The sequence below is a fragment of the Lontra canadensis genome, unplaced genomic scaffold (genome assembly GCF_010015895.1).
Source record: "Lontra canadensis isolate GAN:19392208 unplaced genomic scaffold, GSC_riverotter_1.0 scaffold6, whole genome shotgun sequence".
Classification (NCBI taxonomy): Eukaryota; Metazoa; Chordata; class Mammalia; order Carnivora; family Mustelidae; genus Lontra; species Lontra canadensis.
The window spans coordinates 35,098,294-35,159,241 of NW_022631000.1; the positions used below are offsets into that span (position 1 = coordinate 35,098,294).

The following is a 60,948-nucleotide window of genomic DNA, read 5'->3' on the forward strand; positions in this document are numbered from 1 at the left end:
TACCTGAGTTCAAAACCCAGCCCTGTCACTAGGCACATAGATAAATTACTTAATTTATCTCAGATAAATTACTTAACCTCACTGGGCTCCAGTCTCATCCATCTGTCAAATAGGGATGGTTGTTTTAAGGAGTAATTTAATCCTGGCACAGTAGCAGCGTAAAACAGTGTTAAGGCCCATTCCCCAGTTATTCCTGTTTTATTTATTACAGGATAGGAAATGGTGCTTTCTTACCCAAACAATGGTGTTTTTATGTCAGGCTCTTACTTAGAAATCATTTGCTTAGAGTGGTAGATCTGATAGCTGGTCATCTTTGGAAACACTCAGGGAGTTTTAAAAAATACTGATGCTTGTGCCCCAGCCCCTAGAGATTCTGATTCACGTGGTCTGGAGAGTAGCCTAGATGTGGGGGCAAAGGGAATTCTTAGTGGTTCTCAAAGTGTGGTCCCTGGCCCCACAGCTCAGTATAACCTCAGAGCTTGCTTGTTGAAAACACAGAGCTCTTGGATCAGATACCTGGGGAGTAGAGCTCAGCAAAACAAGCCTTCTGGGTGATCTGACATACATGAAGGTCTTAGAACCATTGCTCTAAGGGAAGGAAATTCTCTGAGACACTCTTTCATCCTAAGTACAAGGTCCAAAGACGGAGGCTGACCTAAAGGTCTTACCTCTTTGTTTACACTGAGCAGTGAGTCACTACTGTCCTTGTTCCCCCAAAACCATAATATGGTGTGGGTCTACTGTCCATCATCTCCCAGTCACAAAGAAAGGCAGGTCTTCATCAGAAGTCTTTTTATTAAGTGCTGAAGGACATCAAGCTAAGGTAACCCAATTGTATATTTCATGGTATGGATCATGAAATTGTGAACCAAAAACATCAAATTCCTCTGAACGCACATCACCCAGAGTCTATTGGCTACCGATCCACCATCATCTCTCCGTTCAGAGTAGCCCAACCACAGGTCTGCAGGCAGTAACACTCCCTCTCCTCTCCTGGGCACCAGAGGATGGCCGTGGCCATCCTTTGCCTTTGCCTCTTCCTTCTCTCTGCGTCCAGCATCCTGCTCCCTGGCCCGTGATTGTGGCAGGCTTTCCCCTGTATCAGTATACTTCAGGAGGTTTTAGTTGGATCCTCCAGGCCAGATAGCAACTTGTCCCTTCTGAGTCTGTATAACTCTGCTCTGACCTCTGTCATGACACTTTGACGCTCTCAGGGCAGTGGCTATCTACTTCCCACTTTTTCTGTAGAGAGCAACCCCGAGAGCACTCAAACTCTCCTTCACCTGTGTCTTGTTCCTACTCCTTCAGCCATCATTAGTCTCTTCCGAAAATAGACATGTTTGTGTTGAATACTTGCCTTCGTTGCTTCTCCGGATTCTGTGGAACTTGTGATCAGAAGATGTTTCTCTGATGTCATATGATTGATCTTTCATCATCATTAAAGAGAAAAGCTGTTCTGTTCATCTGCGTGTTTTGCTGTTGTGACTTCTCACAAGGAAGAATGTTCATGTTTGCCCCACGCTTTTGTGTAACCACCTGCTGAGAAACTTACAGTAAAAGTTTATAACCTTTAAAAAATTATTTCCTTCTAGATAACTTTGCCTCAGCGTTAAGCAGATGAGCTGAGGTCAGAGTGGTTAAAGCAAAGGGCGAAAGAACAGCAGCAGGGAGTGGAACAGGGAAGAAAACAGAAGGGAGAGGCTGTGTGTGAGTTAGCAGGGGGGAAGAGGGAGGGAAGCAGAGGGATAGATGGGTCCCAGGGGGTCTTGAAATCTAGGCTGAGGAGAAGCTACTTTGGGCAGGTATCAAACTCAGCCTTGACAATTTAAAAGGGAAGCAAGACAAATCCCATTGCTCTGTAGCAGGAGGAAGGCTGGGAGCAGGGGTGGCATTCAACAACTACAGAATTTCAAGTCAACCCTCAAAGCTAAAAACAGGAGTATAATGTGGCCCCTATATATTCCATGTAGGGAAGCTAGACCCTCCACACAGAATTTGCTAAGCAGTGACCCATAAAACCCAGCTCCGTTACCCTGAGCCCATCCCCTGTACAGGGGTGTGGAAAGAAGAGGAGGAAGGTGATGGGGGAGGAGAGCAGTGGGACTTGTTTAAGGAGAGTCATCGGTGTGCTGAGAACATGAGCCTCCACTGCGAGCCAAGTGCAGGGAGGGGCTTTGAGAGAACACTGGAGGAAGGCGGGTGTCTCCCAGGAGGGAAACAGACATCTTGCCTCCTGGTTGATCAAGGCAGAGCTGCAGAAACTGTAGTCTGGCCCCATGCCTTCACAGACCTGAAACAGAATGCGGGAAGTAGCTTCTTCAGAGGACTTGACTTGTGTCATCAGGAGTTTAGGGAAAGACTGGAGCCTGCCTGTTATGATGTCTGTAATGTAATCGGAAATCTCCAACACAGGCAGGTGATGCTGCGTGTGTTTGCTGAGCTCTGGCCTTACCTGTACTCCAGAAGCAGCTACCCCAGGATACACAGTCACCTTATCTTTGAGCAACGCCAGGGGCTTTCCTAATTAGCATAATGAACGCTTAAAATGGGTTTTATGCTGCAAAATTAAAATTATTCAAGTTGGGTGGATTAGCCAAATATTTATGACTCTTGTCACACTTGCATGGATTATGTGTAGGTCTGGGGGGCCTATAGCCCACGCCTTTAAAGGCACCAGAAGCTTGATCTCTAATGTCCTGTAACTAGGAATTGGTTTGAAGGAATCTGGTTGTCTAGTGCTAACCCTAGAGTTTATTTGAATCTTGCCTCTACAACACCAAGATGTTTTCCTTAGATGAATCTTTTGTGCAAAAACAAAGAGCTTTCATGATAAACTAGTGACAGAATTGTGAAGGAATAATTAAGGTAGGTGAGGACCGACCTCGACATACTGATGGCTACTGGGACTTCTCACAGCCCAACTGTCTAGGACAGTTCCCAAGACAGCAACTTACCTGGAAAAATCTAAGCTCCAGGCTCTGGCTGGTGCTGCCCGGGGCAGGAGAGTGGGAAGGGCAGGCTGTGTCTGGATGGTGTGCACCCCATGCTAGGCAAAGCAAAGAGGTGCATTCATTTGGGTCCAATGGAGATTGTGGAGGGTGTCACTGCTAAAGAGAGCCCACCCCAGAAGATAGAGTGAGGGGCTCCTAAAAGAGCTGGCTTCTCTCTGGAGTGTGCCATGGGTGGGGACCGAGGGAAGGGACTGAGGTAAGAGCTGTGGGGAGGCAGCCAGTAACTGGGATGTTTTGTCAGGGGACTGTGTGGTTGGACATGTCCAGAATGCTCCCTGAGGAATGCCTGCCACACTCCAAGCTAGGAGAGTCCTCCTGCCCCTTACCTCACCACTGGGAAGGGGCCGGAGCCAGAAACATGAGCATGAGCAGCGGAGTAACGGGAGAATCCAGTGGGAAAGTAGGAAGCTAACCGCCTTTTTCCCAGCACACCTCTGCCCTTCTGCAGGCTTCAGAATCTTCCTCAGGCCCCAGTGAGGGCGGGAAGAAGCTGTATCCTAGATCAGAGACTACAGCTTGGATGCGAGACTAGCCTGGACTTTCCATACCTAGAAATGAAATGCTTATTAATACCCAAATGTGACCAGAAGAGCTTGAGGATATGCCCAGCATTTCACCCAGGGAAGTGGAAGAATAATTCAACAGAGGGATCTAAAAGGGTGGCGATGAAAGAAATACTAAGTTATTTATTTTTTATGTGTGACTGAGTCCAACTTGATCAAGCCTCTACACCTTTCATTACTGGATAAACGGGAAGTGGTATTTTTACTATAATTTTCCAAATCATTTATTTTTGTATCTCACTGAGTGAGATCAAGGGGTGGCAAATTAGTATTCAAACCTATTCCTTAAAGCCACAGACTAAATAGCAGTGGGATGGAAAAGTAGAGAGGCATGTATTAGTTCCTTACTACTGCGATAACACGTTACCATAAACTTTGTGGCTTAAAAATGACACAAATTTCTTCTCTGAGTTCTGGAGGTCAGAAATGGGTTTCACTGGACTAAAGTCAAGGTGGAAGCAGGGATGTGTTCCTTCTGGATGCTCTAAGGAGGAATCTGTTCTCTTGTCTAGCTCCTAGAGGCTGCCTACACTCCTCGGATTGAAACCCCTTCCCCATGTTCAAAGCCAGCGGCAGAGGGAATTCCAATCTCCCTCCGACTCTGCCTCTCCTGCCCATCTCTTTCACTCAGACGGACCCTCGTGACAATGATGGACTCACCTAGAAAATCCAGAATAATCTTTTTACCTCAAGATCCTTAATCACCTCTGCATAGTCCTCTTTGCTATGTAAGCAACATATTCACGGGTTCTGGGAATTAGTGGGAGGCCATCTTGGGGTGGAGGGCATTATTCTGCCTGCCACAGGATAGGCCCAAGTATATCTCTGAGAGCCCTCGCACCCTTACCTACCAGTTAGCATAAAGGTGGCCTTGAGGAAAGAGGCTCTAAGTAATCTTGGGGGAAAGTATATAATCTAAAAACAACAACAACAACAACAAAACAAATTTTTAAAAAAGCACATAATCTGTTCATACCTCAGTTTCTTCATCTGTGAAATTATAGAAATAGGCGTGCTCCTACATTGTCTTCCAAATCTAAACCCCATGCTCCTTTCTCTTTGGCATAATAAGTATTTGATGAAAACTGGCTGCTTACCTCAAGAAAATAAATGGAAGTTGTTCTAATGACATGGCTAACACCCAGCCCTGCCCTGGGCCACAGAGGATCTGACAGCCTGCACCGTGGGAGCCTCAGAGGACGGCAAGCAGCCTCCTGCTTTCCTCCCAGAACAGGGACCTGGATGCCACAGGTGGGAGGTTCTGGCTGACCAGCCTCTCCCAGCAGAGCAATTCATCGTCCTGTCCCCTTCTGCTGAGTCACCATAGAAGGCCTTGAGCAATGGTGCCAATCTCAGACATGGCTGCTGACTCAGAGCTGCTGGAGTGGCCCAGGGAAGCTGCAGGAGCATGAGTCACAGCCCTCCGTACTTCCCCCCTCAAGTCAGCACACAGACTCCTTCCTAGCTCCTCAGAGCCTCTGGCTCTTAGAGCAGCAGCCCTCAGAACAGGGAGATGGAAGGAACCTCAAACACTGTGTCACACAGGTCCTTCCCAGCAACCTTCCCTTGTCACGTGATCTTGAGCTGGTTTGTGTGTTTTGATTTTCCACCTACTCCGGTAAATTGCAGCGTTTTAGCGGCCTACTTCCTTCTCTAGTCTGGCGTCAAAGTTAAGGTTCATTTTGCATCCTCGGCCCAATGAGTCTTAAGTCTAATTAAAAAAAAAAAAGAATTTTATTTATTTGAAAGAGGGTGAGTGAGAGAGCATGAGGGGTGAGGGGAGGGAAGCAGACTCCCCTGCTGAGCAGGGAGCCTGATTAAAAAAAAAAAAAAAAAAAAAAAAAGTCCCCTGGACTCCTCTAGGTCCCCTTTACTTTCCGCTTTCAGGATAGTGTCATCTACCAGCAAGAGCTCTGGGCCATAAATCAGGAAGCTGGGGCTGCTTCTTTCTGTTCCCTGAGCACCTGTGGGGCCTTCAGCAAGTCACACCATCCTTTTGGGCCACCTTGGCATTTGACTCTGTTTCCTCCTAAGTCCCTTCCTGTGCCAATGTGAGGAGATCAGAGCAGCCATCCTAAAAGTCCTTTTCAGTTCTGAAAGTCGATTGCCCTCTATCATGGAGTTCCTAAATGTAGAGGGTCTGGCTCAGCCTGCCCCTGGCGGCAAGCCTTCTATGGATAAGTCTTTTCCGGTGGCTCGAAACTGCCATATCTGCTCCCTCCCGGGGGGGTACTGAATACATAGTTTCATGAATGCCCTGGCACTCTGATGAGGGTTCCTGTCCTTTCTTGAGCAGGTTTTTCAGTCCCTCTCCTCCCAACCTGGGCTGGACTGTCACCTCTACCCACCAATCCCTGGGAGGTCAGGGGTTGGACTGTGGAGACTCAGCAACTGAACCGTGACTCTTCATCCACGCAATAAGCCTGTCGTCATTCCTCCATGAGGTGGGCCTGCCAGACGAGTACTGGTGTCACTCTGTTGGCATAGGGAGAGATTCCTGCCTATTTGGTGACCTTGAGGACAGATGCTCTTTGGTGGATGGATGTCACCTCTGTCCTTGGAGCATCTGGAGCCCCCAGAGTCCCCAGAATGCTGTGTCCCCTTGCCTCAGCCCTGGCCACACTTCACCAGGGACTCCTTGTTTCCAGAACCTTCTTGGCTCCTTTGAATCACAAAGATGCTCTTTGGAACTCTGTGGACTTTTGCCACATCCATTCAGTTGGGTTCTCGTGTTTCCCCTGAAAAAGTGAACAACCCTTTTCTGCTAATCCAGCAAAGAAATCTACCTTTTATTTATCACAGGGCTCAGGCACTGCCCTCACTTTGAAAGAAGGAAACTGAACACAAATTATCTGTGTTGTAAACTAGCTTCCCCTTCAGTCCAGACCCCAGTGCAGAGTTGGCCTGCGTGAGCTGGGCTCTCTTCCTCCTGGGTGTGTGCTTAGCTGCCTAGGAGAGAGAAAGGCCTATTGTTCGAGCATAGCTGGCACTCTCCATCAGGCCACAGGCTGGGTGTTCCCCCTGGGACGTGGAAAAGCAGCCTCCAAGATCCCATCATCTCCTGCCTGTGCTCTGTTTGCTTTTGTTTCTGGTCTTTTTCCTTCTCTGCTGTGTGCCTTTGCCAGGCACTTGGTGCCTCTCTAGTGCTTATTTCTTCCTTTAGCCTTTGCACAGTGAATGCCTTTTGTATGCTTCTGGCGTTGCTTACCCTTCATGGAGCAGAGTGAACGTCTCTCCCACTTAAGAGGCCTGCTCCTGGCTGGCCAGTGGATCAGCAGGGCCTAGGGAATGAACAAAGGCACATTTGGCCCCCAGGGAGCTTGGGGGTAGGACCTGGGTCTGGAATGTTGGGTCTCCTCTGCCTGGCTTCAGAAGGGCTGCTGCTGCTTCCCAGAGAGTTGGGGTGAGGAGTGGTGGCCGGGGAGGCTTGGAGGTTGGAGGTTGAGTTTGGCCTTCTGGTCCTACCCTTATCTGCTCAGTATCCAGCCCAGCTCAGCGTCTGAGAGAGAAGCATGGCAGGAGGAGCCAGGAAATTCTAGTTGGGCCCGCCTCTGCCACCGTGTGACCCAGCGCCCCACGGGGCCTCCCAGGGTGAGCCTTCCTTCTCTGTCCCAAGTCGGGCAGTAACTCCAGCCCCACCCGCCTGCTTCCTGGGGCTGATGTGAGGAGCGAACACAACACTCTGTGAGAAGCAAAAGCCCTTTGTGAGTCAGCAGTGGGAGTCATTGCTCTGTCTTTCCCCATTGCCTACCAGGCCGCCTCTCCACCCGGGGCCCCATAAGCATCTCGTGAGCTCGTGCTGCCCCCTAGTGCCGAAAGTGCTCCTCAGCCTGCATTTCTTTCAAAGTAAATTTCTATTAAATCCTAAAAAGTAATCCTGATGAATATACAGTCAGGGGCCCCGCCTGGATCATACCCATTTTTATATCAATTCGTCATAAAATTTAATTTTAGATACCATTTTAATGGAGCAAGTGGCCTACGAAGAAAAAAGTGCCTACTGCAGTCCTAGACTGGAAGGGGGAGTGTGTGTGAGCTCTGTGTCCCCCATCTTGCTCCCCAGGGGCTGGCTGGGGCCTGATGGTGGCCTTTCCCCAAAAAGGCCCATGTTTCTCGCAAGATGCTGGGGATGGGGAGGAACATGTGAAAGAGCAAAGCACTTGGCTCTTCTTCAGGCTTTAAAACCTTTAAATCCCCAAAGATGATAAAAGGTCTTGATAAATCGCTATCTTTCTCTTTGCTGATAATGAGACAATGCTAGTTGGCCTGGAGAGAAGTTAGAGTTCCTACAGATTAGAAATAATAAGTGAGGGCACCTGGGTGGCTCAGTTGGTTAGGTGACTGCCTTCCACTTGGTCATGGTCCTGGGGTCCCGCATCAGGATCCCTGCTCGGTGAGGAGTCTGCTTCTCCCTCTGACCCTTTCCCCTCTCATGCTCTCTCTCTCGCTCTCTCTCAAGTAAATAAATAGAAAACAAAGGAAAAAAGAAAAAGAAATAACAAGTGACCAGTAGCTGTGAGGTTCCCTTCTTTTTGAGAAGCCTCCTCACACATGTTCTCACAAGACTGCTCACTGCAGCCTGGAGGTAGCAACTGCTTTTATTTTCAGGTGAGGAATTTGAGGTCTTAGGGTCACATGTGGGTCAGAGGGGAGCAACAGCTTGAAACCGGGTGTTCTGGCTTCAAAGCCCTCACCTTCTCACCACACTGAGTGCTTGGAATTGAGTTCCCCCAGCCTTGCAGGATGAGAACAGTCCACAAGGTGGGGAGGAACCCACTGCACACAAAAAAGTAACAAGCCTTTCCCTCCGTACCTGTGGAATGAAATAATCTGGTCAACAGTCCCCCTTCAGTCATGATGAATAGTAGACTGAAAACTCATGCCCTTTGGCCTGGATAACCACTTTCCTTTTCCTTTCTCATCTGACAGATTCCTTCACAGCATTCAGCATTCCAGTAACTCTTTACTTCCCTTACCAGCTTTTTCCCAGGCCTCTGAGGAGTTTCCTTTTAGACTCAGCTTCCTGTCATTGGGACAGGGGTGAAAGGTTGCTGGACTTCTGGAACTTTCACCCTGTGTCCTCCCCTCCTGCTCCATGCCCTCTCTGTTCTCCTCCTCCTAAGCAGGCAGGATGGTAAGCGTCTAGGGATTCACTGCCCAACTGAGAATTTTGTCCACTGGTGCCAAATATCATCCTGCTTTGAGGGAACCAGGGAGCACGACCCTGAAAAGCTTGGAGGGGGCCTGACAGTGGAGGGGCAGGTGGATAGCTCGTCACAGAGGCCTGGGGGACCCAGGAAGGCAGTCGACAACCCATCATGGGAACTGCTAGTTCCAGGACTGGGTTTTCTGAGACGAGCCTCTGACACCCACAGTGCCGAGAAGTGACCTGAAGGCTTGCTTCTCTACCCACAAGAGACAGGTACATTCCAGCACGTGTGCAGAAAGCCTTTTTCCAGATCCTCCATCCCTGGGGTGGAACTAAGTGAAATTATACCTGGTTTCTTACCTGATCTAGGAAATTTCACATTTTACAAACCTCTCTCGCATGCCAGCCCCTGGCATTTTTTGCCTATGGCACTGCAGTTAGCCCTAGCAAAAGCCTGTGAGGTGGGGGTTCTTTGCCTTGTAAATCCTGGTCCGGAGAGCTTCAGAGAGATTTAGCCGAGATCACAAAGCTCACAGGGAGAGTACCAATGCAAGGCATGATATAAGCTTCAGCAACACTGTTGAGACTGTAGTTTGCCTGACCCCACACACCTCTGGATGCTTTTCTACTTTGGGGCTGAAGGGAGCCCCTTGTAACATGTTAGGGGGGTGCCTGTGAGTTTCCCATCAACTGGATTTATACTTTGGTGACTTAGTGACACATACATGTGCCTGCCACTGGCACTGGCCTTTGTTCTGGTTTCCTGTCTCCTCCTGCCCCTGCATGTGGAGGCCAAGGCATGAGGGCCAGTCCCTGTGGCCTCATTTGTCTGTCTCCCACAGACGTCTGGGCAGCATGGGGCAACTGACCCAGATAAGCATGGGAGAGAATATGTGCTTTGGAGCAGGTGGGGTTAGGTTTAAATTGAACATCTGCCATATTTTGAGGAGAAACAACGCCGTTTCTAGGATGGGGGTGAGAGCAGGGATGAGGAGGAGGGATGGAATCCTGGGGTCTCAGCCTGCTTCTGAGGAGAGGAAGGAGCAGGTGACAGAGCCAGCCCTCTCCAGAACCACAACCAACAGGACCCTCCTGCCCAGAGATGGGGACTGGAGCACTGCTGGTCACTGGTAATCCTCAGCTCCCCGGGACGTGACTTGCGGAGCCCAGACGAGACTCTGTGGCTCCTGTTCTCCAGTTTCTCTTCCACACTCACTTTTAAGGCTCCAGGTATCAGCCAGAGGGAACTCTCCCTGGAAGGGGGTGACACGCTAGTGTCAAAGCGAAGCAGCATGTAATGCGGGGAGGGAGGGCCCTGGTATGGAGCCCACCAGAACCTAGGCTCTACACGTGCTTGTGTGGCCTCTGTTTTCTCATCTTGAACACACAGTAGCTGATATTATATAACAGTGACTCACACTTCCGTAGGGCTGCTCTTAGCACTTTTTACATGAGTTAACTCATTTAATGCTCACAGTAACCTGATCCTCGTTTTCCTGGTGACGTGGCCTGTAGGTCAAATCACCGGCCCAAGGTTACAAACCCGGACTTGAAATGCAGGCAGCAGCATCCCTGCTCTTGACCTCCACGTGGCGCCAGCTATTATGGTAATAATGGGGCCTTCCTCTAAGGTAGCAGGGCCAGATTAAGAAAGATCATGCTTCTAAAGCTCCCGGCACGAAGCAAAGACTCAGTTCATGTTCTTTTCCTTCCCCGGTCTTTGGGTTTGAGAGGAGAGTGCCACAGCCACCTCTCCCAGGAGGGGTCTGTCTTGCACATATACATGGTCAAGCAGTATCTGAGGGACAAATGGAAGGGCAGATTTGGATAAGGTCAGAGGTGGTAGTTGGGGCAGGTGGGAGGGGTGGGCACTAGAAGTAGAGGCCTATATGTGAGGCCAAGGTCAGGGGGCTAAAGCTGTGGCAAGTGATGTGGTTTTCCTGGGGACTCCCAGCCTGTTCAGGCATCACCAGGCTGACTAGGGGGTTGATGCCCTGATGTGGACTTCAGCTGTTAGCCATCCTCATGTAGGGGTGTGTGTGTGTGTGTGAAACGATCCAGCACGGGGGACTGGGGACGAAGGAGGCACTCGCCCCACCACCCCTCTGTTGCTGAGAAAATGTGAGGCTACTCATGGGGGGAGGGGCAGCGTGGCAGCGGGGATGGGAAGCTGGTGTAAGGAAATAGAGCTGTCCTGTTCCAGGCTGAAGATAGCCCAGGCCCACACCCAAGCTGTGGCTGCTCCACCCCTGCTCTGGCCTGCGTCAGCCAACCACTGACACAGGAAGAGTACTTCTTAGAACCAGCAGAAGAGGTTCTGTAGGGGCAGACAGAGCCCAGCTCTCTGATGGAAGGTCTCCAAGCCATCCTAGTCCAATTCAGCCAGACCCCGGCTTCACCAACACAGGCTTTCTGGGCTGTGGTTATGGAGGTGGATTCCTTTCTGTTTATCAAGATCACACTGGCCAAGGCCAGGTGTACCCGGGCCAAAACAAGCAGACCTTGACCCGGCAACATACCAACCCATTGGTTTCACCATGTTCTCCCTGAATGTCTTTCAGCTCGACTGATACATCACGATCGGGATGGTTTATGTTAACTAAAACCAACTGCACCCTCCAGCCCGCCCCCCCCCCACCGCACCCCATGCCAGCTTCAGCCATTTCTGTTCATAGGCGCAGCCTGCGTGTCCGTGCAAAGTGAAGTAAGGTGGGTTTTTTCCCTACAAGGTGGAGGCACTGAATCCCCATTGCTTGGGACGTTTTAAAAATCCTACCCACTGCTTCGGTTTGCTCTTTGAGAATATGTCCCAGCTCCAGGAGAGGTTAATCCACTGTGCTTGTTTTATTCCATGTGGCCAGCTGAATGGGGCTTTTCTTCTTCAAGATTTGCAAAGGATAGTCAAGATCCTGCTTCAATCACCGGCATTTCAGAAGGGTTCTTGAAATAACAGAATGGTTGCTTTGCACTGTCGACATTTTCGTCAGTGAATGTTTATGAAGTGCCCACGCCGATGTTGCTTGCCAGTTCTGAACCCAGATAAGAGGGCAGGTTCTTTTTTCTGTTGCAGAGGGAGGCTTGGTCAGTAAATTGCATTTCTTCTAATTCCTGAAGGCCTTCCTTTTCCTGAGAAGGGGGTGGGGGAGAGGAGAAGTCATTTTGTTTTTGCAAATGAAAGAGTAAAGTTTTTGCTAATGCATTGTATTTCCTCACTTATCTCTTGGTTTTCCAGATGGTGCTTTGTTTTCCAAACCCCTCAAATCACCTGTCTTTGCACTAAAAATAGTCAAACATTGTTTGAACTCATACTGTAGCAACTTGTGAATTCAACAGATAGTTTCAGTTTTTCTGACCCACTCTCTCTCTTTTCATCCACTGCACCCAAGAACAAATCATTCAAATGCTGCATGGCTGGAATGAGTCCCAGGGAGGGAGTCCATCACTGACCAACTTCTCTAGCCTGGGCGGTCTTACACTGACCCCTTGTGGTGAGGACAGCGTGGGCTGTGTCCTTGTGCTCACCATGGAGGGCAGGGGCTGCTGGGCTGGTCTTAAAGAGCAGGTGGCAAAAACAGCTTGTGAGGTCCGAATGGCCCCAGGGTCCTCGGGCACTCAGTGCCATCATATGCACTCTCCACAGTGAAAAGGCTCTGGGCTGTGGACTTGGCTTTACCTCTTGTTTGAGACACAGTAAACCAGACTTCCTCAACAGAGGAAGTCATTCCCTGGGACGAAAAGGTGCATTACCCGTTCTAGGCCTTAGCAGGAGCTTTTAGTCAGAGCAGGAGCTCCTTTGGCTGGGCTTTAAATCACCTCGCTCTTCTCAGAGCCTGGCCCGTTGCCCGACACTTGGTAAACACTCCATAAATCCTTGCGAAGTAACTTCTGTTAGTCTCTCATCAACAGTCTTTTACTGACCACTTACTGTTTGGGGTCCTTGGTTAAGCCTAGGGATATGAAAACGTGTAAAGGACAGTCCCAGACTTGAGTCTAGTTGGAGAATGAGGCCAGGCACAAGAGAGGACACTCACCGGCATGGAGGGATGTGTTTTCATTGCTCAAGGAGTAACAACCAGCAGAGAGAGGCACTAGTGTTTGGGGAAAAGGCAGAGCCACCTAGGACACGACATCAGTCAGTCACTCGGATTGGGAATAGGGCTCTACTTTTAAGGAAGTGATAAAAGTAAAATCTACCAAGTACCTCCTACCCTGTGCCGCGTCCTTTACGTACATCATTAATTCTCACAACACGCGTGCCGGGAAGCGTCTCCATCGTCTACCAGGGGATGAAGGAACTCGGGCTCATGGAGCTAAGCAGTTCTGCCCAAGGCCACACAGCACTGAACAGGAGCACCAGGCTTCTGATGCAGGCCAGTCGAACACCAGAACCCATGCCCCCTTTCACCACCCTCTCTGCCAAGGAGGAGAGGTCAGGAACCTTATCAAGTACCTTGGAGAATTATTTGAAGCTTCTTCCAAAGCCAGATGCTGCAGCTCCTAGGAGGCAAAGGCCAAGCTGGTGGCCTCAGGTTGTCTGAGTGCAACACTGAATGGGGTGGTGGTGGAGCTGCTGGGTTCCTGGGGTTGATCCCAGGACCTGGCCAGCCTGCAGCCACAGAGGTCACATTGGGCTCAGGTGTGGGCACAGGCATGCCTCCCCTGAACTAGTTCCCAGTGGCACACAGCTGATAAGAAGCATCCACCACTAATCTCCAAAAGACCTCTGATGCTTTATAAAGAAGCCAAAGTTTCCAGGCTTGAATATAGAAAGATTTAATTACAGTGGGACTCTAGAAAAGCCACACAGGTTGATGTACAGTAGAGTGGTTAAGGATGTGGACTCTGGAATGAAGTATTTGGGTTTGAATCATGGCTAAGCCACTTACTGGCTATGTGAAATCACCTTTCATGAGTTACCCCCAACACACCCCATAGGGTTTTTGAAAGATGTGAAATGAGTTAACATATGTGAAACATAGTGCTTATGTAAACAGGCGTCTCTGTATTTTTCTCCCAGCAGAATTTAGCAAAGTTATGTACCCTTCAGGTTGTCATCCAGGATTCAAGTCTGGATTAAGGATTTAAATGAGGCTTAAGTGGACACGTCTAAAGACATTAGTGTTCCTTTGGAAATAGACAAATCCTTATTGTGCTCAGAGTACAACTTGCCAGTCAGCTGGTAAGAGATTTGGAGAGAAATCTTTCACATCTAGCCAAAAGTGACCTCTAATGGGCAGAAGGACCTATTGCTAACTCGTACTGCAAACTAAAATGTTCTTGTAAGGGAAAGACAGACTGTTGGGAGTATGGGAGCTGATCATGGGTGAGGAAGGTTGTCATGGGCCAAAAGGAAACTGTCGCGAGAAGCCCTATACGTTGGCATTGTGGTGACCATGACCTTTAAAAGTCACTCTATCTCCTCTACAGCCAGTGCTGATGAGAAAGCCCAAGGGCTTCTCATAACACACTCCTAGAGAACGTACAAATGTGAATATTTTGGAAAGTCACATATGTGAAGAATAGTCTTAAAAATATTCATCAGTTGGTTAAGTGGCCGACTCTTGATTTTGGCTCAGGTCATGGTCTCAGAGTCTTTAGACTGAGCCCTGCATTGGGCTCCACGCTCAGCATGGAGTCTGCTTGAGATTGTCTCTCCCTCTCTCTCTGTCTCTCCCCTACTTGTGCTCCCTTGAGTGTACTCTATCTCTCTCTAAAATAAATCTTTTAAAAAAGTATTCATCTCAAAGGACAAAGGAACTATCTTAAAAGCAATTCTTATTGGCCACATCTTAGATAATTATAGCAAAATAAACGATGGTAATGGATTATGACCCACAAGATGGGTACACACTGATACACATAAACAAATGAGTAAATGAAGAAGGGAAAGCTCTTCCTTACAGTAGGATTCCAACTAATAAATATGGAAGGAATGCTGGAATTAGAAAATCATTTTCAATAAATGTTTCAGGCTAACATCAGTAAAATTAGTAGGCAGAATGATGATAAAAACAGCATTTATGTGATCTCAAAACACCTCTTCTGTAAGGTACTATTACTTATAAAGGGGGAACTAGTAACATTTAAGTAGAGAACACTGATAGACACCACCTCCATCGATGACCAAAGTTAAAACCATCAGTCATGGAACCAATCAACATGGGCCTCCTAATCTGATGCACTGAGGAAGATACAACCTCACTTCTGTTGTACTCCTACCAAAAACACAAAACCTGAGTCTAACCATGAAACAACAGGCAGACCTCAATTAAAGAGCATTCTACAAAGCTCCTGTTTTACCCTGGGAGGAAGGAGCAAAAGAACTCTATAGTGATGGAGTAGAATTGGAGGTTTCATACGAAAAGACGTAGAAACGATGATACCAAGTAGCAATGAGTCTACCTTTTGCCAGAATTTGGTCCCTCACTAACAGGAACTTGTATTTCTTAGAGGAATGGCTTGTTCCGGGGTTGAAGCAGAGAAAGTACAAGGCGAACCTGGACTATCTTGTTGTACAAGAAAGTAACATAATGCCCAAAACTAATGGGGACATATCGAAAGGTCGAAGGAGCTAGCCTACAGGAGTCTCCACTGGCCTAATTTGGGATGATGTCAGCATCACAATGAGAGGAATTTTTTTTTTTTTTTTAAGATCTTAAGAGTCTATAGATACTTGAAATAGTAAGAGATGAAGGGAAAGCTCTCTTCATAGAAGAATGCCAACCAACAAATGTTTAAACAGCTAGAAATAGAAAACCACCATTTTCCAACTGCTATAGTAAAAAATAAAACAAAACAAAAACTTGATTCAGATAAGACCATTAATGGATGCTAAAGCCATGGGTGAAAACTATCAAGGAACAGGGAATTCACTCAATCTTCATGTATAACCCCACAGAGTACAGATTAAAAGTACCTTTATAATGGAGGACTATGGTAGACACCACTTTAGTCAAATGACCAAACTTAATGATAATGGGACAAATTGACATGTGCCTGCTAAGTGATACACTGAGAACACAGTATCATCTATGTAGTGTGCCTACCAAAAATGTTTAAACATGGACCTAATCATGGGGAATTTTCTAGATTAATGCAGCTTAGGAGATAGTAAACTAAATACAATATATAAACTTTGGACCCTGCATCAAACAACCAACCCCCAGTTATAAACAACAACAAATTCAACAATCTGGGAAATTCTAAGATAACTGTATATTACATATCTGTATCAATGTTAAATTTCCCATGATGACAGTTGAGTTGTGGCTATGGGGGCAAATGTCCTCGATCTTTGGTGGTATGTGTTAGAGTATTTAAGGGTGAAGTGACTTAAATGGTTCAGAAAACAAAAATATGTGGCTACATATATATACCCAGAGAAATCATGCGTGTGTAGCAAAATATAATTACTAATGAAACTTGGGTAATGAATATAAAGGTACTGGTTGCTACTACTCTTAATTTTCCTTAGAGGTTTGAAATGTATCAAGCTATAATGTTGGAAAAAATAAAGCTCTTCAAAACAAAAAAGGTTGAGGTCATGGAAGACAGACAAACTGAGGAACTATTTCAGAAGAAAGTAAATTAAAGGCAATATGTGATTCTAGATTGGATCCTGGACCAGAAAAGGGCATTGGTAGGAAAACTGGTAATATTTGATTAGGTCAATATAATTTTTTTTTTAATTTCCTGACTTCGATAATCCTACTATGGATATGTAAGATAAAGATCCTTATTTTTAGGGAGTATACACTAAAATACAGGTAAGGGGACATCATGACTGCAACTTACTCTCAAATGTATCAGAAAATCCAGTACATACACACATGCAGAGGGAGAGAGAGTGATGAAGCAAGTTGGGAAATCTGGGTGAAGGCTACACAGGAATTCTTTGTACCATTTTTACAACTTGTATTTTGTAAGCCTGAAATTATTTCAAAATGAAAGTTAAAAAAATGTTCATTTCAGTTTTTTTCAACTTGGTTTTCTTATGTCACTGCAGTGGGTTGAAAAGTGTCCCCCACCTCCCCCAAATTCATTTCATCTAGAACCTTAGAATGTGACCTTATTCGGAAATAGTGTCTTTGTGGCTGTAATTAGATGAGGTCATACTGGATTAGGGTGGGGCCCAAATCCAGTAACTGGTGTCCTTATAAAGAGGGGAGAAGACATACACCGAGAGAAAAGGCCACATGAAGAGGGAGGCAGAAAATGCAATGACATGGCTACGAGCCATGGAATGCCAGGGACAGCTGGGAGCCACCAAGTGGCTAGAAAGAGTCAAGGAAGGATTGTTCCCTAGAACCTTCAAAGGGAGCACGGCCCTGCTAACACCTTGATTTCAGACTTGTAGCCTCCAAAACTGTGAGAGAATCCATTTTTTTTAAGCCAGCAAGTATGTGGTAATTTGTTACAGTGACCCTAGGAAGTTAATAGTCACCCACCTGCTTAACACAGTGGCTCTCTGGTCTACAAGTCACCACAGTCTGGCATCCACAGGCCTCTGACAATGCTAAAATGGTGATACCACTGACTGACCATTCACTACAGGTCTAACACTGTGCTAAGTGCACCACATACATACATCATGTCTTTTAACCCTTGTACCATCTGAATACAGCAGACTCAATGACTCACTCTTCAGATGGGAAATGGAAGTTTGGAGACATTAAGTAGTGTGTACAAAATTAGATAAAAACAGTGACCGCCAGCAGTCTGACTCCTTAAGTCCACTATTGCCTGTCTTCTCTGGCCACACAGGGCTGGTGTTCCCCCCAGCACGCACTCCACAGTCCCCCTTACACGCTACCTCAGTATTACATTGCCTTTCCTTCTTGGTCTTTCAAACTCTTTCCCATCCCAGGCACCCCGCATGTTTCCTGTTCCCTGTGAAAACTTTCCAGGGTCTTTTAGGCCACAGGGGTTCCTCTTCCTTCTTTAAACTCAGCACTCATTATACTGCTTGCCTGGCCCTAAACTATACTGAAGATTATTTTGGATATTATTTGGATTACTTTGGATGTGATTTGGCTTTTTAAAAAATGGCCTCCAACTGGAAAGCAAGTACCCTGCAAGCAAGTATTAATTATATGTGGATATTTGCCACATATCTAGCCATCGAGACTTTCTCTGCCTTTATTTCTCTAGGTAGAAACCTATCATGGTAGCCTTCATCAGGTTTAGTGTAATTATGGCGACACCTGACATTTGTAATTTGACTATTTTCAAGTAAGTCAAAAATTAATTTGCTCTTCATTTCACTTGTGTGGAAAATATCGTCTGCCAGGACTAACCAGTTTCAACATGATGTCATTGTACATTGTTAATCCATGTTGCAGCAATTATTAAATGAATAAGACTTGGTTTGCTTGAGAAGATCCAAGGAAATAAAACATTTTGAGCAGGTAGTTTTGTAATTTAGGGTGGAAAATACTGAACCTCATGGTGGCTTAGATTTATGATGTGCCTTGTCTTTGTGCTGTGGACAAAGATCTGATGTGTCAAATGCTCTGTATAAAAACAGGAAGAATCCACTTGCGGAGTTTTTCCACAAGCACTCCAGCAATGCAAAAGCTTGTCAAAGGAGAAATTCCAGTTTGAAAATGTTAGCCATAGAATACCGGTCAGCCAGTAGAGAGAGGTTGGGCACAGTATGCATATGGCCACTTTCACAGACGTGGAGATTTGTGGAGGTCTTGGATTATCCTCTGTGACGTCAGGGGTCTACTGCAAAAAGACCAGGCAGGTAACACCAACGAACAAAAAGAGCAGGATTCAAGAAAAATACCACTGTCAGCACACTGACGGATGCAAACTGACAGCTGGCTTCAGCGGCGTCAGTGCTGTGATTAAGAGGGAAGAGAAGGAGCTATGATGCATTGGTATGTGTGCACCCCAACCAGAGAGCTACTTGGGGCCAGTCAGTTGATGCCAGGGATTGTGGATCTCATATATTTTTTAAAAAAGAAGCTGAAAGTTTAGGTTTTTATGTGACTACTTTCAATAAAAATATGTAGGAGCTAGTTCATTTAAAACTAACATTGCACAAACCAAATACACGCGCAAGCTAGGATTTGGCCATGGCCTACCAGTTTGCTACTCCTTGGCTGTTGTTTACAGGTCTCTGGTCTCCGTTTCGAGCTCCAGGAACCTAGAACCCTGTGAAAGGAATACATACATTCATAGAGGGGCAGTTGGATAAAGAACACATTGAAAGTTGAGGGCTTAAAAACATCCATATTAGCAGTAAGTGAAACTCATTCATTCCTCAGTATTTACTACACACCCTATTATGGGGTCAGGCACAGTTGTAGGATTAGATGAGGGGCATACGATAATGAACCACTTTTTACTGCTCTCTTGAAGCTTATATTCTTATGAGTAAGAGTCAATGATAAAACTAAGGTAATTTCAGATAGTGGTTTTAGGAAAAAATTAGTGCTAAGGAATAGAACATGATGAGAGTGGTGTCAAGAGATGCTTATTTTGGATACGGTGTGAGAGAAGCCGCCTGTGGAAGGGCACATGGATGATGGAGCCAGGGCATAAGATTTGGGAGAGCATCCCAAGTAGGAAAGACAAATGCAAAGGCTGAGGAATAGATGTGCATATATGAGAAGGAGAAACAGGGGTTGGTTGATGAAGAGGCTAACAAACATTGGATTATGTACAGCCAGAGTCAGGGGTTTGTATTGTATTCCAAGGGAAGGGGAAATCATTGGAAGCATTATGTATTAGAGGAACACGATTAACGTTTTAACTAGATTAGCTGCTGTTTGAAAGACTGTGGCAAGGGCATAGACAGAAATGCTGCTACCATAGTGTGAGGTGATAGCTGATGAAAGGAATGGGGTGACATATAAAAGCAGGCAGAGTAGCAATTTCCTCTGTATGTGGTACTGGGTTAGATGTAAACTAACCATCAGTGGCAAAAACAGAAGGGTTGAGAGAACACCTGGACCAGTGTTCTCATGAAAATCTTGTCCAGAATCAGATCTAACTTTGGTGAAGTAACATTCTGAAATTACTCTATTTTGAACTGTGTCATAGGAAGTAGTTGGGGTGCTTTCATATAAGAAACTGTTTGAATTTTAAGCTAAAATTAACCTTTATATTTGCCCAATATATAGTCAAACAAAATGCTCTGAGGTAAGGCCAAGGGCTGATGAGGTTAAGTAACTTGCCAAGTCCCCTTAGTGGAGGGGTATGAAGTCCATCTTCCTTTCATTAACAAAATTTCAATGAACAAAATTCAAGTGGCTACAAAGTCAAGCTGTGACTTCCAGCCACACACATAGCTACTCTAGGGGACATGCAGGGATCAAAGCCCAACCAATGAATACTGCCCCCCATCCCAATTTCCCCAGTGGGGAAGTGATGGTTTTCCTTATCAAACCCCATGTACATCTTCTCTCATCCCGCTAAACTAAGCTCCCAATACGCCTATGATTTTATCATGAATTCTGGAAAAACCTGGTCTTTAAGGAAAAAAAACCAAAAACGTCACCATTATCTATTACAGCCCTAAGAAATGGCCCTTAGGACAATGAATATTATGAAATTCCCTTGTTTTTGGAAACTCATGAGAGCTACCTTTAAATTTTTAAAGAATGGCTTTTGATGCAGGCTGTGGGTATAATAAATGTGGTTACTAACTCATGGTAACAAATATTTAAAGCTTTATAAAACAGCTTTCTCCTCGAGGAGAACACAGGCAGCAGCCTCTTTGACCTCAGCTACAGCAACTTCTTCCTAGGAACATCTCCAAAGGGAACAGAAGCAAGGGCAAAAATGAACTATTGGGACTTCATCAAGATCAAAAGCTTTTGCACAGGGATGCCTGGGTGGCTCAGTGGGTTTGGCCTCTGCCTTTGGCTCGGGTAACGATCTCCGGGTCTTGGGATTGAGCCCCACCTCAGGCTCTCTGCTCTGCGGGGAGCGTGCTCCCCGCCCCCCCCCCCCCCGCCTACTTGTGATCTCTGTCAAATAAATAAAATCTTAAAAAAAAAATTAAAAAAAAAAGCTTTTGCACAGCAAAGGAAACAGTTAACAAAACCAAAGACAACTGACAGAATGGGAGAAGATATTTGCAAACAACATATCAGATAAAGCGCTAGTATCCAAAATCTATAAAGAACTTAGCAAACTCAACACCCAAAGAATAATCCAATCAAGAAATGGGCAGAGGACATGAACAGACATTTCTGCAAAGACGACATCCAGATGGCCAAAAGACACATGAAAAGTGCTCCACATCACTTGGCATCAGGGAAATAAAAATCAAAACCACAATGAGATACCACCTCACACCAGTCAGAATGGCTAAAATTAACAAGTCAGGGAATGACAGATGCTGGCAAGGATGCGGAAAAAGGGGGAACCCTCCTACACTGTTGGTGGAAATGCAAGCTGGTGCAACCACTCTGGAAAACAGCATGGAGGTTCCTCAAAAAGTTGAAAACAGAGCTACATTATGCCCCAACAATCACACTACCCTAAAGATACAAATTAGTGATCCGAAGGGGCACATGCACCCAAATGTTTATAGCAGCAGTGTCCACAATAGCCAAACTATGGAAAGATAGCCATCAACAGATGAATGGATAAAGAAGATGTGTACATATATACAATGGAATACTATGCAGCCATCAAAAGAAATGAAATCTTGCCATTTGCCAGGATGTGGTTGGAACTAGATGGTATTATGCTTAGCGAAATAAGTCAATCAGAGAAAAACAATTATATGATCTCTCTGATATGAGGAAGTTGAGAGGCAACGTGGGAGGTTTGGGGGGTAGGAAAGGAATAAATGAAACAAGATGGGATCGGGAGGGAGACAAACCATAAGAGACTCTTAATCTCACAAAACAGACTGAGGGTTGCCAGGAGGAGTGGGGTAGGGAGAGGGTGGTTAGGTTATGGACATTGAGGAAGTTATGTGCTATGGTGAGTGCTGTGAAGTGTAAACCTGGCGATTCACAGACCTGTATCCCTGGGGCTGATAATACATTATATGTTAATAAAAAAATAAAAAATTAAAAAAAAAAAAACACCTCAAAACTTAGACCTCAGTAAAAAGGCAGTCATTTTGATGCTATTTACTAGTCTTTCTTTAAGGTTAAGATACCAATCATTAAGGACAAATGTAACATTCTATACCATGAAAGGACTTAAGTATTTAGAATCAGATCATTAGAACAAATACTAAACAACTCATTTGCATTACAACTTAGGGCTATACAGGGGAAACACAAGATAATGAGAGAACATATACAGAGTTGGGAAATAGGCACACAAAGCTATCAAGGTGCAGGCACTAATTAAGAATCAGGAACTCAGGGGCCCCTGGGTGGCTCAGTGGGTTAAAGCCTCTGCTTCAGCTCAGGTCATGATCTCAGAGTCCTGGGATGGAGCCCCACGTCGGGCTTTCTGCTTCGCGGGGAGCTTGCTTCCTCCTCTCTCTCTGCCTGCCTCTCTGCCTACTTGTGATCTTTGTCTGTCAAATAAATAAATAAAATCTTAAAAAAAAAAAATCAGGAACTCAGTGAAACAGCTAGTCAATGAGGCAGCCGTCCAGTAACACTTGTAGAGTAACACAGCCTGGGTTGCCAGACTTCTAAAATTTCAGACTAGTAAAAAAAATAAGAAAAAAAAGACAAGTTACCAAATCTGAATCTGACCAAGTCTTGAGATCTATGAAGTTTGTAATACAGGAGACAGAAATGTATGTCCAGGGATTCCACAGGGTTACAGTGAGCAAACCCAGAATATGAAAATGATCTCAGAACAATTTTAAGGGTAAAAGGGTGGGAGAATCTGTGATTAAAACCAATGTAACATATATGGACTTTGCTTGAACATCCTAATATAAAAATAAATTAAGAGATAGTAAGGATAATCTGGATATTGACTGGGTAGTTAGGCATTACTGTTAAGTATAATAAAAGTACTGTGGTTATGTTTAAATCCTTACCTTTTAGACTGAAATAATTGGGGATGGTATCAGTTGTCTGGGATTTTCTTCCAAATAAGCGTGCAAAGTAGAATGGTGAATTGGTAGGTATGAACAAGGTAGGCTGACCATGAACTGATCACTTTTGGAGCTGAGATAGGAGTATTGTACTACTTCTACTGGAAAATTTCCTTAATAGAAGTTCAAAAATTGATATACTTCAGTTTATAAATTCAGGTAGAGCAGTAGCAGGATGTCAACTTCTTGACAAAACCTAGAAAATGTTTTTTATTTTTTTTTTGGCCTGTTGCACAAGGCAAAAATTAGGATACCTGGAAAAAGCCATCTCTGCCAAAGCCATCTCTGCCAATACAAATCTCACCCCACATGCAGATGTGTTCCCTGCCTCTTCCATCTTCACAAACCTCACCCATAGTGCTCTTTCCAAACAAGGGTAAGTAGGTAAAAATTTAAAAACTATTAAGAGTTCAAGACTGTAACAAACAGGGCCTTTGCTGACTTTTGCCTTTGTCTTTCTTCAATGCCTATCTTGTAAAGGAAATAGTTCCTGTTTAGATATAGTTTAGGCTCTTAAGAAACAGCTATAGTTTAGCAGTATTACAAAATCATATATAGAAAGGACGTTTTTCTTTTAAAGATTTTATTTGACAGATTACAAGTAGGCAGAGAGGCAGGCAGGGAGAAGGGGAAGCAGGCTCCCTGCTGAGCAGAGAGCCCGATGCATGGCTGGATCCCAAGGCCCCGAGATCATGACCTGAGCCGAAGGCAGAGGCTTAACCCACTGAGCCATCCAGGCACCCCTAGAAAGAATGTTCTTAATGCTATTCACCTCCTTTCAGAAGTTACTCTTTTATACTAGGTCATGTTAGTTTCTAGTTAGATATAGAACTTATTTAAGTAGCACACCCAACATTTTAAAAATCAAAATGAGTCTTGTCTCCTTCAATGTAGCTGCCTTTTCTTTTCCCAGCCCCACTGCCCACCACTGGTGAACCTGTTTTAAGTCTTTGGAATCCTCTTCAGCAGTTTTTTTTTTTTTTTTTTCTTTTAAACATCCTTAGTGACAACAAATCTCTTTGTAGATCTATTTCACTTTTTGATACACCAAAAAATCATTTGGAGCCAAGTCTAGTGGACGAATTATCAAGCTATCAGGTGTGTTAAAAAATTAATGGAAAAACCTGTTTTAACTATAAAATAATGAGATCATGTATGGCCTTCTACGATTTCTAGATTCAGGGGCATCTGGGTGGCTCAATGAGTTGAGCATCTGACTCTTGGTTTCAGCTCAGGTCATGCAGGGTTGTGGGACTGCCCAACATCTGGTCCCATGTGAAATCTGCTTTGAGTTTCTCTCCCCCTCTTTATCCCTCCCTGCTTATGCTCTCTAAATTCACTTGCAAATTATTGGGAAAATAACTCTCAGTGTGAATAACTTAAGTATTCATTTGAATATAAGGACTTGTGGCTCTGTCAACAAATTTCATTTTGTGATCATACTTTTTATCAGCCCCAGCCAAGTCCAGTGGAGCCTCATTTTACTACTGAATCTTCCTAGCCTAAATAAAAACTATCACTAAATATCTAATATAATTTTAAAAAGAACTTGAAAGGTCAATAGGTCTGATTTAGTGTCATTTTAAAAGTTTTGATTTGTTCAAGAGGGCAGCTCACTTAAAATAATCATATGGTACCATTTCTTAATTTTAAGTACTATTTATGTGCAAACAGATTTCAATTTGGAGACTGGTTTAGTGCTACAATGTAACATTTAATATTACATTGTTGCACAGCTCCCATTTGTTTTGTCCATGTATAAGGCAAAGACTTTTGCAATAGCTCCCAATGCAGGTAATAACTGCATTTAATAATCTAAACCAGAACTAATAGAATAGGTCATAAAATCAGTACAGGCACTTTACTATTAAAATTTCACTCTTTTTAATAATTTATTTAAATAAGATATTTGAAGCAGTTTAGAAAAACAAGATTTGTATTTTATTTCCTTGTAAAAATCTTTACACATGCAGACAAACCAGTGTTAAGAAAGTATTCACCATCATTTAAACAAATAACCACTTAAATAGAACAGTGTCTGCAATTTTATCTGTATAAAAATAAGATACATTTTTACAGAATTCACGCTCCAGTTCTTATAGCAATAAACAATACACAACTATAATAAGTACATTTGAACCTGACCATGGTTTTCAATTAGATACTGTTAGGGCATTTTAATGTGCAAAAAAAAAAAAAAAAAAAAAAAAAAAAAAAAAAAAAAAAAAAAAGAAAAGAAAAGAGAAAGAAAAAGAAAAACAAAACAAAAAAACCCCCAAAAACAAAAACCAAAAGGAAAATAAAAACAGAAAAAACAATAGTTCTTTCCAAAAGAAATGTCCTCAGTGTTTCTAGAAACCTAGAGGGTTTTACAAAATCAAATCCTAATCAATTCACTTTTAATATTTTTGATTATGAGTCCATACATCACACTGTAGACAGGCAAAACCAGGAACTGATGCAGGCTCAAAGGAAGAAAGTCAGCGCCTGTGCCTGCCATGTCCTGAGCGACTGCCACCATGGTGCTTGCCTTTATGGGACCTCTCAAAGGAGCGAGACCTTTCACGCCTGTCCCTATGATGTCCCCTTTCATGCCTGTGTTTCTTGGCAGCATCTGAATGATCCCGAGACTTGCTCTGAGATCGAGAACGAGATTTTTTCCTTTTATGACCATGTCTATTTGAACTTTTTAAATCATCTCTGGTATGCTTGGCCTTAAGGTGAGGAGAACCATGATTATGATGTCTTCTTGGGCTTTCACTGTGACTGCGGGACCTGCTTCTTGATCTTGAGCTGTATGTTCCAGATCGGCTCCGCCTATTATTATAACTTAGATAATAAAAATTTGAGGTTTAGATTCAGCTTCTGCTGAGAGCAGATTATTTTGGTGGTGCTTATAACAGGTTCAAAACAAAACTACTGACCTGCAGCATGTAGCAGTACATGTCAGATGGAAAACTTCCATTAATCTCCCTACTCCCCACTAACTCCCATGCAGCCTATATTAGAGAAATCTTAAATGTACTGTATTGTATCTATATGCCAAAATTTTTACAAAGCATCCTGGATAGCTATGCTTTTTATTGAGTATCTCACACATGTTCAAAGAGCCACTGAACAGACACAAGCAGCTATCAATCTAATTACAAAGCTAACCAGGAAAGACTCTGGTTATGATCAACTTGAGTTTTGGTTGTTATTAAACAGTTAATAAAATATTAGTATTTTCTAACTGAAATTGAACAAAACAACCATTTTCACACATTATAAACAGGATTATCATAGCTTTCCACAGCAATTTGTGGCCAGCCCCTACACTTCAAAAAAATGGGCAAAGACAGAATAGAGTACTTGGTAAGCTACACCACCCCAAAACAAAAAGCCACATATAGGCAGGACATATTTCAAAACTCCTTTTCTCATAATGTATCTCATGTTAAAAAACTAAATCTAGCCCAACTGTGAAAACATCTAGGCTCAATTTTTTTAAAAAGCAAGAACTTTTACTCCAAATATGACTGCTTTCTCTTCAAGAGTATTTACTTACTGTCTTCTTGGAGTATGTGATCTAGAACGTGATCGTGTTCTTGACCTTGATCGACTAGCACTCCTGCTATTTCTACTTCTCTTGCTGTCTTTTCTTACACTTAAAAAAAAAAAAATCATTATTTTAGATACATGTTTAGTATGTTAGAAATTAAATACAAAGAAAATTCTTTAGACCGGTTTTCTAAGTCAAGTATACTCACCCATTGTAAGGGCTTTTGGAAGCCTGCTGTCTGTCCTCAGGTTCTTTCTTGACAGTCTTCACATTAACGGATATTGGTGACTTCTCTTCAGCCTTCACTTCTCTTGGTGATGCTTTAAAAACAAAAACAAAAAACCAACAAAAAACAAAAAGACATGTTACCTGTTGGGATTTAACAGAGGACCAAAAAGTTGTTTCTAAATGTAACTCAAAGTACCATGCTTTCAAGTATTAGTCTTGAGCGATCATGAAAGAAAACAGTAACAGCTTCTCGTATCACTGTTTCTATGCCACTATTAAGTAATGCTATTTTTTTTTTTAAAGAGGTTTTATTCATTTACCTATGGGGGTGGGCAGGGGGAGAGAAAAATCTCAAGCAGACTCTGCACTGAGTATGGAGCCTTGACACAGGGCTGGATCTCATGACCCTGAGATCATGACCTAAGCCGAAATCAGGAGTCAGATGCTCAACTGACTGAGCCACCGAGGAGCTCCTAATTGCTAAAGCTTTCTAATAACCACACACCTGCTGTGTTCAAATCATTTTAATTCTGAATATATCTTACATGGTTTGGAGGCTGGAGAAAATCCACCAAGGGTTGAAAGGGCCGGAGTTCCATCGGGATTCAATCCCTTTGCTTTTAATTTGGCTTCCTGTAAGGCTACTTTTCTTTTCTCTACTTCTTTTTCTAGCAATTCATAGTTTGGCTGATGGAAAAAAATGAAGTTAGTATTTTTACCTTATATTAGTTGAAACTCTTTTAAGTACTTAAAAAGTATTAACACAAACATGAGTAAACTACTACCTTTTTTCTGGTATAAAGCCTAAGTGTTTCTATGCAGATTTCTTGGATCTCTTCTTCCGTAGTACCAAAAAGAAGAAACCAATGGGGACGAGTTGGTAATGGAATCTAAACCATAAAAACAGAATGGTTTGGATCAAATTTCAGTTTATATCGAGAATGCTAATTCTTGAGATTTATCCTATAGAACAAAACAGGCTATATATACCTACCTGAAGGGCTCTAGCTGCAAGGTAGATACAAGCACATGCTATTGTCTCTGGTTGAAATCGAACAAATACATTCGTTCGAAGACTGTCATTCATATAATTCCTGAAAGATATTTCAACCATAAGCTTTGTACATAAACACAGTCCTTCTGAAGCTTACATAAAAATTGGAGACTCAATCTACTTTATTCTTTTTTCTTCTCATGTTTATACTCCTATCCTTGTATTCTAGCATATAACAATTCTTAACTCAAAAATCAGTAAGAGATAAGAATTTAATACTAGAACCATTCTTCACTTTTCCTATTTATGACCAAAGTTCTTTAAAATAATTCCACATTATTCCAAATAGAACTTTAAATAAGTTTTCATGTATTTCTATGAAAAGCAACGCTTTCAAAATCAATTTTGACATAACTTGTTTCAGAAATGATAAACCACTCCAACAATACTTCGAGCCATTAATTATTGACCATCTCTCCTTTTATCCACAATGAAAAGCAGTGTCAACCAAGTTCTTTCAAAAACTCAAAATACTGTGACAGGGGTAAAAAGGCATTTTCAGTAAGCACTCACCAAGTTATATTAAGAAATCTCAGCTACTGCAGAAAACTTAGGTAGGGAAGAGCAGTAAATACATAAAACAGCCTTGTTTACATACCTTTTTTGGTGACTAAGTATAAACAAAAGCAATAAACTACTTCAGTTAATAAATTGCTGGACAATATCCCTGAAGTATTAAAGAAATTTCACAAATTGTTTAAAAGGTTAAACTAAAAGACTATTTCTTAAAAATCCTTACCCATGAAATAACTGCTTAAATGTTTTATAGAGCATATATTAAAAATGTCATGCATTTTATAAACTCAATTAGACTTTTCTAATATTACTAATATTTACTGAATCCTAAAGAAGCATGGCAGTCATTAAGTCCAGAACATAAAAATTAACTTAAGTCCTGCACATCATTAACAGTCTTGAAAAAAGTAGTTGTAGCTGGACCAAATTCCTTATTTTACCTTAAAATAAGCCAGCCCTCCAAATCAAACATCTTCATGTCAAAAGTTCAAAGTTCTAAAGTGCTTATGTTAATATTAACATTTCTTTTAAAGACTGTACTTCTATTATTGCCTCAACAGTCCAGCAGCTGTACTTCATCCAATATGGGAATGGTGCCCATTTTAAGCTGCAAGTTGTAGTTTCCTTTGGTAGAATCCATGCTATACATACTAAAGATAGAAATCTAAGTCAAATTCCTAACAAAAAAGTCATTTAATTCATAATGGCTGGACAACAAATCTATCAAAAATGAACTATTCATTTTGATAGTTACAGGTATACATTATATACATAGGCATGTTGAATAGTTACTTCTAGAAGCAAATATACAAATCCTTTTGACACCCCGACAGAACTAGAAGATGCTGCCAGATGGATATGGACCACTTCAGTGAATCTCGGATCAGAGCTTGCACTGGATTGGCTGGAGAGCAGGGCAGCCAATCAGGCCATCCTGAGGTCATGGGCTGAAGTGCAGAGGGCAGAGTTCTATGACTTACCATCATGGACTACCCTTTAATTAAAGAGTAGAAAAAAGAACAAAGTTAAATTGAGTTCTCCATTGAAAGCAATTAGTCAAGCCAAGAAAACAGGAAGCAGAAATAAGCATTATTTACCTTTTGGTTAAAAAACAAAAAAAAACAAAACGCACCAAAACAAACTCCTCTCATTATTTTGGAAAGGGAAAATGAAACTTACTTTATTTCTGCTTCTGTTTTCCTGGCTAGGAAAGAAATGTAAAAAAGCAACTTACCAGGCAGTCTGAACCAGGGTTTGATTACGTTCACATTCTAAGACTTGTAAATACATAACAATGATCTGAAGGACAAGGGAAAAAAACTCAATTTAGCATATGGGTGCATCTTTCAGAGTACTGAGTTCAATGAATTTAAATAACTGAAATGTTAGATGCAAGTTTTAACTCTTCTACAAACTGCACAGATAATACAGACCAACCTAAAAGGTACATTACCGGCAATGTGAGTTATTCTGCTACTAGATTATCTAAAAATTTTAAATATGAGCCAAAATTGCACAGGAAAGAGTTAAATCAAAGACAATACCTAATTTCTCATGAACACTTTACTATGTGACAGGCACTGTGGTAGGGATTATTTCACTTATTTTCCAAGGTACAATTCTCCATGTCTAAAAACCGTGCAGACTACGCTTTTAAAGTTACACAGTAAGTGTGATCATATTATGTAATACTGTGGGTATTACAATAAATAAACACTACACTTTCTGCAGTGAAGCTAATCATGTTTAAGAGTATAAGTAAATACTACATATAAGTAGCTTCACTACAGTTCAAGTCAGAGCTTTCTGAACCTGTATCATCAATCATTCCCATTTTACAATCTTGAAGATGTAGAATCTGAGGAACAGAGATATTTGCCAGTCCCAGAGCTAATGGCAGAGACAAGTTTCTATCACAGACAGTCCTATCCCCAGAGCACCCCTACAGTAATCACTGTGTTCTAATGATGATATGATCATCCAGCCAAGAGGTACTGGAGAAATCTATAAATGTACAATAATGGTAACAAGAGAGCAGCCACCACGCTTTGAACATTCCACTGTGTGAAGGTAGTGTCCCATGTACTTCTGCAGATGTGTATTATTTACTCCTGGAAATAAAGTATTTCACTATCTGTTTTCTAAGTAGGGAAACTGGGTTAACCACAGAGGGAAAAAATAATTTCTCTATGCCCACACAATGAAGAGTGAAGATCTGAACCCAAATCTTTTTGACTTCTATTTTACTGGCAAACTTATAAAGAACACCTTTTAAAATCATGGTTACCTCTAAAAAATAACCATAACAAATTCATGTAAGACACAATTAAAAAAAAAACCCTAATACTTACGAATGTAATTTCTGCATTCTACAACTCACCTTATGGGGATGCTTGACATGGACACAAAATCCCAACTCCTTTAGCACCCTCCTCTCTGCCTTGATAACTTGATTTTTGGTGTTAATGTAGTTTTGATCAAGGATCAGGGGGCTTGGAGTCCTATAGTTTGTAAGAAATAAAATCAAAACTGTTTTGCACATCCAAAAAATTTTATTTGTGGCATCTCCATTTTCCCTTCCAACCAACTATTGGCAACAGAAACCAGCTTTTTAAACTCCTGCAAACAAGTTAAAGCATTAATCTTATGCTGTCCAAGTTATGCTAATTAAACATATACTTAACTAAGTTTCTATAGGAACTAGCTCTACCCTGTAGTGAAAAAGTCACTCTAAAGCTTCTATCTAGCCGTTGCTGATCTTTTTCACAGGATTATCTTTCAGGTGTGATGTATATAAGATAAACTTAAGTGACTGTTGATTTATCATCACAAACACCATTAGTCTCTATCATAGACTCTTTGTGATGACAAAACTAATTTTTAGCTCTTGAAAATATTTACTATAAAGACTTCATAGATTACAATGATTTTACTCATTTTCTAAAATAGTAACTCTTGACTAGTTGATGGCCAAAGTAAAAATCAGAGAGGAAAAAATGGTAGATAGCTAATCCAGATTCCAAGTGGATATTCAGTTTAAACAAATTTTTCTAAGAATCCACCACTGTCAAAGAAAATCTAAAAACTAAAGAGTCAACCCAATTAAAAAAAGAAACATTTTAAAAATCAGACTCAAAATTAAAAGTGATCAATGAAAACTAAACTTGAATTTGGTCTGATTTGTCCTTATCAGGCAGAAAAACTTTTATTTAGTATGTAATGTAAAAGAGAAGGGAGCATAATGAGGGAACCAGAACACTCGAGGTGTCTGTGCCAGACTAAATTCTGAAAGCTTCTAAAGCTGTAACACAGAAAGCTATCTACCAATGGTTCAATGCTTTGGAAATAGCATGTTCAATTAAAAGACTACGTGCTTTAAATCTTAAATTCAAAACTGGTTTCTTCCTGAGTCCTGGGAAGTTTGTTTTCAGTCAGGTCTTGTGGACTTTCATTTCCCAATGTCCTTCATTTGATACATTTTTAGATCCAACCACCAAGAAATACATTTTCATTAAGACAAAATTATAAGGTATATATATGGGGAGAACATTTAAGTATTTTCCCCCATACTGAATTCATTGTCAGCCAAAATATTCAAGAGTTTTTGCTCTGGGCAGAATGTTAGAATACCCCAATTCACAACTCATTTTTACCATGCACACCAAATCCAGTAAAATGTACGCTCATATTTAAATACATCCAATTGAGTATTAGAAAACAACTGAAATGAGCTATAATTAATAACTAGCCCTGCAATGACATACTATCTAAAAATCTTTCATTTATCTTCCTTTCTTACACCCATCTAAAATTATAAAAACTGGAATGCTCACTAGACTATTTCAAATTATTTATTTCATACAATATGATTTTTATCGAATTACATTAAACAGAGTTGGCAAATCTGAGATGGAAACTAGCTTACTTAAATTAACAATGCTGAAATTGGCTTCCCTCAGTTCAATTCCCATTACAGCTATGAAAAGTATGAGGAATGAGGCCACCAACTGGACAGGGGACCGATTACTACCATAAAAATGTAACAATAAATCTATCTGATCAGAACAATAGACTACAAGTTAACTGCTCTTTGGGAAAAAATTAACTTCAGAGCAATCAATGTACCCATGAAATTGTACCCTAAAAATCTTCAGGTTTGTAATTTTTCAGGGTTTATCACCGTAATGGGAAATTTGGAAAAGTCTAACCCACACCTCAGACTCTCAAAACTAGTTATTTTATGGCCCTCCTTCAACAGGTATTAGGAAAAAGAGTATCTCCACTATTATAGCTGCCTACCACTAACTCTCTACCCTGTCATTCAGACCATAAACTGCACCATTACAGTCCTAAAAATAAAATTTTACAAAATTAATTTTCTTTCCCCCTTTTTGTGTTGAGCAAACTCATCTGCACCTTTTACTAATAAGCATGCTTTAAGAGTTGCCTTCAAATTCTGTTAAAATTCATTTTTTCTGCAATTAACCAGCAAACACTTGTTTGAATAATGGCTACTATCTGATCCCAAATGAGGCTTACTCGTTCATTAATTCAGCTTAAATGAATTGTTATTTTCCATTTAATCTGCCACAATTTTTGCTTTCCCTTCTTTGTATATCAAAATCCCAGTGACACCAAAATTCGACTAAGGAAAGCAAACTCATTATTTATTATAATTCAACTATAATACTCATCTTCTTGCTTAGACCTTCTGTCACCTAGTTTTGATAAGTGTACTTTTTTTTAACTTTGTACCGATGTAATTTGTTATCTTCATTTTGTTAAGAAGTGGTTTTAAATGAGACTGAATGAACATATAATTTACAACTACCTTATAAATATTACTTTGTATCAGAAAGAGAAATGTGTCCCCATAAGTCAGCAGTAAGGAAAGGTTAAAGAAAACTGTCTAAGCAAATGGTTTCCTTACTTATGTTAACAAAGTATCAACTAGTACTGCCTATGGCAGCAAGTCTATAAAACTGAACTGAGGCTTTAGAATTTCTTCATCTCCAATTTGGTAAACTTTCCAGTAAGATTTAGGAGGTGACATTCTTCAATCTCTTAAAAAGATAACTTTCATCTACTCAGAGAAAAAATAATTTTCATTATCAACAACCAACCAAACCTAACTCCCCCTCTCCCATTTTTGAGTTTGTCAGATTTTCCAAATTAAATTTCAATGAGAAGAACAATTTTCAAATTTTAGTTTTAATAGGAAATCTTGGGCTTTGGTCACTGGAAATTTTATCTGGTCTCTCAGAATAATTTTTCCTTTAGTATAATCAATCTAGTTGAAATACAACTTAACAGGAAAAAAAAAAAAAAAAAAAAGAAAAAAATAATTAGAAATAGGAAATCCAAACATGGTCACTCTCACTCATGTGATACAAAGACCCAGAATATTTGGAACTAGCTCTTCAACAGACTCTATTCAAAAATGAGATTAAGTAGTTTATAAGGAGCCAGACTGTTTTTCAATATACAGAAATGTGTAATACCTATGCCAAAGGAATATTCCCTCTTTAGCAGTGTATAACAGATGAAAGCCATGACCTTTAAAGCCACCAAAATAAACAGAGAAGTTGGACTAAATGACAAGATCACTTAATACCCTTCCAACTTCATCTATGATTTATATACATATTGTAAATACCACACCATATTCATCAATGAGTGGTTCCATCAGCCTGAAGATTTATCTTCCTTTAGAGAAGCCTTAAAGGATGCATGTGGGCTCCTTACAATTACAGAAAATGCTTAATTTTCTGGAAACATGCTACATATCAAAACCAAATTTGGAAACTACTAAAAAGGCTATTTTCCTTTTTGATTCACCCATTTATTCTGAGCTTAGTCATGAAACTACAAAAAATTGGAGAAGAGGAATCAAATAACCCAGGACAAGACTTGGATAATGGTACTTTCTAAAAGCTCCTCCGGTGATTCAAATGTGTAATCAGGACTGAAAAATGACCTAAAGGCTACAAAAACGATGCCTCCTCTGTAATTACCAAGATCATACTACAATTTAAAGCTGTGCATAAACCACATTAAAACAGCATTATTAAGATAAACTGATATGCTATTTAACTAAAGTGTAATACTGATAGTACTTTCTAGTGATTAATTACTCTACATAAAAATATACCAAGCTACAGTTCTAATAACTTGGACAGCAAAGACAAAAGCTTGTAACAAGAAACAGGAGTTCTTCTAAATGGTTCACCAGTGGCCAACCTGTTAGTCCCCGATTCCAGTGACCTATTCTCAGAGCACTGGCTTCTCCTTGGGGATTTTCGATACTTCACTCACTGTTGCCATGACGACAGCTTCATCTCTATGTACCACTCCACATCACCCAGGCTTTGGTAAATGTAGCTGGTCGCTGTATAGTCGGTTGCAAGGGAAAAAAGAGTTGAAGTTAATAACATATACAAGTTACGTGTCTGAGTAAACTTGTAATATGCATAGAAACACTTTTACATCCTGCTTTAAGAAAAGGCTTCCATGCAATTAACAACTCCTTTTAAATTTCATGCTACAATCAGACTTGTAAGATTGAGACAAAGTCAATTTCTCTGTAATAATGACCAAAACACACTATTACATCAGACACAACAGTCAGTCAGGTGAGATGTTTTGATTCCAAGGTTTTTATGGTTAAGACCTACTCTGACATCAAGGAAGAATACTCTAAATCTCATGGAAAAACTTCGAAGTAGATAATCATTATTAAATGATAATACAATAGTTGGCTCAATGACTCGAAGAATACGGACAGAAAACTCCTTTAGGCAAACACAGAATCCTTTGACTAAGGATAAAAAGCCTTTCCACTACTGTCATTTTGTTTTAAACACCCTGAAGAATCAGCTAGGTATCTAAAAACAAATTTTAGCTCAAACCATACTAAATACCAATTTGAAATCTTCCCAATTTCCAGGGATTCCTCACCAAGAAGCTAAAAGATATTTTAAAATGAAATAAAAAATTAGTCTATCCCTGGATATGGTTAGGATGAAGGAGAAAAGATGGAAAAAGAACGTAAGAAAACTGAAAAATGCTGTGAAAACCATCTGGGTAGCAATGTTTCAAACTTTGTAACTAGACTAAAGATTACTTTACTGTTTGTCTCTGGATAGTTCCATTACTGCCAACTTATAGATTCAACCAATAACGACCACTCACAAAGGATTACTAATCTGCCACTGACACCCAACCCCCAACAACTTAAAATCCTTTTATAACTAACTCCCACAATGTAAGTGTATCTAACATCACCACAATTTCTTAAAAAGTTAACACGAAAACTAACCTACACCAAGTATATCCTTCTGCAGCGTGTACTAGAAGTCACCTCTAGATGCAGGAAGCCCTGCAACTAAAACTTTTTGGCACTGCCTCACATGAACACAGGTCCACATACAGTGCTGTCATGTAGCCACAAAATCTGTAAGATAACACTATTTGGTCTCTACTTTCTTACTTCTTACAAGATTGAATAAAATAGGACTTATCTAAATATAACCCAATCAATTAGTTATTTCTCTACCCCACTCACTGATACTGTATCTGACCAAAACAAAATACCTGTTTAATCCCTTTGACTTCAAACTTCAACCTTTATCATCCTGCAGTCCTTTCAGATCCGGTATTATGCGATATATCGTAGTTCAATGTTGAGAAGTATTCTAACAAAAGCCAACCTCAATTGATAAAGAATTAACTGGACTTCGAGTAGAAAAACAATCTACACAAAACTTTGCCACAATATTAACTTGAACTGCAGTGTTCACACTTCCAGCCTTCAGTCTTCCAAGAGAGGGGGGAGGGAAAATAACTTACAGAATACACTCACACTTGAGCCAAACGTATTCCCTTTCTTGTTTAATCTTAAGCCACAGGACTGGCTTCACAGCACTGTTAGGATTGTCCATAAATGCAACTGCCTCTACAAACTTTAGATAGCTGGTTAATTGTGGTTTGTTTTAAATTAATTTAAGTATTAGTGAGTTCCTATGTGAATTTTAACACCTAAATTAAAGCCGTTTTTCCTTTGCATCAGTTTTGAGAGGAAAGAATGTTTTGATTTGATGATTGGTGCACAATACAGTAGCAGCAAGAATTACTGTGTTCAATAATGCCAATCTTACCTTTTTCCTCTTAACTGGCGTAGATGGTGAAATACATTAATCACATCTCTTATTCTTCTAGGTGCTTCTTCAATTTTGGATGCAAGATTAATACAAGCCATGGCAACAATCTGAAAGAACCCACAATCCAATAAAATGTTGTTAGATTACACTACAATCAAGTACAATTAGGAAGATGTACACCCCTACAAAGTTTAACTAATTCTGATGAAAAAAATTTAGGACACAGCTGGGACTTTTGGTGAAATAAAAGTACGACTGGCTTTTCCAGGCTATAGGCCTAACAGATTTGCGAATACTATGTTTTTTATTGCTTAAATAATCTTAATTTTGAATCCAGAATCAAACTACGTCTCCCAAGCTCTGAATTTGGTTAAAATGTTAATTTTTGCTAAGAGAGAATGTGGGCTCAAGATACGCTTTCTAATTTTCAAACACATTCCAAAACTCTCTGCTGCTGGGCGAGAACTAGGTACAAAGGCCTAAACTAACCACTCCCTTTCTAGAAGAGCTGGCTAGAGACACTACCCCCTCCTCCCGGCTTCCGGATGAAGAAATCCCTTCACACCCGCCCCCGCGATGCTTACCTCGAAACTATGTTTGACGAAAGACTTGGAGTAGAAAAAACGATGAAACAACACCTGCCCCGTTGCCATCGCCACCTGCAGACGAGAGAAGAACGGAGGCGCAGGGGTCAGGCGGGACCGCACCAGGCGCCGCCGCCATTTTGTGCTGCCGCTCTCTCCCTTTTCCCCTCCCCCTCCCGCCGCGAACTGCTCGCTACCGAGTCCTCCCTTCGCCTCCGAGCCCTCCCGCCCTCGACACGCCCGGGATCCGACTGGGACCCGTGTCTGGAAAGGCCGAGGAGGAATCCCCACCCTGCCGAGACACGGTGAAACCGGGATGCAGCGGAAGGGACAGCGGGGAGGGGAGGCGCACTCTGCCGGCCCAGGGCCGGCGCACTGACCTGCGGCAACCGGAGGAGAATGCCGGCGGCCTGGATAAGCTCGCAGCCCAAGATGCGCAAATCGGTCTCGCTGGGCAGGTCGAGCCCGTCCTGCATGGACGGGGTAGGGGAAAGCCGCTCCTCCGGAATCAGCGAGTGGTCGATGGTGAGCGAAACTTCCGAGTAGAGGCGGTCGCCGATCAGGATTCCTCCTGTCGTGGTCGTCGTCGTGGTTGTCGTCCCGGAGCTGGAACCGCCTGCGCTCGGGGCGGCGGACGAGGCGGCGGCGGCAGCGGTCGCGGTCGGGTGAGGCCCGGACGCCATAGTCTCAGCGAGCTGCACGCACGCCCAACGCAGCCGGAACCCGGAGCGAGACTAACCAGCGTCCTCGGCGCGACGGATATTCCCGTGACCGCCGGGTTCTGGGCCGCTTCACGCAGCGTGCGCTTCCGCCCTGACGTCACCACGCCCGGCTGGTGCGCGCCAACTAGTCCCTTCAGGCCTCCTCTAGGCTTGCGTCGCGGGGGAGCTGCGGGAGCCGGTGTTCAATTCTCCTGTCACCTGGTGACCTCTCGGCCGGGGCCCCGGAGTGGTCGAGGAGGTCATTTTTTTAGCTAAAACAGGTCTTAGCCGTCGCGTTTTTAATCGTATTAGACACAAGTATAATAAGGGAGCTTTACAAGCTATCTGGTCCCCAAGGTAAAGTTGGCAGAATTTGCTATAATTCCTGCGCGATTTCGGTAATTTGTCTAGAACGTGCGTCGCTTTGCTGCCGTCTCTCGCCCTCTCCTAACTTGGGGTATCTGCGCGGCGCAGTTCAGCGGGTACAAAGGGAAATTTCGGGCCGACCTTTGCCCGCATTGGCGAGTGGAAGCTGTTACTCGGATATCGTGCGTGGCCGAATTCTTAATTTAAAGTGATCCGCAGGGAGACCGAAGAGGGCTGCTTTTCAGTATTTTTAGACAACACGAATGTGAACTACATTCCCCCCCTCCCCCCGCCAAAGCTCTCCGATGAGCATATAATTACCCGTGGTATCGGAGTAAGGCGAAGGTGCCCTAATGATCTGGAGAGAGGCTGCTTTCGCCTGTTGGCTTGCGAAACAGTCCTGAGTCAGTGACTTCGCCACAGTTACAGTAATCTGGAAAAATCCCTACTTTACAAAAAAAGTAGGGCGAGAACTTTACAGAAGTAATTGGATTTTACCCAGGGATCAATGTATTCATATTGGTTACCACAATTGAGCAGAATGGGAAAAGTCGGTCTCATTTGTGTTTTTTTTTCTTCTGGGATATTAGCTAGCGATTCCCAGAATTTCCTCAAATTTGAAGTAAAAATAAAGATACTGTTAAAAACTACTAGAGTATAATAGAGTCAGGAAAGAATGAGTAGATCTTGGTTTACTCCAATTATCTTTTTATCCCACACTTGAACCTCTGAGATGGTTGGCTAGGGATGAGAAGTCCCGTTATCTTTCTATTAACAGAGCTTCGGTTTAAGGCTTACTTTAATTATAAAAAGTGCACTGAACCTTGGCTCTTCAGAGCAAAGGAAATTTGAATGTATTTTGATATCTGTTAGTGATATCACTGAAGCAAAACATACTCAGAAACCTCATTTTAAAAAAAGCATTAAGTCAGTTTTATTTAGTAAATCCTTAACATGAGAAGTTCTGAAGTCTTACTGCGAATTAGAATCTTCTGGGAGTTTTAAAAACAAATTGATGCTTGAGCATGTTTTTTATTAATATTTAAACTTTCAGGTTCTTTAATCCTAAAATAATAATTGATTAGTCTCCTTACTTTCTTCAGCAGTTGATATTCATCGGTATACTACCAGAGGCTAAAGGCAAATGAAGTGTAAGTCCCCACCAGAAGAAGCTACACTTAAAAAAAAAAAAAGATTCATTTTTATATATTTGAGAGAAAATGATGGGAGGAGGGGAAGAAGGAGAGAATCTCAAGCAGACTCCCCACTGAATGCCGAGCCTGACACAGGGCCTCAGTCCCAGGACCCATGAGATCATGACCTGAGCCAAAACCAAGAATCAGTTGCTCAGCCGACTGAGCCACCCAGACTCAGTGTATCATTCCCTTAATAAAGGGAATTTAAGTGTATCATTAAGTGTATTAAGTGTATCATTCCCTTTATTAAGGGAATATATAAAGGGAATGATACACACAAAGATGAATGTTAAGGTCACCACTAAGTGCAAAAAGCAGGCAGAAAAGAGATAAGTCATCATGGTTAATGTGATCAGGGAGAATTTATAACCTTAGGAAGTTGCTAATCAAGTTTCTGTTTATAGCAGAGATCATAGAATATTTGATTTTACACATGAACTCTTCATGTGGCTACATGATTTTTTAAATTTAGTCTTGTGTTATATGACAATAGATTCTGTTCTCGTTGCTGTCATCATTAAAATAGTTATTCTGAAAATGATTTATATGTAATTAACCCTCAGGCATATACTGCTTGGTAAATCCCATAATAGCACTGGCCTGGCCATTCTGCTGCTGGCTCTGCTGAGCACTAGTTCTGAGATTTTAAGCAACCATAGTTGTCTCATTTCTTAAAGTGAGGGGGTCTAACTGGACCCCGTGCATGTTTAAACTTCTGTGACTCTGCTTATCCAAACATTTTGAACCTCAGACTCCTCTTTGGTTCTTAATTCTTTATTTTAATCACCTAGTCTTATTATTCCTTCCTTCAAGGAAGGAAATTGTTCTTGAATCTGTTGTTCCTCTGGACCATTATAGTAGTTTTCTAAATGGTCTTCTTGGCTCCATTCCCACCTGTTCCTCATTCATCCAGGTAAATCTAAATTAATCTTTGAAGTATCAGTTTCCTCACCTCACTTTCTCAAATAAAAACTTTGGAATAAAGAATAGAGATCAAACACCTTTTGGCAGTTGAGGCTTTGTACAATATAAACTTACCAGGGCACCTGCCTGGCTCAGTTGGAAGAGCTTGTGACTCTTGATCCTGGGATGGTGAGTTCAAGCCCCATGTTGGGTGTAGAGATTACTAAGTTAATAAAACTTAAGAAAAAAGGTTTAAACTTGCCTTCTCATTCATTTCCTCATCAAATTACTACCTTGCCTTGTTCCCATCTATGTCTTTGCCTGAACCAGTACCAGCAGTGGGCCACTTATATAGTCACAAGCTCTGTTCTATATAGGCATGAGCTGCAGAACAGGAGGCCTGTTGGCATTGTTATAACCAGAGTTGGGCACAGGACAGGAACTCATGGAAAGCAACAGAGGAGTAGTTTGATGTTTGAGTGTAAACAGAGGCTCTGGGACAGTTTTTGGAGGTGTGTCCCGATATTTGTCATGTGCGATGAAGAATTAAGGCCGGTACCAGTTAGATAAAATGAACTGTAAAGCCAGTAAAACCATCGGTTTGCTTTGGGAGCCAGACAAATGTTACTACCTGGTCTGATCTCTTTTTCACACTAGGAAACTAAGGTCCAAGGAGGAGGCTGCAAATAGTAGCTACTCATTAATATTTGCTGATTGCAAAAATTCCATGCAGACTGTGCTTGGATGGATTCATTCTTTATAGTATTTAATGTCAGAAAGTGGACAACTAGTCTTGGTTTTAGTCACCTATTCAAGAGTAGTAAGAACTTGTTTGTATGACCTCCAAACAGACTACATCAGGGGAGTGTGCCTCTGCCAGCACCCAGTGAAACTAATTTGGGACTTCTGGCCTATAGAACTGTAAGATAATTTTTGTTGATGCAAGCCACTAGATTTGTTGTAATGTTTTATAGCAGCTCTAGAAAACCAATGCAGTAGGATTAGCTATTTCCTGATATTATTTAAGAAATGTTCCTCAAACTTAAGATGCTCTACCTGGGTGGAGCCTGCAAGTCCCAATTCTAAAAAAAAAAACCTCACGAGTTATGCTGAAACTGCTAGTCCAATGGCTATACTGAGCAGCAGGTTTTATTTTTCATTTTTATTTATTTTTTCAAAGACTTTACTCATTTGTCAGAGAGAGAGTGTGTGTGTGCCCAAGCAGGGGGAGTGGCAGGCAGAGGGAGAAGCAGGGTCCCCACTGAACTAGGAGCCGAGCCAAGGCAGATACTTAATGACTGAGTCACCCAAGTGCCCTGATAGCAGGTTTTAAAACACAGGAGATGATTTTATGTGTTTTGTAACTCCCAGTATGAAGGAAGTAGAATCCAATTATTGAGAGTATTGGAGGCTCTGGAGTTAACTGACTGGGAAAGAAATCCTGTCACTTAGTAACTATATAGGTAGCAACTTCTGGCAAATTACTTAATTTGCTGAAGTTATTTAGGCAATTATTTAAGTTCAGTTTTCTCACCAATAAAATGATACCAATAACACCTGCCACAAAATACTATTTGTTGGGTGAAATGGTTGTACATAAGTTCATTTAACAGTCCTTGGAAATGCAATTTACCTAATGTTGGACAGTGGTTAATGCCTGTAATTCTGGCCCCAGGGACTTTTGGGCAACTGAACAGTTTGTATTCATTCATTCATTTACTCATCTTTAAACTCTTATTGTTGACAACTGAGTACTAGGGTCTATTCCAGGCTTTGGGGATATGGTGATGAATGATATATTCTGCCTTCAGGGAGCTTGTAGATGATGTGGATATACAAGTATGATAATTTTGACTAATTTTTTTTTTAATGGAAGGATCTTTGAGGTAGTAAGTGAACAAAAGAAAGTTCCAGCACCATACATATAGTGTGATTTTTTTTTTAAAGATTTTATTTATTTATTTGACAGACAGAGATCACCAGTAGGCAGAGAGGCAGGCAGGGGGCGGGGGGGGGGGGCGGGGGAAGCAGGCTCCCTGCTGAGCAGAGAGCCCGATGCAGGGCTCCATCCCAGGACCCTGGGATCATGACCTGAGCCGAAGGCAGAGGCTTTAACCCGCTGAGCCACCCAGGTGCCCTGTGATTTTTTTTTAAGATTTTATTTATTTATTTGACACAGAGAGAATTCACAAGTAGGCAGAGCGGTAGGCAGAGAGAGAGGGGGAAGCAGGCTCCCTGCTGAGCAGAGAGCCCCATGTGAGGCTCGATCCCAGGACCTGAGATCATGACCTGAGCCGAAAGCAGAGGCTTAACCCACTGAGCCACCCAGGCACCCCTAGTGTGATCCTTTTTATATGAAATTAACTGCATATTTGTGAATTACTAGTGAAATGATTTTTTAAGAGTTTGAAAATGCATATCTGAATTGTTTATTAGATTCAACAGATGTAAGTTACTTTGCCAAATTGCCATAACAATTTCTAGACACTCTGAATTTCTGTACTTACCTCATTAACTACCCATAACAAACAGTTCAGATTTTGGTGCCAGCCCATGGGCCATTCTTTGGTATTTTTCTTTGAATTTTTTAAAATAGTGAACATTCATTTCTTGTATAATTGCAATTGTTTTGAAAAAAAAAAAATCCAGTTCAGTCTGATAATCAACATATAGGTACATGGTATAGAAGTGGTTCTGAGGATGGGATAGTTTTATGGACAAGCAACAAAGAAAGTGGCAAAAAGGAGGTGATACATGATCTGGATTTCAAAGGCTACATAGGCATTTGTCAGAAAGGTAAGTGTGGAGGAGTATTTTAAACAGAGGGAAAACAGGAGCCATGGCAGGGAGGTATGAAATTGCTAGGCGAGTTGAGAAAGATAGTGGACATCTTTCCCTTGGGGATCCATAACTTCTCCAGTGTAGGTGGTTTGGGTAGGGATGACCTCCTCCTAGCTCACAAACTAATCAGCATTTCTTACCCCTCTTTACTTCCTCCCAGTGATTGGTTCAGGACATCAGTTAAGTCCAGGACTTTTGCTGTAACCCTGGCTAGAGCAGGAGAAAGAAGTATGTGTCAAGAGAGGAGATAAAAGCCCAGACCTACAGAGTGTCATCTCACTATTGGACAGGGGAACCAGTTTGAGAATGGAGCCAGCAGAGAAAAAGAACAGGGACCAGAGATAAAAACCCAATCTAAAGACTTCATTTAACATTTGCATGTAGCCATACCTTATCTTCTACCCCTGGGATTTTCAGTTACATGAATAACTTCCTTTTTATTCATTTAATCTTAAATCCTCTTTTTAAAATTTTTAAAAAGATTTTATTTATTTATTTGACAGAGATCACAATTAGGCAGAGAGGCAGGCCGGTGGGGGCCGGGGAGTAGGCTCCCCGCTGAGCAGAGAGCCCAATGCAGGGCTCAATCCCAGGACCCTGGGATCATGACCTGAGCTGAAGGCAGAGGCTTTAACCCACTGAGCCACCCGGGCGCCCCTAATCTTAAATCCTCTTAACTGAAAGACCTACATAAAGAATATTATGGTGTGCTAGAATATTTCTGTGTATGCGTACACTAGGGACTAATATGCTGCAGGAGTGGGCAGGGTCTAGACAGGCTGAGGAACAGGTCTTCATTTTAGGAGGCTCTCAGGAGCTCTGGAGGCTCTAAAGCAATGTTAAAAGGGAGTCACTAGTACTAAGCCCACATTACCAAATCAAAACTTCTAACTTAATTGCAGTTTCACCCTGCTCCAGGAATGTAATCTTAACCTATCAATCTAGAATTTCTTGGTAGGCAGTAGTGAGGTGATTTGTCTAGTAGGTCCCTTTTTGTCCCCCAAAGGAAGGTGATCTCGCCTGACATAATCCTTCTCCCTCACTCCCCAGTTAACGACTTCCTTGTCCCACTCCTCTGGCTTTAAAGCCTTTCCTTTCCTGTAGTTCTTTGGAGTTCTTTTCTGTTTGTTAGATGGAGTACTGCCCAATTCATAAATTGTTCAATAAAGCCAATTAGATCTTTAAAATGTACTCAGTTGAATTTGTTTTTTTAACAGCAGTGATTACGTCAAGAAAATGAAGAGCTATAAATCAGAAATACTAAGAACACTTCCTTCCTCAGGTTTTTCTAGTGGTTTCATTTTTATTGTTTCTTTACCTCTGGTTGGGGTGAGGCAATTAAAACTGGAAAGGACCTAGCAAGTCCTTGAAAATTACATATTAAAAAGTACTGTTTTCCTTTTAAGGATTAAGAGTTATAATTTTACTATAATTTACAAAATTATAACTTGGAGCAATGAAGTAGCTGATTCCATTGACTGGTGTATTCTGTTTCCAGTGAGCATTCAGCATAAGCAGACTTTCACTGAAGAAACTTGTAGGAATATTAAGAATCAACTTTTCTGAAGCACCCTACTTATTTAATTAGTTTTCTCAACAGGAACAAGAAGTAACTGAGAATCTGAGGAACACTTTGGCCATTTGGGACATTATAACAAAAATAAATGAGCTTCACATCAACTTCCCTATATACAATTATCATGCCTCTTTAATATAGAATAATTACCTAGGGTTTTTTGTCTTCTATAATATTTTTCATGATTCCAGGCCAGTGGTTTTGCTGGATATTCCTCAATTTGGATTTTTCGGATTATGATTAGATTCAGGTTGAACATTTTTTTCCAGGAATGTTCCATAGATGATGTAACCTCAAAGCTTCATAGCAAGAGCTATACAATGTCAAATTACTGCTCAATTTTTGGTTAATTTTGATGATTTGGTTAAAGGTGGTATCCACTAGGTTTATCCATTGTAAAGACCTTTACACCTTTGTAATAATAAGTAACCTGTGGGATGATTCTTTGGCAATAAATAGCATCTCAATAACGTCTTAGGTACATTGTTTTAAAGAAGAAAAATAGCCCAGTTGAATCCTTATAGAGTTGGAAAGGATTATTTCAACAAATTTCTAGTGAGTACCCACTAATTCTGTCATGCTACGTACTAAGACCACAAAGTAGTGAGACCAGAGTCAAACATGAGCAAAATACCACAGGAGAATTTGGGAGAAGGACAAAGACCACATTAAAAGTGAGGAAAGGAAAGTTCAGAGATAGGAAATGACCAAGATCGAGTGTCATGAGATTAGAACTGTGGTTTTTCTAATAATGCCCAGTACAGTATTCTCTCCATGACAGCATCTGAAGATCGTATTGGAAAGCTGGTTCTCTGGGACATATGTAACATTTGTTTCCGCAGTGAAAAAAGTTCATGACACCTTTCTATGTAACTAAAAGAACAAGCTTTCTCCAGGCCCACCATAGGGTGCTTTAGAAGAAATGTTATTTAGATTGGTTTAAATTTCGCACTTTGTGACATTAAACTCTTTGGAGACCTAGTCTAGTTTTATCTCAGGGAAAGATTTCCTCATAGTGGTAGGGACACACGCGCATAAACACACACACAGTGTTGCTCATCAGCCACAACTTTAAACTACCTCGGAACAAGAGTTTTCTATTCACAAGTCAGGAAACAATTCAGAGGTATTTAAATCCTACATCTTGGGACCACTTAACAGTCGACATGTAATTCACGTAATTGCTTTACGAAATACGGAATGTTTGCATATGTATCACTGGAAATCTCAAAAAGTTACCCAGTAACTCCTCAAGGTGGGAAGCACGGATCAGTAGATATAGGCTGGATTGCTAATTGTCTTTGCATTTAAAGAATCTCTAGTGTATACTTAATTTTCAGAGCAGAAACATAAGGGGGAATAGTCTCATACGTTCATTTATTCATATATCTATGTCATACATTCACTCATTTTCAGGACTACCTCGGCTTCAAACTTAGAAGCTGGTCTGGAGACGGGCTGTTTTATGCATGTGATTCCTTTTGAGCTCAGTTTTGGATCTATAGACACTGCAATCCCAACGTGGCTCTTCCCTGATGGGGAAGTTCAGGGAGAAGAAATAGGTGGACAGGCTACAAGCTGGAAAAGCTCAATTCTACCCCCTCAGACGTTTCAGTAATTGTTTATAAACCTAAGGCCACGATATGAATTTGCCCTTTACTCGCTCTTAATACGGAACCTCGTAACGTTCTGCGTACTTGGGATAAATGAACGTATTTTAACAGGTAAATGTTCTTTACAATTTTTACATTAGGACTCTCATCGCTTCTCGGCCTTTTAGCGAAGATCAAGTGTACATTAGGACTCTGGCGAGAACTCCCAACGCCAGCGGCCAAAGGGCCTTCCCTAATCTCAAGGGCTCTACCGTGGAGGAAGTGACTTAAGTGAGCTGCCCCTTGCTACAAACTCGCCGAAAGCGAAGTGTCCACACCCTGTGAGACAACTGACCTGAATGAATCGCCACCACGCCACACCCCTAGGCCCCAAGCCTTATGGTCCGCCCAGGGACAACCGCGCTCAGCTGTTGCTGAACTCAGACAAGTCCAGACTGGGCTGCGCAGGCGCCAGTGGAGAAATGATTTCTCAAGGGTCAAGAGGGAAAAGCGCGCCCGAGCACTCCGTCATTTCTAGGAAGCCCAGCGTCTGCCAGGGTGCGGGGGCGGACAGACAGGACCTCACACAAGCCAGAACGGCGAGTCCAGAGCCCTTCCGCGCACGCGCAGCGCGCTGTTACCTCGCGTGGAAGCGGTTGAGCGGCTCCCTCCGCCAGCTGCCGGATCTAACTTGTGGGCCCTCTCCGCTTGCCTGACTTCCGTCTCGGAGCGGCGATGACGTAGACGGTCTCCTCCCCTCGCCCTCCGCGGCGCGCGGTTCTCTTGTGACGTCAGCAGCAGAATCCTCTTGGTCTGGATCTAAGGCGGAGAGCAGGGCGGGCTGGGTGGTTAGGTCGTCTGTTCCTCCCCCTGGCCTGAAGTTGTTTCGTAAAGGAAACTACTTGTAATTTCCTAAGACTTCATATTAAGTGTTTAAACTGTTCCCTTTCCTAATAAGGGAGAAAAGGCCCCTCGCATTAGTTCCAGTTCCTTCCAAGCCGGGAGTTTGTTAGACGTAAACCACAAAATGTGTCGTTATTTGGAAGCTTTTGCCTGTTAATTTTTTAGGTGTTCTAGTGTGTAAATTGGAAGAAAGTTGACATTCATAAAATCGTAACTTTGTATATGGAGGCAGGGATAAGCAGTACCTGGTTTGGCTTGGTGAGATTAATTTTAATTTAGCTTAAATTTAGTTTCCGTTTGAATTATCCAGGAGTGGCATCAAGAAAGGCTGGGTATAAAAAACGGTTAAAAAGCTTCCAGGAGTGTTTAATTGTTTCGTAAGCTGTTAAAAGCCAAGATGAAAATCAAGGTGTATTAGAAATAAAAAGACTTTAAAGTTTAAAAGGGTGAAGATTTTGTTTACAGATAGTGAAGCAGACAGATTTTTGTGACTTGCTCAAGAGGGATGGAATTCAGGCCACTGCTTTCACAATGCCAATACTCTTGCCAGTTTGACTAAGGCTGTGTCTTCAGAACCCCTGCCAAACCTGGGCATCTGTTGCTACTTTTCTTGCCTTCCTCCCTCACTTTTCTTTTCCCCTTTTCTGTGATTCTGCTTCCCTTCCTGAGTTCTCTTGTCCCCCACCCGCTTTTGCGGTCTGCCTTTGGTTTCTTGATAGTTGAGCCAGGCTTTCCTTTCCTCTCCTTTCATGCCTCTTTTAACAATACCTGTAAAAGAAAATAGAAGAATTTTTAAAAGTTTATTTTCTTGTTTTAAGGGAGGCTTTTAGGAGGCGGGTAAATTTGTATATAGGTAGATATAAAATTTCCTCTGGTAAAAGCTGCCTTCTCCTTTCTTCCATAGCAGTGCAGTGAAAGTAGGAGTGTGTGTGTGTGTGTGTGTGTGTGTGGTAAAGAGAAGAGGAGAGGTAGGGGAAAGGAGGGAGTGTATAGTGAGCTGTTTGGAATCAGAAACAGGAGAAAAAAATATATAAAGAGAGGTGCTCTACTTAATTCAAAACAACATAACTGTAGGTTCTATGAAACAAGAAACACAACATTTCCAACCATTCCCTGCACATGCCTCCGCAATCCATTTCTTTAGATGATTTATGTCATTCTTAGAATAAACCCGTAGCCTTAGCTGCGCCAGAATAAGTAGTCACAGGGATTAACTATTAATTTCATAAATAATGAAAAAATATATCAGTGCTTCCAGACTACATAACCACCCTATAGTCTTCTCAGTGTGGTGGCACCTGTTTCCAGTTCTGCCAGTGGATGCTGCTATCCTTGTTCTACACTTGGGAAACCTGAAGCAGAGTCACTTGCCTAACATTATAGACCTTTAATGAGGCAGAACTGCTGCTGCTTTTCCCAGTTCTCTAGTCTCTAAGTGAACATGTCTAGTAATAATATCTAATTTTGAATGAATAATAGAACTCACTAAAATATGCTAATGCCAACTGAATGAAGTATACTCTCCTAGTACCAATTTACTTCTTTGGTGTTTGTCGTATTCTGTTTGGTCAATAGTAATTTACAGAAATTTGTTGGAAACCTATTTTGTATATTGCTAAAATATTTGATAGTCCTGAAGGTTGGTTTATGTTTTAGTTCCCTATATTGAAAGAAAATACACTGCTCTGTATCCCATAATTTAAAAATAATTAGAAAGTTGAATAAATTAAGTGAAATAGAGAAAGACAAATACGATACTATATTTACCATTCACCCAGAACTTATTGCTGTTATAACTGGAAGTTTGTACCCCTTGACCAATATCTCCCCATTCCCCACCGCCTCCTGCCAACCACTGGTAATCACTTTTCTACTGTTTCTCTCAGTTTGGCTTTTCTAGATTCCACGTATAAGTGAGATCATACAGTATTTGTCTTTCTCTGTCTGACTTATTTCCCTTAGCATAATGCCCTCAAAGTTCATCCAAGTTTTCTCAAATGGCAGAATTTCCTTTTCTCATGGATGAATAGTGTTCCAGTATATGTACATACCATATATTCTTTATCTATTCATCCATTGGTGGATGTCTACATTGTTTCCATATCTTGGCTATTGTGAATAATGCTGCAGTGAACATGGGAGTGCAAATATCTCTATGGGATCCGGATTTTAATTCCTTTGGATATATATCCGGAAGTGGGATTGTTGGATCATATGGTAATACTACTTTTAATTTTGTGAGGAAGCTTTGTACTATTTTCCACAGTGGCTGTACCAATTTATATTCCCCCCAATAGTTCATAAGTTTTCCTTTTCCTTCACAACCTTACCAACACTTGTTATCTCTTGTCTTTTTGGTGATAGCCATTCTAACAGGTATAAAGTGTTATCTCATTTTGAAGGGAGGGATGTGTTGCCTACCCTTACGGTGGTAAATGTTTCATAATATATATGATATACCAAATTTTGTGCACTTTAAACTTACATAATAGTATATGTCAGTTATAGCTCAGTAAATTTGAGGAGAAAAAGAAAGAAAATAAAAAGAATTGTTGATTTCAATGAAGAGTAAAAACAGAAAAAATAATATCATCTATGATATTCAACCCATTTATATTATAATTATTTCCATAATGTCTGTGTAATATTATATGTCTATTCTGAAGTTTATCATTCACAGAAGACTGTTATTCTATATTATTCCTTCCCCCAACCCCGCCCAAATTCTACCTTCCAGAATAGTGATTTTTTAAGATTTGTATCTTACACCTTATCATAAAGTTAGGAACCTGGATCCCAGGATGGTAGAAATACAAAGCTTGCTTATTCCAAAAAACTTTTTATATATTGATAGGACTTTATTATTATCCTTATCATATGCACTATTTAAAAACAAAGCAGAAACATTGATTCTTGAGGGTTAATTTATTTTTGTGACTTAAAAAACAAATAAAAATGATTATATTAGTCTTTAAAATGTCAGCAATGGTTTTGACATTTTTACTGCTAGAACTGTAAAACATTGACATGAAATAATATCATCATCTGAGAAGTTATGCTAGTCAGTTCTCTTATTGGAAAACTTGGGATGCCTTTTACTACTATCTGCACTCATGGGATACAATTTGAAATGTGAGCTCAAGGAACAAGGTTTACTAACTTTATTCTTCTGTCTTAGAACTCTCACAATTAACTACTTTCACAATTAACTAACTACTTAATAAGTAGTCTGATCAGAAAGCATTAACGAAGGACTACTTTCATTGCTCTGAAGCTCTCAAGTGGGACAACACATATGTAAAAAAATTTTAGATTATTTGGAAAAACTTCATTCCAAAGTATTGTGACCTTCCATTCTGCAGATGATTGGAATGTTTTTGGATAATGAATCTATCCATCCATGCTGATATGTCTTTGACACTCCCATTCTGGTGTAGTTACTTTTGCTACATAACAAACTTAACTAAATGGGCCATCTTGAAACAACTATTTTACTATGCTCATAGTTTTTGTGGGTCAGAAATTCAGACCAAGAATAGACGGATTGATTATTTTCTTTGAAGCCCCTTGGTCTAGCTCAAAGATTAGGATGCTAATGGGAGCAACTACCCTTGGCTACTTTGTGTGGGTTGGCTACCTTACAGCTAGTGTCCTCTGAGTAATTAGACTTTTCTGTGGCAGAGCAGGGCTGCAGCCTCAAGTGTTCTAGTGCATAAGGCCAGTGCTGCATTGCTTTTTATGACACAGCCTCACTATTGTGTCCTCTGTAGTCTATTGGTCCAAGGAGTTGACTCTGTATTTAAAGGAATTCCTTTAGATATTTTCTTAAAATGAAAACAGGCATATCTCATTTTGTGCTTTACTTTCTTATGTTCACAGATAATAGACTTTTTACAAATTGGAAGCTTTATGGCAACCCTGCCTTGAACAAGTCCATTGGTGCCATTTTTCCAAAAGTTTTGCTCTTTTCATGTCTCTGTGTCGTATTTTGGTAATTCTTGTAATATTTCCAACTTTTTCATTGTTATTATATTTGACATGGGGATCTGAGATCAACAGTTACTAATTGCCAAGAGCTCAGATGATGGTTAGCATTTTTTAGCAATAAAGTATTTTAAAAGATATTTTATTTATTTATTTATTTATTTGAGAGAGAGAGAGAGAGAGAACACAAGCAGGGAACAACAGAGGGAGAGGGAGAAGCAGGCTCCCCACTAAACAGGGAGGCTGATACAGGGCTTGATCCCAGGATTCAGGGATCATGACCTGAGCCAAAGGCAGATGCTTAACTGACTGAGCCACCTGCACCTCAAAGTATTTTTTAATTACTTTAACATACTTAACAGACTGTCGTGTAAACATAACTTTTAAATGCACTGAGATACCAAAAATTCATTTGATTCACTTCACTGCAATATTTGCTTTATTGCAGGTGGTCTAGAACCGAATCCACAATATCTCTGAGGTGTCTATATGTGTATTTGTGTAGGTTAGCACTTGGAATTAAGCAGATGCCTGCACCACCAAAACCCTACTCCTCCAGAGACCTTTTTCAGGCCCCAAGCTACCCTCACCTTCACTGCCCACCATGTGCAGACTGTACTCTGTCAGCTGGCCTTTGGTTCTTGGCATCATCCAGGCCTGTGCTCTCCAAAACCCGCATAGCCTCCCTGGTGGAAGGTGCCCACCTCTTCAATACGTTTCTGAGGTGGAAACTTCAAACCAGTGACAAAAAGTGCCCGTTTGGACTGGCTGCCTGGTGTGGTCCTGGGCTTATTCAATTGTCAACGCTCCCAGGTGCCTGTGTTGGAGAGTCCCCAGCCCTGCTGGCTGCCCCACCCTGGCAAGTTAGTGCACTTTCCTCCAGCTCTCCCCTCAAGAGGAATGTGCACATTTGTGTAAACTAAGGCTGGGAATTAGGCAGATGCCGGGTACCAGAAAAAAACTGCTGCTGTTACCTGGCCTTACCCTGTCCCAAGCTCCTGGCCACCCGATTTACATGACACGCACAGGAGCAGTACCTATCCCATCAACAACCCTGAGCAGCCAGAACCCTCCAGGCCTGTGGAGCTAGGGCCCATCCTTAACCACTGGCATATACTGAGAATGGATGGAGATGTCCCCCTGAAAACCACTCTGAGACAGCCGCTGAAGTGGGTGGCTAGGACTCCCATGTGGATTTACTGTCTGCTGGAGTCCTGGGTTTCTGTAGTAATCAAGGCTTCCAGGTGTCCTTCTTAGAGGAGATCTTGGCCAGACCACACATTCCATCTCTGCTAAGACAACCCAGATTATTGGGGCTCTGCCATTAGTGGGAATATGCACATTTGTGTAGATATTATGGATTGTGTCTTGGAACCCCCAGAGCCTGCTCCAGTGACCTGGCCTCTCCAGATGTTTGCCCTGTTTAGGTCCTTGGCTACCCTGGCCTATGGCCGCCCCCTTCCCCCGTGTGCACGCATACTTCTTTAGCGGCCACTTTTTTGCACTCATAAGCAGGCCTTGGGTGACCTGGCACTGAAGCCCATGGAACTCCGGCCAGGCCCCCAACCACCTGCATACCCTCTGGCATGGTAGGAGCCAACCTCCTGAATATTGCTCTGAGTTGGCAACTGAAAATAACAGTGTTTATACAGACTTGCTTCCTTATCCCACTAGAGACTAGTACTCCCAGATGTTTCCTATTGGAAGATACTGCCTGCCTGGCCCCTTCCTGTCAAAGAAGTTGAAAAACTTCCAGTTCTGCCTTGGACAAGGAGAATATTACACAATGGTAGGTAGGCATTACAATTAGGATAATGTTTTGTACCCCCAAGAACCTACTCCTGTGACCCAGCCTCTCCCAACACTTACCCGTTTCCAGGACCCTGGCCGCCAGGATCTGTGAGTCTGGTACACACACAGCATGCGCACTGTCAGCTTCCCTTGAGCAGAAGGGGTCTCCAGGCCCGTGGAGCTAGAGCCTAGCCCTAACCACCTGCATTGTAGAAAGTGGTGGGGGCCCACCCTCCACTCCCCCAAAGTTGCTTTAAGATGTCCGCTGAAGTGGGAGACTACCAGGCACCCTATGGACTACTGGCCAGGTGAGGTCCTAGGCTTCTGCTGCAATCGGGCTCCTAGATGTCTCTTTTTGGAGGATACCTTGGTCAGCCAAACCAATATAGCCTTTGCAAAGCAGTCCAGATTCCCTCAGCTCTGCCTTCCAGTGATTATGTGCATTTGTGTCTCAGAGGCTTAGAATTAAGCAATAGTCCCCACCTGTGTCTGGGCCTCACTTGACATAGACTTATTCCAGGTTCCTGGCTGCTCTGACCTCCCAAGATATCCTTCAATAAGAGACACCTGGGAGTCTTGGTTGCCACAGAGGCCTCAGTCCCCATCATGCAGCCAGGCCATGTGAGCTGGCTACAGACAGTTTAAAGCTTCTTCCTCAGGAGGACTTTTGGGTGAGCAATGGACACCCAAAATACTAAGCAGGTGGTTGGGGACTGGTGTGAAATCCTAGGCCTGGAGGGCACTGGAGGCTGGGCAGGCTGATGGGTGCATACTGCACATGCGTGGGCCGTGCAGTTAAAGGTAACCAGGGACACGTGTACAAGGAAGCCAAATCACAGATTCAGGCTATTGGAGTACAATGTTTTGCCTAAATCCAAGCCCTAACATATACAAATCTGCCTGCTCAACTGAGGGCAGAACTAGTGGAATCTGACCCACAAGATGGTCAGGGTACCCTCTAATACCAGACGCCTTGGAGACAGACTTGCTTTCTAAAGTACCCACGACATCATCGGGCAGTCCACCCGAATGTGGACTGAGCACCTTCAATTTCAAATGAGACTGAGAAATGCTTTCAGTTGGTGGGCTCTCTGCACCCTGAGACCATGTAAGTGGTTGGTGTCCTACCAGAGCCCCATGGACCTGGAGTGTACCCTGCAATCCAGGAAATGCTAACAGTGTGCAGACTGTACACACGTGGTCAGTGCAGTCAGGGTTAGCTGGGGTCCTGGGACAGGCCAGTGTCCCACAAGGCCCGTTCACAGGGCGAAGCCCTGGGAGTAGCTGCCATCTGCCTAATTCAAAGCATTCACCTACACAAATGCTCATATTCCACCCGAGAGCAGAACTGGAGGAATCTGGACTGACCTGCCAAGGTGGGTCGGCACAGGATGGTTGGGGTAACCCCCCAATAAGAGCCACCTGGGAGCCTTGATTACTGGAGAAGGCTGGGATCGCATCAGGCAATCCATTCCAAATAGGGACTGTCTGTTGCCAGTTAAAGCTGTAGCCTTAGAAGATTTATGAGTGGGCACTCTCCACCCTGAAGCCTATGAAGGTTTCGGAGAACAGCCTGAGCCCAACAGACTGGAAGGGCGAGGGCAAAGTGCAGACTGTGCATGTACAGACAGCTGGGTCAGGGGAGCAAGGGGCATAAAAGAGGGCCGCTGTAGGGAGAGGCCGGGTCACAAGGGCAGGCTCCTGGGGGTACTTCTAATTCCAAGTGCTAATTTTCACCAATGTACATATTTCCTCTGAAGGTGGGGCTGGAGGAATCTGGACTGCCTTGCCAGGGTGGGTCAGTACAGGATGATTGGGGGACCCCCCAAGAAGAGATACCTGGGAGCCTTGATTGCTGGGAACGCCAGGAACCCAATAGGCAGCCAGTCTATAGGGAGACTGATTGTCAGCAGTTGAAATCTGCCTCAGAAAGAGTTTTCTAGTGTGGGCTCCCTCCACCCTAAGGCAATGCAGGTGGTTGGGGTCCCCCCTGGAACACCAGAGGCCTGGAGTGCCCCCTTCAGCCAAAGGCCAGCTGATGAGATACAGACTCTACATGTGTAAGCCAGACAGGTTTGGGTAGCCAGGATTTGGAACAGGCAACTGTCAGGAGAAGCTGGGGAACAGCAGCAGGCTATTTGGGGTACCTGGAATCTGCCTAATTCCAAGTCTTGCAAACAAATGAGTATATTCCCCCTGAAGACAGAGCTGGAGGGAAGTCGACTGCCTTGCCAGGATGGGGTCAGGTTCACTGGGCAGGAACTTCTCCGATGAGAGGCACCTGAGAGCCTTGGTTGGAGTAGCCAGGATCCCCGGCTAACAGCTGGTCCAAATGAGGACTGACCTTTGAAAGCCAGCTGAAAGCTATTGCCTCAAAGAATTTCAGGGGTGGGTTTTGTCTGCCCAGGAGGCTATGCAGGTGGTTTGGACCAACAAGCTCCGTGGGCCTGGAGGGTACCAGCTGTCCTTGGTAAGCTGATGTCCTTGGTAAGCCAACCACGCACGTGCAAGCTTTGCAGGTCAGGGTAGCCAAGGACCAAAAATAAGACAAGTGTCTGGAGAGGCCAGGTCATATGATGAGCTGCTGGGGATGCAAGGATCAGCCTAATTCCAAACCTAACCTACACAAATGTGCTAGAATGTTGCACATGAAAGTACAGCTGGAGCAGTCCGGCACTGCCTTGCCACGATGGCGCCTGGTGTGCTGCCATGGCATCCTCCAGTAAGAGATGCCGGTCAGCCTTGATTACTAGTAAGCCTGCAACCCCCTCAAGCAGCTAGTCCAAATGGGTCCTGACTGTTGACAGTTCAAAGCTGCTGTCTCACAAAGATTCCTGGGAGGTGGGCTCCCTCCACTTTGGAGACTATACAGGTTTGGGGACCAACCCAAGCTCTGCCAGCCCGGAGGACCCAGGATGCCCTCAGCAGATTGACATGTGCAAACAGCACAGATTTGGGGAGCCAGGGACCTGGAACAGGCAAGTTTTCGGAGAGCCACAGGAGTGGTCTGTTGGCGTTCCAAAGTATTTACTTCATTCTAAACTTAGTTTACACAAATGTGCATATTCTTCCTTTGGGCGAGAGGATAGAGAAAGCTGGACTGCCTTGCCAGGGTGGGCCTGTGCGGGATGGCCTGGGTACCCTCCAATAAGAGACACTGGGGAGCCTTGGTTACTGGAGAAGCTGACATCAGGGAGCCCTCCAAATGTGGACTGACCCCACCCAGGTTAAAAGGGAGCTTTAGAAATATCAGACTGTGGGCTTTCTACACCCAGAGGCTGTTCATTCTGGGGCTTGGGGTTCTGCCAAGCTCCATGGCCTGGGTGCCCCTGGCAACCTGTGGGATGTGATTTGAGCATGTTCCAGCCTTAGGAGGCTGACAAGGTAGGGCAAGGCTCGTTCATAGGAGGGGGCTATTGGGAGCACCTGGCATCTGCCGAATTCCAAGCCTTAACCTACACGAAGGTGCATATTTCCCCTGAAGATAGAACCGGAGGACTCTGAGCTGCCTTTCTAGGCCTGGGTAGAGAGGGATGGGCAGGGTACCATCTACTAACAGATGCTTGAGGATCTTGAAGGGATGCTGAAGCCTGGAACCAATCGGGCATTCAGGCCAAAGAGACTTGCCAGATTAAAGCTGCAGCCTGGGAAACATTTACGAGGTGGGCACTTCTCCTCCTGGAGGCTTTGCAGGTTTTGGAGACAGGCCTAGAGGGCTTCAGCCGTCAATGTCCAGCTGACAGACCACAGAGCGTGCATAGGTGGGTGGCCCAGGTCGAGGGAGCTAGAGACTGGAAACAGGGCAGCTGTAGGGAGAGCCCAGGTCACAGCAGCAGGCTAATTCCAAGTGCTAATTTTCACAAACGTGCATATTTCCCCTGAGGGCAGGGCTGGAGGAATCTGGACTGCCTTGCCAGGGTGGGTCCACCCGGGATGGTTGGGGGACCCTCCAGGAAGAGCTATCTGGGAGCCTTGATTGCTAGGGAGGTAGACCAAATGGGGACTGACTGTCCCCAGTTTAACGTTTTTTGTTGTTGTTGTTGTTGTTGTTGTTGTTGTTGTTTTGTTTTTTAATTTGACAGACAGCACTAGTAGGCATAGTAGGCAGAGAGGCAGGCAGAGAGAGAGAGGGAGAAGTAGGTTCCCTGCCGAAGCAGAGAGCCCAATGTGGACTAGATCCCAGGACCCTGGGATCACCACCTGAGCCTAAGGCAGCGGCTTAATCCACTGAGCCACCCAGGTGCCCCTGACTGTCCCCAGGTTAAATCTGCCTCGAAAGATTTTCCTGATGTGGAGTCCCTCCACCATGAGGCCATGTAGGTGCCTGGGGTTTTTGCAGAGCTCCAGAGGCCTGGACTGCAGCAGCCTATGGCCAGCTGAAGGAAAGTGGACTTCCTTGCCAAAGTGGGGCTGCAGCCGCTGGTCAGGGTCTCCTCCAATATGAGACACCTGGAAGCCTTGATGACTGGTAAGCTCAGGACTACATCAGGTAGCCAGTCCAAAACTGCTGTCTCAGAAAGATTTTGGGGAGATGGCATCCTCTGCTCTGATAGTGAGGCAGGAGGCTCAGACTCACCCTAGCTCTGCTGGCCTGGAGGGGAATGTACCGCACATTCTCAAGCTGTTCAGGTCGGTGGAGACAGGAATCTGGAACAGGGTAAGTATCTAGAGAGGCTGGATCATGGGAGTACATTGTTGGGTGTCCAAGGCATCTGCCTTAATTCTAAGCACTAATCTACACAAATGTGCATATATCCCCCGGGGGCAGAGTTGGGGGGATCCGGACTGCCTTGTTGGGACAGGTGAGGCTAGATGGTCTAGGAACTCTCCTAGTATGGAACCTGGGATCCTTGATTTCTGGAGAAACCTGAGACAGCATCAGGCAGCTAATCCAAGTGGGGACCGACTGTTGCTAGTTTAAATCTGTGGCCTCAGAAAAACTTTCCCTTAGCGTGTTCCTTCTACCCTTTCAGGTGGTTGAGGTCCTCTGAAACACAGGTGGCTGGACTGCCACCTGCTGGGACTGGGTGGGGGATGGGTGGGACAGGCAGCTCTGCATAGCCAGGGACCTGGAATGGGGCAAGTGTCGGGAGAGGCCAGGTCACTGGTGTGGGCCATTGTAGGTCCAAGTCATCTGTTTAATTCAAAGCCCTAACCTAACACAAATAGGTGTGTGGGGACAAAAGGCAGGCTGCCCCCAAATGTGCCATTTCATCATATTATTTTGGACTAAAGTCACTTAAATAGCCAGTGCAAGAATAACGCTCTGAACTCTTTGTCTCTAGAAAGTAGGAAATAAATCTCATGTAGAAGGTACCGTCCCTGTACCAGAATGTAAAGATAAATTTTAATTGCCAGATAAGGAATTCAGAGCTAAGAAGGCTATGTAGACACCTTGTTACTAATTTTACTACCCCAGGTCAAATTCTGTTAGAATTTCTTTAAAATTGAAGCTTACAAATATGTTTTCTTTGTACTGTCAATTCATCACAGTTGTATTGTTTTTACATCTAAAAATGCCTTGAAGCTGCCCACCTTGGCAGTTTCCTTGGATCTTTCCTTGGATCTCAATGTTAATATCAGGCCTCTCTGTGTACAGAATTAAACTTCCTGTTTTTCCCCTGTTAATCTGTGTCTTGCCAATTTAATTCTTTTTTTTTTTCTTTAGATTTTATTTATTTATTTGACTGAGAGAAAGGGAGAGAGAGGGAGAGAGTGCAAACATTGGGAGCAGCAAAGGGAGAGGGAGGGAGAGACAGAGGCAAACTCTTGGCTGAGCAGGGAGCCTGATGTGGGGCTCAATCCCAGGACCCCAGGATCATAACCTGAGCTGAAGAAAGATGCTTAACTGACTGAGCCACCCAGGCACCCCCTGTGTCTTGTCAATTTAATTCTTAGATCACCCGGAAGAATCTTGCAGGGTAGAGCATCATTCTTCCTCCTCAACAGCTGGCAGAGTTGGCAGGATACACGCTAACTGGCTGGACACTGCTGCAGCTGAGAGATGATGGGGCATCTGACAAAAGCTGGGGGAAGGTAAGAATCCTCACCACCACGTCACCTCCTAGATCTCTGCCTGCACAGGCTAAATTTAGATGAGCAGGAGAAAATATTTGTGAATCTAATTTCTTGACTTTAAGGACTCTGGAGACATTGATAGAGTTCTCTTGGCTTGAGAGATCCACTTCCAATGAGGGATGGCCACGGTTTCTCTTTGTCCTTGTCTTTTGTGTCAGTTGTTGTAAAAAAAAAGAAAAAAAAAATTACTCTAGAAAAGAACACAGGCATAGGTCCAATCAGCCTGCTGTTTGAGTCTCACAGACTGGTGATTTTGAAATTATCATCATACCTGCATCTGTTTAGACAAACTTTGCTGTGGGTCCTCTGTGTAAAAGCCAGAGGAGGATTTTTCCTTTTGTCTTGTTTTACGTCCTAAGAGTTTTGGTTTGTGATCAGTGAGCATCTTCTCTCTGGTCTCCACACCTCAAGTGTTCACTTATCAGTGTGCACCTTGGTGTCCCCTGAAGCAGCTTGGGCTACTGAGACTCACAAGCAGTACTCCCATTGTCCGTCCATGCCAGCTCACAAGAGAGTGTGTTCTAAGAGGTCCCAGCTCATAAGGGACATTTGTCATCTTAACCTTTGTGAGTTCTGAAAAAGTCTCATTACAGTAGTTCCTGTCTCATGTCACAGATTTGTGGGTCTATAACTGGAGGTATCTCACATTTTTGTGTAAGACCAAAGGTACTGTTCTCTCTATACATCTTTACTGCGTGTGCAATGAAGGCTCTTGCTGTCTTGGACTTTTTAAGTAAAATTTTGGACCATGGGGGATGCATCATCTATGCTTTCACCAAGGATGCCTCTTGGGTCCATGGTCTAAGCCTGAAAAATTGCCTTTGGGCCTTCCCATAAAAAGGCTTATGGGATGATTAAGATCCTAGTCATCATTGCCAGACAATGAATTCTTTAAATTGGCTGTGTTTGAAAGAGAAATATTATTTACAAAGAGTTCTCAATTATTCTGTTAGGATGATGGCTAGCCTTTGAAGCTCCCTTGACAAGGTGAAAGAACAGTAACTGGACTTAAGATAAAAATCATTGTCCACAACCAACGTAAACTCTCCTTCTTGAAATCCAGCCTCTTCTGCCTATTTTAGCTTCCTTTATCCCCTACAAGATTTAGACCGAGCACCCCAGTCTAATCCCTAGGTTCAAAGTACGCAGGTTACTCCTGTAAATGCCGACAACCAGGAAATCAGTTTAACTGAAGCAGCCAAGACTGACAGGCTTGCTTTGCTCTGACTTTCCAGGCTCTGAAACTGGGCTCTGCCAGGTTCAGGCATGACTATGCAATGTCCCTTGCATATGTATCCTGGACACTCCCACCCCATACAATTTTATGTCTTCTGGACAGCAGCAGAGCCTTTAAATTATAAAACCCCCTTTACTTCCACTGTCAGAAATTCCTACCAAATTTAGAGAAGAATTAGGAAGATTAGCGGCCAGCCACAACAGCCCCACACCCACACACCCACACAGATAAAACCAATGACCAAAAATGGCCAATGACCAATCTCCTAGGCTCTCCTTTAAGTGATCAGCGGGAGGTCAATGTTCAGGGACTAATAGAAACCCAAGATTAAATTGTGTACTCAGAAGCTTTGTAAAAAATGCTTTGTACAGACTTTTCAAAGGCATAAATATCTTGATTGCATTTTAATTATAAAACTCTGATATAAAGAAGCAAGTTTGATTTACAAAAGCAGGTCAGTCCCTTGATATTCAGATTGTAATCCACTACATAGTGGAAATTAAAAAGGGCTGTCTTTGTTTTGCAACTCTCAAGTGTTAAAATAATCTAGAAATGGTATGAAGTTGCTTAGATTTTATATGTAGTGGTGTTATCGCTTGTAATTCTGCTTAATATCTTGAATTGCTATGTGTCTCAGAAGTAACCAAATTTCCTTCTTGATTGCATTGTGTGGACTCTGATCAGATTTTTAACTGTTGCCATTTTTAAATCTTTTATCATTTACAGTTTTATACTTTTATTCAGATGCTTTCATAAAAGTGTTCCTACAGAAATGCTTCCTTTTCAAGGAAATTCATGAAAAAGACTCTAGAATATAGGTTTCTGAAGACTTTAAGATCTATAAGTAAAAGCTCCAGAATTAGTGGAAAAACTGGAGTCAAACAAAACAAGAATAATTCCATGTGAGTGAATAAACTGAGGAAGAGAAAGAATATAAGTGTTA

The 60,948-nt window shown here is 42.7% G+C and overlaps 1 protein-coding gene and 1 long non-coding RNA gene across 6 annotated transcripts; both read right to left on the minus strand.

Moving 5' to 3' along the window:
* Positions 1–11,476: 11,476 nt before the first annotated feature.
* On the minus strand, positions 11,477–22,958 carry LOC116864719. Of its 2 annotated transcripts, none has more exons than XR_004382079.1 (3): positions 22,699–22,958; positions 18,815–18,884; positions 11,477–11,849 (listed from the first exon to the last, which is right to left on the minus strand). It is a non-coding gene; the product is annotated as an uncharacterized LOC116864719 (long non-coding RNA). The 2 variants fall into 2 exon arrangements; XR_004382080.1 differs by lacking the exon at positions 11,477–11,849 and adding an exon at positions 14,712–16,650.
* A 2,073-nt stretch (positions 22,959–25,031) lies between these two features.
* On the minus strand, positions 25,032–37,602 carry CCNL1 (cyclin L1). 4 transcript variants are annotated; one of them, XM_032852589.1, is made up of 11 exons: positions 37,218–37,576; positions 36,838–36,912; positions 36,251–36,360; positions 30,475–30,595; positions 29,329–29,393; positions 27,519–27,618; positions 27,310–27,414; positions 27,070–27,211; positions 26,505–26,616; positions 26,303–26,401; positions 25,032–25,584 (listed from the first exon to the last, which is right to left on the minus strand). In XM_032852589.1, exons 1-11 carry the CDS (start codon positions 37,518–37,520, stop codon positions 25,236–25,238), a joined length of 1,581 nt encoding a protein of 526 aa, XP_032708480.1. In that variant the 5' UTR covers positions 37,521–37,576; the 3' UTR covers positions 25,032–25,235. The 4 variants fall into 4 exon arrangements, with proteins under 4 accessions (XP_032708480.1, XP_032708481.1, XP_032708483.1 ...); XM_032852590.1 differs by lacking the exon at positions 25,032–25,584 and adding an exon at positions 25,591–25,754 and having other exon boundaries at positions 37,218–37,579; XM_032852592.1 differs by lacking the exons at positions 25,032–25,584; positions 26,303–26,401; positions 26,505–26,616; positions 27,070–27,211; positions 27,310–27,414 and adding an exon at positions 29,075–29,088 and having other exon boundaries at positions 37,218–37,602.
* Between the last annotated feature and the right edge of the window lie 23,346 nt (positions 37,603–60,948).

Excerpts from the sequence above, each read along its gene's own strand:
- CCNL1 (XM_032852589.1), bottom strand. The coding sequence starts at position 37,520 with ATGGCGTCCGGGCCTCACCCGACCGCGACCGCTGCCGCCGCCGCCTCG. Across the intron at positions 29,394-30,474 it reads ATGTCAAGCATCCCCATAAG|ATCATTGTTATGTATTTACA; the intron begins GTGAGTTGTAGA and ends CTTGTCCTTCAG. Across the intron at positions 27,619-29,328 it reads ACCCTGGTTCAGACTGCCTG|GAATTATATGAATGACAGTC; the intron begins GTAAGTTGCTTT and ends AATATCTTTCAG.